The sequence below is a fragment of the Peromyscus maniculatus genome, chromosome 6, assembly GCF_049852395.1.
Source record: "Peromyscus maniculatus bairdii isolate BWxNUB_F1_BW_parent chromosome 6, HU_Pman_BW_mat_3.1, whole genome shotgun sequence".
Lineage (NCBI taxonomy): Eukaryota > Metazoa > Chordata > Mammalia > Rodentia > Cricetidae > Peromyscus > Peromyscus maniculatus.
In genome coordinates, this window is record NC_134857.1 from 139,634,981 (window position 1) to 139,707,069 (window position 72,089).

At 37.2% G+C, this 72,089-nt stretch overlaps 1 protein-coding gene and 1 long non-coding RNA gene across 7 annotated transcripts; one reads left to right on the plus strand and one right to left on the minus strand.

Annotated features, from left to right (window-relative positions):
• Window positions 1–15,050: 15,050 nt before the first annotated feature.
• On the minus strand, window positions 15,051–17,908 carry LOC143274026 (uncharacterized). 2 transcript variants are annotated; one of them, XR_013052463.1, is made up of 3 exons: window positions 17,839–17,908; window positions 16,422–16,486; window positions 15,051–15,144 (listed from the first exon to the last, which is right to left on the minus strand). It is a non-coding gene; the product is annotated as an uncharacterized LOC143274026 (long non-coding RNA). The 2 variants fall into 2 exon arrangements; XR_013052464.1 differs by lacking the exon at window positions 17,839–17,908 and adding an exon at window positions 17,704–17,819.
• Depdc1 (DEP domain containing 1) lies at window positions 16,802–56,330 on the plus strand. Of its 5 annotated transcripts, none has more exons than XM_006995863.4 (13): window positions 16,802–16,936; window positions 17,813–18,116; window positions 21,466–21,731; window positions 41,872–42,028; window positions 43,565–43,686; window positions 44,084–44,214; window positions 45,146–45,193; window positions 47,772–47,912; window positions 49,510–50,349; window positions 50,770–50,942; window positions 53,425–53,601; window positions 54,915–55,100; window positions 55,755–56,330. In XM_006995863.4, exons 2-13 carry the CDS (start codon window positions 18,069–18,071, stop codon window positions 55,893–55,895), a joined length of 2,430 nt encoding a protein of 809 aa, XP_006995925.1. In that variant the 5' UTR covers window positions 16,802–16,936; window positions 17,813–18,068; the 3' UTR covers window positions 55,896–56,330. The 5 variants fall into 5 exon arrangements, with proteins under 5 accessions (XP_006995925.1, XP_076431419.1, XP_076431420.1 ...); XM_076575304.1 differs by having other exon boundaries at window positions 16,843–16,936; window positions 17,823–18,116; XM_076575305.1 differs by having other exon boundaries at window positions 16,843–16,936; window positions 17,831–18,116.
• The last annotated feature ends 15,759 nt before the right edge of the window (window positions 56,331–72,089 follow it).

A 72,089-nucleotide genomic window follows, 5' to 3' on the forward strand; every position in this document is an offset into this window, starting at 1 on the left:
GGTCCCAATTCCTAACAGTTGAACGTTTACCTCCTGAAGAGGCCAAGTTGGATACCAAAATTCTGGTGCAATTATGGTAATGTCCACACCTTTTTCTACCAGACAACAAAACACCTTTATTTTTTTCGCTAATTTTGGTCTTTGTTCATTAATAGAAGTTTGCCAAAAATTTTTCTTTATGTTTTCTCCTGAATTTTCTATTCTCTCTGTTTCATCATCCTGACCAGCATTATTTATTCCAATAGGCATTTGATTATTTAATCGTTCTGAGCAGGGGTTTCCTCTACGGCTGCAGGAAAGTTTTGAACTGGATTTGCTATGGGGGCCTGCATGAGGCCCCTCTGGGAATTTCCCGAGGACTGAGGCAAAGGATTACCCTATCTGTCCTTTGTTGATCTACATTCATTGGTTCAGTGTTTTCCCTTACCACATCTTCTGCATATGCCAGAAGGAAGGAGCATTCTGTTGCCATTGTTCCTTGAAGAAACATTGTTTCTAGGAATGACTTGTTTACAGTCCCTCTTCAAATGTCCTTGCTTTCCACATCCAAAACGTCTAACATTCCTCAAACCTTTTGAAATTGCTTCTCCTACCCACATATCATCATGCTCATGAGCCTCAACATTAGCCGTGTCTCCAATCCAATCTTCCAAAGGTGCAGACCTTGCCTTTAACAGCCTGATTATTCTTTTGCATGCTGCATTCACATTCTCAAAGGCCAAAGATTCAATTATTATCTTACTAGCTTCTGAATCCGAGACCATTCTCTTTACTGCTGAAGCCAGTCTTTGCAAAAAATCTGTGAAAGATTCTTTTGGGCCTTGCATAACCTTTGTAAATGACTCAGTTTTTTTCCCTGATTCCTCAAGTCTGTCCCATGCATTCAAGGCTGCTGTTCAACAAAAAATTAGGGTTTGGACATCATATAAACATTGTGTTTTTACTGAAGCATATTGGCCTTCTCCAATAAGATGATCCTGGCAAACTTGTATTCCTTTATCCCTCCATTGTTTTTCTGTTTTTAGCCTCATCTTTGAACCAAGTTAAAAATTGAAGCCTCTGGCTGGGTTCAAGAACAGCTTGTGCCAGCTCCCACCAGTCCTGTGGTACAATCCTATTATATGTTGACCAAGAGTTTAACATTTGCTTTACATATGGGGAATGCATGCCATAAGATACTATTGCCTCCTTAAACCTTCATAAATTCAACATTTCAATTGGAGCCCAAATATTTTGTGTAGTATTTTGATCAGGCAACGGCTGTATGGTTACAGGATAAATTAAGGTTGACTGTATGAAAACAGGCTTTCTTTATGTAACCTTATGATCCAAACTTGAAACAATTTCACTGTTAATTTCTTCTGTCTGAATTTTTACAGGTTTAACAAGTTTTTCTAAAGCTGTCATCCTGGCACTTAAATTGACTATCTTTTTAAATAGTAAAATGAGGATAAGCATAGTAATAAACTGCATAATTCAATCAATATTAATCTTTCATATAGTTGTTCCATTGTCAGACTGCCTAAAATTTCAAACAAAACCCATTCTTCCAATGTACACATAAAACCCATTTTTTTAAAAAAATGTGGAAAAAATGTCTCTTTTAAATAGTTTCCTTTAAAATATCTGATATGTTGTGACTTACAAAATCTGTGTAGAAGAGTAGAAATCCGAGTGAATTTCAAAACAGCCACCTAGTGTCCGAGGTGTGAATCCAGAGAGAGAGAGAGAGAGAGAGAGAGAGAGAGAGAGAAAGATCAAGGAAACGTAGCCATCTAAAGCTTAAATCCACCCACATGTTCCCACTTGAGCCGAGTCAAGGCTTGGCTCTTGCTTCCTTAAGCTCCGACCATGTGTGTGGGCTTTACAGGCAAGGGCCCTGTTCGGCAGGATAGGTTGAGTTGTTTGTAGCACCTGCTATAAGCAAGTAGCTCACGGTTAGTCCGACCTGAGGCCAAGTCAACCTGGGCCTGGGCTAGGTAGCCGACTGCCTGGGCTAGGGAGCCACCCGCCCTTGTGGGAAACCAGACCTGCCACCAAGGCAAGCAGTTTTTAATGGATTCTTGTCATGTTGGCCACCAGATGTAGATGTAACCAACCGTCTTATTAAATAAGAAACAGAGAACCAATGTAAAAGAGAAAGCCAAGAGGTCAGAGCTCAGAGCTAAAACCTTACCCTTCTTCCTGCTGTGGTCCTACCTATCAGAAAGAGAGACCTACTTCCTGTGTGTTTGTCTTTAATATAGTCTTTCTGTTCTGCCTTTCATTGGTTGTAAACCCAAACACATGACTGCCTCATCACTGCCTGTAAGTACAGCCCTCCAGGTCTTAAAGGTGTGTGTCTCCAATGTTGGCTGTATCCCTGAACACACAGAGATCTACCTACCTCTTCTACCAAGTGCTGGGATTAAAAGCATGTACCACCACCGCCATGCTCTTGCTATGGCTCTAATAGCTCCTACCTCTGGGCAACTTTATTTATTAATATACAATTAAAATCACATTTCAGTACAAATAGAATACCACCATATTTTTAGCTTACAGTTTCAAAGGAGTACAGTTCATCATGGTGGAGGAGAAATGACAGTAGGGCTATAAAGTCTCAAAGCCTATTCTGAATGACACACTTCCTCTAGTGAGGCTCTATCTTCTTTCTTTCTTTTCTTTTTTTTTTTTTTGTTTTTTTTTTTTTTTTTGAGACAGGTTTTCTCTGTGTAGCTTTGTGCCTCTCCTGGAACTCATTTTGTAGGCTGCCCTCGAACTCACAGAGATCCACCTGCCTCTGCCTCCTGAGTGCTGGGATTAAAGGCGTGTGCCACGACCACCTGGCCTATCTTCTTTCTTACAAGTGCCACTATCTGGGAATGAAACATTCATTCAAACTCCTAAGTCTTAAGTCAGAACTCAGAATAGCAAACTTTGAGCTAATACTGTTTCTTTCTCCTGTTCCCTTCACTTTCTGCAAGAATTTTGTTCTAGGTGGATAGAAGACCAGGCAGGCTCCATAGCTGTTGTGTGTGGCTCAGCTTTCCACATACAACATTTTAAAAAGCCATACACATTTGAAACTTGCAGATTCATGTTTAGTTTATGTGCTTGGTTTTCTATATTATAAAGTTAATAAATGAGGTTGTATTTTAACTGACTTTAAAAAACTTATTCAAGTTCAGTTATTGAAGTTTTTAGTCATATATAATCAGTGCTCCTGTGTTTCCAAGTAAGTAAGACCAACTTTTGTGCTTAACATCAATTACATGAAAGTTATCAGGAAGAGGAAGAAACTTTTTGGGACAGGAGAACACAATGGATATGTGTAAATACGATGAAAGTGTATAATGTACCCAAATAATGATGTCATAAAAATTATTGTTTTGTGCAATTTAAGCCATATATAGTGCATATTGGGGCCATTAGCTCTCACTGGTTCAGATGTATTTGCATCTGTTTTCCAAAAGTGAGTCCTCTGAGAGAGCAGGTAACCTTTTGGGAGGTTTGATAATTCCTTATTTACTCAAACCCTCCCTCAGCAGGTAAGACAGTCATTATGGAAAGTATGGGACATTGGGTCTCAGTCAGTGGACTCACTTCTAGTGAAAGTTTATGTGAATGCTGGGAATCTTCAGGGATCACACAGACTGTTTGAAGATGTCATTCCTAGAGCTGTTTACAGAGAGTTATTCTCAACTTGTAACTGATGACACATGGAATTCTTAGATACATTCTTAAAGTCAGTCTCCAAATTTTTTTAAAGAAATGGATTTTATTTATTTCTTTTTTAAGCAAACATGATTGTGTCTGATTACTGGAACAACTCATAAATATGGGGAAAACTTGGGAAACATGATACATAATTTAAAAATGTCAGCAGAAAAAAAGACTATCTATACTTTTATTCAAAGGTAAAGTCTCTTTATATTTTGGTGTATTTTTCAGTGATTTTTTTTTATGTAATCTGACTTTAATCACTTATATCTAGAACTATTGCTTATATTAGTAAATATTTTACTTCAATATTATTTTGAAGGCTCTATCATACATTATATATAATTTTATTCTGGTGTAATAATATTTAATTAATTGTACATTGGTGGACTCTGATTTTTTGACTACCCCTAATCATCCCAACAGGCATTTTTTAGTTCAATTGCTACTATCCAGTCAGAATAAATTTCAAAATCTAGTATATGATACAATTTTTAAAGATTTGCTATGTAGAATCCAATTTTTATAGATGCTTCGCTTTTCAACCAAAAATGTTTGTTCTTGCTTTGGCACTAGAATGTTGCCTGCTTTTTTTCTTGTTTGAATGAGTGATATACTAAAGGGAATGTACCCAGGGAAGCACAGAATGCACTAAGACAAATGCCAAACTATTCTCTGACAAAGTAACTTGCTCAAGCATAAGCACATCTAATTCATCTGGAAGATTCTGTTGTATTGGCCATTCCAACTAGTTAAGAACTCATCACATGACTTAAATTTATCAAATAATAATGAATATCAGAATAGGATGGGATGAGAAAATACAATCTTCTTGTGACTAGTATGATGAAAAGCTAGCTCCTGGAATTCTGTAGCCTCATTGCCTCCTGACAGTAATCAGCTTCAGCACACTGCTGAGAAAGAGGGGTGCAGAATGTGGCTCCATCACCATGTAGTCATGTCTAAAAATAAGCCTCTCTCTGTCATTTAAAACATGTGAGTCAGTTAATCTCTCACAAAGTTATATTTGAATCTGTTTTTTTGTTATTTTCAACCAAAAATTGAGCTAATACATATATATGCATGTATATGAGTGCATATACATTTTAATAAAAATTCCTTTATAAGTAAATTGTCCATAATCTTCTAAGTACTTATAATTAATATAATTTGGTCAAAAATTCTTTCTTAGTATACAAGCAAAAAGGTAGAATATTGTTCTTTTAGTGTACATTTAATTATGTGTAATGCTGCTTGGTTTCCATTCATTTATTGGATTCTGTTTCCTGTTCTGTGACCAACTCCATTTTCTACAGTAATTTTAAATTTTATCTTCATGAATTACTTTGTGTGGAACAAAATGAAAGAGGCTTCCAGTAATATTTACTGAAATGCACCCATGGTGGTTACTTGTTCTTAAATTCTAAATATGCTATGTTCATGTATCAGAAATATTAAGGCTTTTTAGTTTAAAATGTGTCACTTTTTCTTTAACAAACCTTGCTTATTATTAATCATTTTTCTTAAAAAGGAGAAAAATACTGTATTTTCCTCTAGTGCTATATTTTTGTGTTTGCTTTACATTTAATGTCCTTTGATCTTTACTTTTTTAATTTATTCTTCTCTCATAAAATACATTCTGACCAAAGACTTCCCTCCCTCTGATCCTCTCAGTTCCACCTCTTCCCCTCTCCTCCATATCCACTGATCCTCCTTTTCTCTTCAGAAAAGAGAAGGCTTCCCAGGGATATCAACCAAACACAGCATAACAAGATGCAATAAGACTAGGCACCAACCCTCATATGAAGACTGGATGAGCCAAACCAGTTTAAGGAAAACAGTACCAAGAACAGGCAAAAGAGTCAGAGATACCCCCATTCCAATAGTTAGGAGTTCCACAAAATCCCCAAGTTAAATGACCAGAATATACATTCAGAGAACATAGCATAGACTCATGGATGCTCTGTGATTGCTACTTCAGTCTCTGTGAATCCCTATAAATGATGTATAGTTGATTCTGTGGACCATGTTCTCTTGTATCCTCCACCCATCTAGCTCCACAATCTTTCCTTCCCTTCTTCTGTAAAGTTCTTAGAGCTCTGTCTAATGATTGGCTATGATCCTCTGTATCTGCTCCCACCAGCTGCTGGAGAAACAATCTCTGATAATGATCGGGTTAGGCACCAATCTATGAGTCTACCAGAATATCACTAGGAATATCTATCTACCTATCTATCTATCTATCTATCTATCTATCTATCTATCTATCCATCTATCTATCATCTATCTATCTGTCTATCTATTTATTTTTAATTAATTAATTAATTGATATATTTATTTATTTTGACAGTTGTGTTTGCTACTACCATAGGTCTCTGGGCCATCCAGTTCCCTGTTCCTCACCATCCAGGCAGTATCAAGCATGGGCTCCCTCTGGAGGTCTGGGCCTCAAGTTAGATAGTCATCAGATGGCAAATCCCACAAGTTCTGAGCCACCATTGTCCAACTACATCTTGCAGGCAAGACAAATTGTAGGTCAAAGATTTTGTGACTGGGGTTGGTGTCCTAGTCCCACCATTGGAAGCCTTATCTTGACACAGAAGACTGCCAGTTCAAGTTCTATATCCTCCATTCTTAGGAGTTCTCACTAGGGTCACCCTCCTAGGTTCCAGAAAGTTTCCACTGCACTAGGTTTCCAAATTGCCCACAAAGCCCCCCAATTCCATTTCTCTCACCTCATATTTCCCCCCCTTCCTTCCCTCCCTTCCCCACCTGATCCCTCCTGTTCACATCCCCACCCAACTCCAGTCCACCAGCAAAATTGATGCTCTTTCCTCTTCCCAGGGAGATCGTGTGTCTCCCCTTGAGCCCTCCTTCTTGCTTGGCCTGTCTGGGTCTGTGGATTGTAGCATGATTATCCTTTTTTAGCAGCTGATATCCACTTATAGGTGCGTACATAGCATGTTTGTTTTTCTGGGTCTAGGTTGCCTCCCTCAGGATGGTTTTTGCTAGTTTCATCCACTGCCTTCAAATTTCATGATCTAAATGTTAACAGCTGAGTAATACTCCATTGTGTAAATTATCACATTTGCTTTATCCATTCTCATGTTGGGGGACATCAAGGTTGGTTCTAGGTTCTGGCTAATATAAATAAAGCCCCTATGAACATAGTTGAGTAAATGTCCTTGTAATATGGTGATTCACTTTTGAGTATGTGCTTAAGGGTGGTATAGCTGGGTCTTGACATAGATCAATTCATAATTTTCTGAAGAACTGCCATATTGGTTTCCATAGTGGCTGTACAAGTTTGAAGCACCATCAGCAATAAAGGAGTATTCACCTTACTCCACATACTTGCCAGCCTGAGCTGTCACTTGTGTTTTGATCTTAGCCATTCTGACAGGTTTAAAATGGAATCTCAAAGTAGTTATTTATATTTCCTTGATGGCTAAGCATGTTGGACATTTCTTCAAGTGTTTCTCAGCCATTTGAAGTTGGTCTATTGAGAATTTTCTTTTAGATATGTACCCCATTTTTTAACTGGATCATTTCATTTGTGGATGTGTAGTTTCTCAAATTCTTCATATATTTTAGATATTACCCCTCTATCATACATGGAGTTGGATAAAAACCTTTTCCCTTTCTATAGGCTGCCATTTTGTCCTATTGTCAGTGTCTTTTGCCTTACAGAGCCTTTTAGTTTCATGAGATCACATTTTTTAATTGTCAATCTTAATGCCTGTGCTATGGGTGTTATGTTCAGGAAATTGTCTCCTGTGTCAATCTTTCATGATTATGTCCCACTTTCTCTTCCTTTAGGTTCAGTGTATCTGGTTTTCTGTTGAGGTTTTTGATCCACTTGAACTTGAGTTTTGTGCAGAGTAATAGACTGGATATATTTATTTGCCTTCTTCTACATGCAGACATCCAGTTAGACCAGCACCATTTGTTGAAGATGTTTTCTTTTTCCCATTATGTATTTCAGGATTTACTGTAAAAAGATTAGGTGTCCATAGGTGTGTGGATTTATGTCTGGGTCTATAGTTTGATTCTATTGATCAATCTGTCTGTTTATATGGCAATACCATGCAGTTTTTTTACTATAGCTCTGTATTGCTGTATAATAATCCTTATGTACAATGTAAAAATGTGTTGCTCTCATTGTTAATAAAAAAAGCTGTTTGGCTAATAGCTAGGAAGGATTTTGGGACAGAGAGAATGTTGGGAAGAAAGGTGGAGTGTGAGGAGCCTCAAGCAGCTACAGAGGAAACAGGACATATAGAAAATAAAGTAACAACCTATGAGCCATGTAGTAGCACTTATATTAGAAATATGGGTTAATTTAAGTGGTAAGAGATAGTAATAAGCCTGAGCTATCCACTAGCATTTATAATTACTAATAAGTCTCTGAATGGTTATCTGGGAGCAGCTGCCAAGACAGAGAAACTCAGCCTATATATGGCACCCAATGTGGGGCAGGCACCTACATTCACATAAGATCTGAGAAAGCTTTAAAAAGGTTCTAAACACACAAAAATGGAGCCAAATGTGGCTTCCTAGTTTCATTTCTCTCATGCTAGTCACAGTACATAGACATATCTCCTCAAAGCTGCCTGTATTCCATGAGCTAAGCTACATGGTAGTTTCCCACAGTCTCTCACACAGGCTGTCCATGGGTCCTACACACACACACACACACACACACACACACACACATTATATATATATATATATATATATATATATATATATATATATGATAGATAGATAGATAGATGATAGTCTTTAAAGACTTCAAAGATCTACAGAATATGACATTTAGTATGTTTAATTACCTAAGGCTTTTCATGAAAGTGAGACATGTCTGCTCATGACAGCACCCATTTACTTCAAAAGAAGATGATGGGCATCGAAGAACCTCCATACAGAGTTTGCTTTCTTTATGGCAAGAGTTAGCCATTTGGGCATAGAAACTGCCCTTGCCTCAATTGTTGACACTATACTATCCAAACTGGACCAGCGGAATGCAAAAGAAAGTGACTGCCAAACTGCCAAACTGTCAAGATAAGGTAGGGCAGTCCTTCAAAATTCCCTGCTTTTCAAAAATGTCTATCGCAAGTTTTCCTGTGTCCTTCCCAGTCCTGCAGCCACTCAGACCCAAGTAAACAGACAAAGGCTTATATTACTTACAAACTGTATAGTCTATAGCAGGCTTCTGGCTAGGTAGCACCTATATCTTAAATAAACCCATAATTATTAATCTATGTATTGCCACATGTTCTGTGGCTTTTCCTGCATCCCATTACATGTTGCTCCTTGGGTGGCTGGCTCACCTCTCTTCTTTCTGCCTTTCTTCTTCCTGCCTCTCTCTTCAATTTCCCACCTAGTTATAACCTGACTTGCCATAAGCCAACAGCTATTTTATCAAACAACCAGAGCAACACATATTCACAACATATGGAAAGATATCTCACATCATATAAGAGGCCTGTAGGTCAATGCTGGATGCCCCAATGTTACAAAAATAACTTTGAGTTACTGTGCAGGTAGCCAGATGTCTCTGTCATTAGATAACACTACACCATTCTTGGGTCACTGGAGAATTAATCTTAAAAGGTCTTATTAATAAAAACAAACTCAGGGCCAGGTATTGGGGTGAACACTGAAAGATAAGAGAAACAGACCAGCCACAGCTAATCTCACCTCGCCAACTCCTCAGCTGATCCTGTTTCCTCAGACTAGAAGCCTCTGTGTCCTCATCCGAATGAATTTCAGCTGAACTGCTGCTCAAAAGACTGAAAGCTTAACCAGGCTCTAGTTCTTGGTCCTCAGGCCTTATAAACCTTTCTGCTTCCTGCTGTCACTTCTTGTGATTAAAGGCATGTATCACCATGCCTGGCTGTTTCCAGCATGGCTTTGAATTCAGAGATCCAGTTGGATCTCTGCCTCCAGAATGCTAGGATTAAAGGTGTGTGTGCCACCATTTTCTGGCCTCTATGTCTATCTAGCGGCTGTTCTGTTTTCTGATCAAAGATAAATTTATTAAGGTGAACAATATATTGGGGAGCACAATATCACCACAGGTCATTGAGGGAACTAAAGACTAAATAATTAAAGTTTTCCTTAGTTATGATAAAAAGGTAAGTCGGGTATAAATCTGTAGGCACACAGAGATAAGATAAATAATAGAATATTTTCTCTAAATTTGCCAAATACAAATGGACTGAATATTGTAACTGTAATTCTTATTTGATAACTGTTTTTGTTGTATACAATTTTACTATATTAAAGTTAAAACCTTCCTTTTTTATTTAGACAAAAGGGGGAAATGCTGTGGAATAATCCTTCCACACACTGTGAAAATGTGTTGCTCTCATTGTTAATAAAAAGCTGATTGGCTGATACCCTCCTTCCAAGAGTGAATGACATTAACCAACAGCCCAGCTATGATGACCTTTGCCAACAATACCAGTCAAACTCCTGAAGATGGTGGCAGTTTGGCTCAGAGAGTAGTCCTTCACAATAACAGCTAATTACAATCCCAGAAGCTATGGATTACTAAATGGAAAATCTAAATGCTAGGTATGAGATACCCCCTTAAATAGTTTTCTAGGAAGGCTCTAGAACAATACAGGTTATTGTCATTGCTTTTAGTTGCTCACTGGAATTAGATAGTAACACTCTGTTGCTGAAGAAACCATATTACTTTGGATGCAGGACGTGGAGAAATCATACTGGAACTGAGCTAGGAGCTTGTTCCATACTGGGTAGCATTCATGGAGTTGCAAGTTGATATGTTGCAGGCTAGAGAGAAAAGCCATCAATAGTTTTACCCCATTGTGGTCTTTGCATACTATAATACCAAACATCTAACAAATATTCTGCCCACTGGTGCAATAGTGACATGACCGTTAAGGCAGTAACCAGCTGTGTTCACAGAGGTCTGCTCCTCAGGAAAGAGTTCATGCCTGATGTAGTTGGACTTGTTTAAAGGCTTATAGATGGTGAGATCATATATTGTAAGAGAGAACCTAAGGCTTCTAATTTTTTTTAATAGATGATGTCAAATTATCTATTTATGTCTGTACCCACAGATCAGTGTATAGTGAGCCTTGGTCAGAAGCATTTTGTTTTTGTTATTGTTTGTTTTGTTTCAGTAAACAGAGATTAATGAAGACTTGTGGTACTGGTGAAATTATTAAGGCCACTCCACATAATTAAAAGGAAGATTTATTTAGTGGGTAACTTACAAATGAAGGATTAGGTAGGTCACGGGGTCTGGGGAAGGTGTATCACAGTCCAGTGGTGATCTCTGGAGCTCTGCTTGGTCAACCTCCACTGTCCAGGGTCGTGGAACAGACAGAGCTGACCTGCTGTGGGATGTTAATGTATGTCCTGTGGGAGCCCTTCTTGGGTTCCTTGTGGCGTTACCCAGCAGGTTTGCATAGAGGATGATTAGGACCATGGGCCTGAGTGCAGGTGTCTGAGATGGTCTGCACTTGGCTGTACTGGGGGATGGTCTGTATGTCAAGTTGCTCTGATTGGTCAATAAATAAAACCTGATTGGTCGTGGCTAGGCAGGAAGTATAGGCGGGACTAACAGAGAGGAGAAATAAAAGAACAGGAAGGCAGAAGGAGACGCTGCCAGCCACTGCCAGGACAAGCAGCATGTGAAGATGCTGGTAAGCCACGAGCTGCGTGGCAAGGTATAGATTTGTAGAAATGTGTTACTTTAAGATATAGGAACAGTTAACAGGAGGCCTGCCACGGCCATACAGTTTGTAAGCAATATAAGTCTCTGTGTTTGCTTGGTTGGGTCTGAGCGGCTATGGGACTGGCGGGTGACAGAGATTTGTCCTGACTGTGGGCAAGGCAGGAAAACTCTAGCTACACTGACCCATCCAGATCTTGGGTCTCCAGGGTCCTCCCTTGGCCCCGCCTTGTAGGCGTGACAGTTGCCAAAGCCTCAATGGGGGTTGTAACTTCCAGATTAAACCTGGAATGGCTACCCACTACATCTTCCCCTTTTTGTCTAAGTAAGAAGGTTCTAACCTAATACAAGACTATATACAAAGGAATGGTTATCAAATATTGTCCAGGAGTAATAAGGGATAATGACATAAGATGGAACTACAATCAATGCAAACAATATCAAACAAAAGACACATACTAAAATCCAGAGAAGTCTGGAGCATAGGTAAATGGCATGTTACAAAGATCATTCCAAAAGGTGTCCTATCCTAAAGAACCTAAATCTAATACTTAGTAAGTTCTATATAAGATATTATATATAAAGTTGTAACTATAACTGCTAGTCTTCAATCCCATGAAAGACCTGAGAAGGAATATAATGATACCTGAGAAATGGAAGATGGATGCAAGCAACTTTTAGGAGTCTTGCAAGAGTAGACAGAGACAGCTGGCAGCCTGGAAAGTCATCTAATGTTTCTCAGCATTGTTGGTGTATTTAAACTGGCTACAGGCCTAGAGTATCTGACAGACCATTTTTAGAAGCAGGAATTCTGAAAGACCATCTTACCCTGTCTTGGCAGAGTACAGTGGTCGCTTTCCTTGTGTCCCGCTTGTCCAGAATGGAAAGCATTACATTCGTACTTTCAGCACTTGAGGCAAGGGCAGTTCTTTGCCCAATAGGCCATTTTGTGCCAAAAAGACAAACATCCAAATGGAAATGTCTTAGAAGCCCAACATTCTCTCGGGATCAAATTGGTGCTGCCAGGAACAACTGTGTCTCACATCAACAGAATTCTAAGTTATTTAAATGCCATATTTTCTAGGTCTATGAAGTGTTTGAAGATTACCTGTCCATTTGACCTATGTATCTGTAAATCTGAATAACCTAACTAATGTAACTATAGAGATGACAAGCATAGGTGACTATAAATCTGTAAGTCTTATCTACCGAAATAACCTAAGGACTAAGGCTTCATGTAAACAGTCTATAAGCAAATGTATGGTAAAGAACAATGACTTCAAAATTGTGACAATACACAATATTTATAACAGAGGTAGGAACATATAGTGTGATATGCAATATGACAATAATATTAAATATATATCAATATACCAAATATCCTAAACAAAAGTAGAACATACATAAAGTATGACAGATATAAATTTACATTTGTATCAATATAAAAATATTTCAAAGAAGAGTAAAATATATGTACATTATAACAAATATAGTTCTGTATTTGTATCAATATACAAATTATCTTAAACCGGAATATAAAAATAGTTTACATGAATTGGGGGAACAGGAAGAAGGAGGGGGAGACATTGCCAGCCACCGCCAGGACAAACAACATGTAAAGATGCTGGTAAGCCACGAGCCACATGACAAGGTATAGATTTATAGAAATGGGTTAATTTAAGATATAAAAACAGTTAACAAGAAGCCTGACATGGCCATACAGTTTATAAGTAATATAAGCATCTGAGTGATTATTTTATACTTGGTTTGTGGGACGGCAGGGCTTGGTGGGACCTGGAGAGAAGCTCTCCAGCAACATTGTGGCTTGGCCAAAGTGCTAAAAATAAGTTACTATCGAGCACTTTGTGTCAGTGGGACATCCATATGCCCCCTTCTAAGGCTTGGAGAAAATAATGCAAGAGTGAACTTAAAGATGCAAGGGTCATATAACACAGTGCCATGAAATGTATCTTCTGAGTATCATATGGCTATTGTACTTATAAACTCACAACAACTACAGTTACTTGCACAGAGCCTGCATGATTATGGGCCCATGAATATTCAGTCATAGATGGGAGAGGGGACTCTGGAGGCCCTAACCCAGAGAACTATTGGTAACTGATATCTGCTTGGGGAGGATTCATTGTCTTTAGTGACATAGCTTATGAGTTACTTATGCTTCAGTGGATAGAGCACTCTACACCCATGTTTATGCAGGCAGCCCTGGTTAAACTCAGCAGGTGATAAAACAGAATGTCATGATAATGGGAGGGCAACTTTTGGGCAAAAGAAGTGAAGGTATTAGTGAGAATGGGAAGCTTTAAGAGAGAGAGTGGAATGGTATGATGAGAATGTATCATATACACATATGAAATTGTCAGAGTGTAATTATTATTTTTTAAAGTACTGGCTCATGTAATCAGAATCTAGTCTGTAAGCAAACCCTAAGAAGTTTAAAACTAGCATCCTCTGTCTTTCACTTCTGATTCTCTATGAGCATCAGTGCACTTTACCTATCCAGAGGTCTTCCTTCAGATGTTAATTATAGCCAAATTGGCTCCTGGTTCATATCCTCTCAGCTTATATATCAGAAGGAAATAAGTTTTCATCCTTAATGCAATCTGAAAGCCATCTTAGAGAGCTTTAACTGATTTTCTTGAATAATATGACTATACCATGAATTCATAGGAAGAGAAAACTGAGTCAGTAGGCTCAAGTGTTCGTTCTTAGATAATGTCCGAGAGCAAGGAACACAGAGGAATGTATGCAGAATATGTTAACATACAAGTATTTCCCCAAATGAGAAGGTACATTTTTTCCAAGAAAATGAAAGCTTGCTGCCAAGCCAAATAATGCATGTTAACTATACTTTCAAACCTAAATTCTATAGCAGCTGTCTTAATATTTCAAAATGCTGTGTTTGTGGGATCATTAAATATATAAAGTAGTCATTTGGAAAATATTTAAATAAATATACCAAATATTTACTGGAACTAAGTTATTGATGATAATTTGAGGTGATATTGTGTTCCCCAAAATATTGTGCACCCTAATAAACTTATCTGGGGTCAGAAAACAGAACAGTCACTAGATATAGAGGCCAGAAAATGGTGGCACACACGCCTTTAATCCTAGCATCCTAGAGGCAGAGATCCATTTGGATCTCTGTGAGTTCAAAACCACACTGGAAACAGCTAGGCGTAATCCCAGGAAGTGATGGCAGAACGCAGAAAGATATATAAGACGTGAAAACCAGGAACTAGCTTGGTTAAGCTTTTAGGCTTTTGAGCAGCAGTTTGGCTGAGATTTATTTGGATGAGGACTCAGAGGCTTCCAGTCTGAGGAAACAGGATCAGCTGAGGAACTGGCGAGGTGAGGAAGCTGTGGCTTGTTCTGCTTCTCTGATCCTCCAGCTTTAACCCAATACCTGGCTCCAGGTTTGATTTTATTAATAAGACCTTCTAAGATTTGTGCTACAGTAATTGTTTTAATATCTTTAGAAAAACAAATGATTTTTTAAGTTAATGTGTAATGGTTAATCTTGTCAAGTTGATTAGATTGATCAATACCTAGATTAGGAAAGTACAGCTCTGGGAAGGGCATCTAACATGTTCTTTCTGCCATTGCAGACTGACAGTTTTGAAACAATAAGCCAAAGCAAGTATTTATTTTGAAGTTGTTTCTTCAGGCATTTTGGTTACAGCAATGCAAAAGTAGATAATACACAATACCTACAATGAGAAAACCAACAGTTTAATGAGGGTCATCTTTGATCATTTTATAGTGAGTTATCACAAAACACAAGGGAAAAGTAATTAAATTTAAATTTGTGATTTGCTTTCTCAAGCATAAATTAAATGAAGGCTATACAGAAATAAGATCAATCAAAGGATCTAAAGAAAAGCTTTCTTGGAGATGAATGAGAGACCATGTTGGAAAAAAATGGGAAAGGGACTTGAAAATAGTGAGTTAGAAATTCAGCTAGAGTGAATGATCTCATGGTCTGAGAGGAAAAAGTAAGAAAATCAAAATTACAGATGGAATTCAGAAAAACTAAAAAGATCTAGGTTATTAAATAGTGACAATTTCAGAAACATGAAGGAAAATAACTACCACAACTAAAAAGAAAAATAAGAAATTTCCTCAGGCAAGATAAATACTAGATAATATTAGTGAAATAAAATGTATAACTAGACATTATATTGCAGGATGACTAAGCCTTAAGATTTAAAGATAAATGAATCTTACAAAAATACTTCATTAAAAGTTAATTAGGAAAGATAGACAATATCACTTAAAGTATTTTTTCTAGTGCTAAGAAAAAATATTCACCCAGTCACCAAATATTTATTAAATTATTATTATGTGCTGGTTAGAACATCAAAATACAGCAATGAATACTCTGGTTAAATTCTCTGTATTGGATCTGATATTTTAGTAAGAATAAATAAAAGTCCAAAGGCAAAATAAAGAATGCCCACTAGAATCATTTCTAAGTAGAAAAACATTATTCTCTGTCATATTTAAGAAATGATAAGCTGATGTCCGTTGTGTGTACATATATGTATGTATATATACATGAGGTGGGGGAGGGCTGGGTTCAGTTATAAGAGTAAGTTATAGAGGCTTGTATTTCTTTCTATCTTAGTCCACAGTAAAATAGCATGTGGGCATTAAAGAAGCTCAGCTCAGCTCTGCAAGATTGTTAAAGTTGCAAAATCCTGAATCCTAAGGAATATCCTCTGCCCTGCATACTTCCCTTCCCCAAATATTGTTTGGAAGGTTCCAGGAATAATATATTCCAATGATCCTGATAAAAATAGTCTATAACTCATTCTGAGAAATCCTTATGAATGGGAATTAGAGAAAGTATGTGTGACTAAAAGTAAAATGAAGTAATAGAAATAAAATTAATACAAGGATTCAAGTTATTCAATTAGAACAAGTTAGGTTTTCTTCACTCTAAATTCCTAATAGAAACAATGTAAATGGAGGAAACACAACCTACTGGAGGATACTGCCCACATTCCAGACTGGTCTTCCTTTCTGAGTTACTGTTCCACATGTCAATCTCTGGAAAAACCCACAAGACAAAAGTTAGAATTGTGTTTGACTAATTTCACAGGTGTATCAATCCAGTCAAACTGAAAATCAAAGTTTAACCATCAAAACAATCAATAAGTAATTCACAAGAACAGAGGTATGCAGTTAATATAAAAGAAACTCCAAAATTCAACTTTTGTAAAAATCTGGCCTTTGGATATTTTTGGATCTACAGACATTGCCAATATGATGTGATGAAATAGAATGAATTCATAGACTGTTGGGAGAATTTTTCTCCATGTGTAGAACTAATAATTGTCTATTCTCTTTTCATATGGTTCCAATGACAAACCAAAGTTCAATTCCACAAGGTTGCTCAGATCACTGAGTTTCTTAGGTGTAGATACAGAGCATGGGTGAGAGATTATGGACAGGAGCATGGATGACCTTAAGACACTGGAAGGTCTGCACCCAACACAGGTGAAAGCTTCCCCATGGCTTCATAGGTATAGGTCCCTCCCTTCCTTAAGTTTTCCAAAGCCTATGTGCTCTGTTGTCTCCCTGAAGCCTGAAGTTAAATACAATTAGGACAGAACTGCTCACAACCAGCTGGGAAGAGTGACACGATACTTCAGTTAGGATCCAATGATCCTCCCCACCCACTTCTTTTCTGAGGGAATGACAACAAAAAGCCCAGTAGTGATGATCTTTTGAAAGCAGGCACATCTGATGGTTTTAAGAAGATGCAGCAATTTGACTCAGGATAGGTTAACAGAAACCAACCTCTCAGTCACTATGTTGAGCAATTAGAGAATGGTAACAGCCTTTTATTGTTTATTAAAGCAAGTCTGTAATCGGCAAAGGGTTCTGAGACTTTATGCAAATCTCTCCAACTCTTAGTTCATCTTAATTTTTGTCATTTGACAAATGATGCTTGTTGCAGATATATTTTTAAAGATCCCAATAATGATTTAAGTGTGTGGTCATGGTTTAAGCATAGCCCAGGCGTCTTCTAAGGATATCACGGTAGATTTTCTTAAGGAAGGCAAGTTTTATAGGTAGAGCTGCTTATATGCCATTCCAATCATGGAAGAAGACAAATTGGAACCGACATTTATTTCTCTTAGACTCTAACTGTGGCTCTTCCTAAAGTGTGTGTGAGAGAGAAAGAAAGGCGGAGAAGTTGAAAGGAAACAAACACATACAAAGGCCAGCCTTTTAGGTGCTATGTCCCGGTAAAGCCCCACCTGGTTTATATTGGTATTGCTGAAGAACCCCTAGAATCAGGAAGAGAGAATCGTTTTGCTGTTGTGCTGTTCATGAGGTACACAACCCCTTTGGGTCTAATGTGCACAGTTCTTTTAAGCAACATAGTAACTGACCTGACAAATCCAGCACCAGCTACACTGGCTGAGCGTCAGAGCGCCTCCCCGTGCTCCACCCCGCTCCCCGTAGGGGTTGCTACGTCACGTGACTCAACCGCACCACCTATCAGCTTTGCTCGGAGATATTCAAATCAGCAGCGCGGCAGTTGTTCAGACACTTACACCGGACTACGGGTTTCAGCTACGCGCTGTTTCAGCTGCCTCCATGGACTCTGCCTGGCGCTGACATGGAGGATCAGAACGCTCCTCTTGGGCCTTACCGGGCCACCAAGCTGGTAAGAGCGTGGACGAGCTGCTGGGGAAAGGGACCAGGAACCTAGGTTTTCTGAGGGACCCAGAGATCCTGAGGATCTGGGTGTATGAGGGACTTAGGTTTGCTGAGGGCACTCAGAACTGTTGGATTTATGATGAGCCAGGAATCTGATATCCTGAGGAACCCAAGGCACCTAGATTTCTGAGACAGGTACTGAGGGAATGTAGTTGGTAAGGCATAGCTCCTGTTCCCTTCTTTGAGTTGCACTCCACTCTGGTCTCTCTCTGCTTCAAATCCAAAGTGCAGTGCCCCAAAGCAGCACCACTTTCTGACTCTGCAGGACAACTCCTCTGGTGTCTTCTTTTCCCTGATTCTCAAATACCACTGTTAGCCACTTTTCATGTTTTATTTGCTGCCTCTCATAATTAGAAATTAAAGTTTCAAATTGAAAGCCCAGGCATGACAATTTGGCTTGTTGGCTCTATAAAATTTGTTTTAGGATGTGTATGCTAAGTGACACTAGGAAAGAACTGTTGAAACTTAACCCAGAATACTTTTAGTAACCACTGAGGGTGGTCACCAGGGTTGTGCATTTGGATTTTCTATCCTATAGAGTAGTATACTTCTGGTTATATGACATTAAGAGAGTCACCTAACCTCAGTTTCCATATTGGTACAGTGGGCCTATAGTACATACCCACTTTAAGAGATTTTCTAAAAATATACTGTGTTGTAGTATATAGAATAATAAGCAAGTTATTCTCTCCCAAATACCCGTCCTACTTTACCAGTGTGGAAGCCAAGGCTCAAAGAAGGGACTCTCCTGAAGACACATAAATGGTAAACGGAAGAACTAGAAAATGCACCTTGTTCTGGCATGGTGATCTAGACATATATTCTACTGCTCAACAAGTAGTTGGTAGTTATGTTTATCAATATAAAGGATAGAATTTAGTGCTGAAAGGTACTTTAATGAGGCAGTCTTGACATATTAAAAATTTACTATCTTAGATGAAAGTAACACAAGCACAATTAAAAAAAATTCACCAAGTACTTACTAATACTTTACATAAAGTAAGTCTTTTTGTTGCCACAAGGAAGGTATTAGTATAAGAATATTGAAGGACAGAGAAGAAAAGAACGAAGATTCATAAACAAGAAGTAAAGCTGAAACAAATCTTAAATGTTTCACTCTCGGACTTTATAAACACACTGCATTTCAAAACTATTCTGTGATGTCTTTAAGTGCAGAGTCACATGTCACTTTACTACTGTGTACTCAGGACAATGGGTAGTAAAACAGTTCAATAAAGTTTCTTGAATGTTAGCAATGGAACTATGTGGGAAGAAAAGAAATGCAGTTACTGTTTTTCAGCAGTAAGTTCAGTGTTGTGATGCCAGGGTCAGACATGACACAGTAGTAATATAATTAACAGTCTCATAAATCAGGTTAATGATCTAATTTCTAATGTTTGAATTTTTCTATTAAAAAAGTGATGTATTCATTGTATACTACCTCCTTTACATTCTAGTGTTAATGTCTCAAATCTAGACATTTGACTGATTGAGGTTAGTTCAGAAAATAAGTGTTTTTTTTTTAAATGCTTAAGTTCATTAAATGTGCAATGAATTTATTTTATTAATTTATTTTACCATTTTATATATTCTATGTTCATTACAGGTATCCATTTATTTATATATTTGTTTATTTATTTATTTTGAGATAGGTCTTTCTATGTGGTCCTGGCTGTCCTGGTACTCAACATGCAGACCAGGCTGGCCTTAAACTCCCAGAGATCCACCAGCCTTTGCCACCATGTCCAGCACTCTAGGGATCTTTATAAGAGATACTGTACTAAATACCTGACACTGAAAGCACTTTGCTATTGTAACTGTTGCATGTCAGAAGTTTTATTTATCTAGTACAATAATTGAGTACAGATTCTAGACAGAGTTGGTTAATTTTTGTTACTATTATTTGTTCGGATTTTATTTTGTGATAAGAACCTATAGCATCAGTTCTACTTTTAATTTTGGTACAGGGTTTCACTAAGTTGTGCAGGCTGGCTTTTAATTCACTATGTAGCCCATCTAGGACCTAAACATAACAAACCTCATGCCTCAGCCTCTGAAATTGCAGGCTTGCCTCACCAGGCCCACCTAAGCCTAGATTTGAATGCTTATGTTAATCATTTAGATCAGTAGTTCTCAAGCTGTGGGTTGTGACCTCTTTGGCGGTCACATATCATATATTCTGTATATCAGATATTTAAATTATAATTCATAACAGTAGTAAATTACAGTTATGAAGTAGCAATGAAATATTTTATTGTTGGGATTCACCACATGAGGAACTGTATTAAAGGATAACAGCATTAGTAAGGTTGAGAACCACTGATTTAGATATATGATCTTGGTCAATTTATCAATCTGTGCTTCTTTTTCCTTCTATAATAGTAACTGTAGTGATATTTTATTTGTGTCCCTCAATAAAGTCTGAAGCCAACCACTATATTAAACATAGAAGTCAGGCAATGGTAGCACACACCTTTAATCCTAGCATTCAGGAGGCAGGAATCAGTCTGGATCTCTGTGAGTTCAAGGCCACACTGGGAACAGAGCCAGGCATGGTGGCACACACCTTAAATTCCAACACTAGTTAACCATAAAGATCTGGAGGTCTGTACAGAAAGACAGGAAGTGACAGAGCTGAGCAGAAAGAGGAAATGAAATGGCAGAACAGAAAGGTATATAGACATAGGTATACAGGAAGTAGCTCTTTTTGGCGAAGGATCTCCAAATGGTAAGAATGTGGCTGGCTTCTTTCTGCTTTTCTGATCTCTCGGCTTTTTACCCCAATATTTGGCTCCATGTTTTTATTAATAAGATCGTTTAGCACTTCATCCTACAAGTAACTTCATAAGACTGTGAGATTTACAGTTAAATTATGAATATAAAGCATATCATTAATGTTAATTAAAGTAAATAACCTAGTATACTATAAATGCTTTATCAGGGACTAAGAAATGGGTACATTACAGTTCTTTTCATTTCTAAGTTTCCTAAGTGAAATGCCCAATAAATGTATAGTAAAAAAGAAAATATTATTTTGGCACTAGAATTAATAATAAATTAGTGAGATATAAGATTTTATGTATCACAGGTAAGATGATTTCATCAAAAATATTTACAGTATAATCAGCTGTGAAATAATGAATTTTCTTTGTCTAATGATTTTCTTTATTCCTTTTGGTTATTTTGAGATAGGGACTCATGTAGCCCAAACTAGTCTAGAACTGACTATATACCCAAATCAATAAGATTTCATTTTTGTTATGATTTTTTTAATAGTATTTTCCTTCTCTTCACAGTGGAATGAAGTAACCACATCTTTTCGAGTAGGAATGCCTTTAAGAAAACATAGACAACATTTAAAAAAATACAACAATTGCTTCACTGCAGGAGAAGCAATAGATTGGCTTTATGATCTATTAAGAAGTAATAATAGTTTTGGCCCTGACGTTACAAGACAACAGACTGTTCAATTATTGAGAAAATTTCTTAAGAATCATGTGATTGAAGATATCAAAGGTAGATGGGGATCGGAAAACCTTGATGACAACAATCAACTATTCAGGTACTGAATAAATATGTCATTATAAAATCTAATTACTTCTGATCCCAGCATTTCACTTAAGATAAATAGTCTTCCCTGGTAAAGAACCCCCAAAATAGTTATCCAGTACCAAGTGGTCATCCCTGAATCATACACATACAAGTAAATTCATGTGAACTGAGCAGGTTACATGTATATGTTTAGAATAGTCATACACAATAGACACATGAATTTGAGAGAGCAAGGAGGGGTACATGGGAAGGGTTAGAGGGAGGAAAGAGTAGGGTGAAATCATGTAATTATATTTTAATTTCAAAATGAAAAAAATAAATGTAAAGACAAAAACCTGATATTACAATGAAGTTGTAGTTCCACATTTGTTACATTTTTATAGCAATAGCAGCTTCTTTCAGAGAAGTAATGTTTCTTTTATAAAGGTACTACTGTTCTTTTTTCCTCTTTTATTAAAAATAGATTTTTTTCTTACAATATATTTTGATTAAAGTTTCCTCTCCCCCACTCCTCCCAGTTCCTCCCCACCTCTACTCATACCCAGATCCATACCCTTTTTTCTCTTCTTAGAACACAAAAGGTATCTAAAGAATAGTAATATAATAAAATAAGGTAAATAAACAAATAAATCGGAATGTGATAAAACAACCAAACAGAAAAAGAGCCAAAGGAAAAGTATAAGAAATGCATATAGTTGCAGAGACAGACATTCACACACTCAGGAATCCCATAGAAACTCAAAATTGGAAGCCATAAAATATATATGGAAAGGACCTGTAATGTAGAAAAACAAAACAATGTTCTGACTTAACATTATGAGACAAAGAAACTTCAAAGATGCCATTGAGTTTGTTTTGTGTTAGTCATGAACTGCTGGGCACAGAGCCTACCCTTAAGAGTGTTTTGTTTTCCCAGGGAGGCCCCCTTGGATAAATCTAAGCTTTCATTTTCAAGTGGCTATCAATTGGAAATAGCTTCTGAGCTAGGGATGGGTATGTGTCTAATTCTCTTTTCAACTGTAGGACCCCATCTGGTACAGACATGAGTAGATCCTATGCATTTCACCATAGTCTTTGTGAACTCATATGTGTGCCAGTCCTGTTGTGTATAGAAGGCCTTAATTCCTTGTTACCCTCCATCCCCTCTGGCTCTTATACTCTTAACCTCCTCTTCCTCAGAGTTCCCTAAGCCCTGGGGTGGGGGTGGGGGGCATTTGACAAAGACATTCCATTTACAACTGAGTGTTCCAATGTCTCTTACTCTCTGCATAATGTCTGACTGTGTAAGTCTCTGTATTTGTTCCTATCTGCTGCAAGGGGGAAGTTTCTCTTGATGATGGCTGAAGTTGGCACTGATCTTTGAGTATAGCAGAATGTCATTAGAAGTCATTTTATTGGTACATTTTTGTTTGTTTGTTTTGTTCTGTTTTAAAACAGAAGTATTTGGTTTTACCCTATGTCTCTTGCTTGTCTAGTCTCAGATTTTGGTTGGTTATTCCCACAAGCTTTGTGCCACCATTGCTAGCATATATTGTAGGCCGGACACCATCATAGATCAAAGGGTTTGTGGCTAGGTTGGTGTTAACATTTCTCTTTTAATACTGCGTATTAATACCTTCATTTACTAAAGATGCTAGAACACAGGGGTGAAGGCTCTATGTAGGCATCAGCTCAACCTCTCCATGATCAATGAGTTGTGTAGGTGTTGTCTTCAGCAACAGAGTCTTACCATCAGTTTGTGGAGAGCCACCAATAGTCTTGACAATTATCCAGATTGTTTGGGGATTCTTATTGCTTCCCTTTGGCCAACAACTCGGTTAGCTCTAACCCATTCCTGGTACTGGAAGCTTTACTTGTTAATAAGAGATGTCCAGCTGGGCCTCTGTCTCCCTCGTTATTTGGTGATTTGATTTAGTTTGCCTTCATATGTGCATATATTGTAGGAAGTTTCTATTATATTTCCATATGACTCTTCAAGTGGCCTTTAGTTTTAGATGTTCCTCCCCATATTCCCTTGCTTGCTTCCCTCTTCCCCCACCACACATACACATTCATCCATCCATAGCTATCTATTCTATTTCTATTTCCTTGGGAGATCTATCCCTCCACCCTAGTCCTTTGTTCTCAAGCTCTATGGATTGCAGCTTGATTATCAATGACTTAAAATCTAATATCCCTGTATAAGTGAATACATACCATATTTGTCTTTCTGGGTCTGGGTTACCTCACTCAAGATGATTCTTTTTTCTAGCTTCATTCATTTACCTATGAATTTCATAGTCCCACTTTTTTTTAACAGCTGAGTAAATACATAACATTTTCTTTATCCATTCATCCATTGACAGATATCTAGGTTATTTCCAGTTTCTGGCTATTATGAATAGACCAGCAATGAACATTGTTGAGCAAGTGCTTCTGTAGTAGGATGAAGTGACCTTTGGGTATATGCCAACAGTGGTATAGCTGTATCTTGAGGTAGATTGATTTCCATCTTCCCAGGGAACTGCCACAGTGATACCTATTGTGGTTGTAAAAGTTGCACTCCCACCAGCAATGGATGAGTATTCTCCTTACTCCACATTCTCATCAGCATGAGCTGTCACTTGTTTTACTGATTGTGGTCATTCTGACTGGTGTAAGATGAAATCTTATGATATGCATTTCTGTGATGACTAAGGATCTTGAACATTTCTCTAAGTGCTTCTCAGCCATTTGAGTTTCCACTTTTGAGAATGCTGTTTAGAGCTGTATCTCATTTTTAATTGGGATATTTATTTACTTTGTTTCCAGTTTTTTGAGTTCTTTATATATTTTGAATATTGTCCCTGTGTTAGATATGTAGTTGAAATTTTTTTTCTATTCTGTAGCTTTCTGTTTTGTCTAAATGGTGGTGTCCTTTGCGATACAAAAGATCTCAAGTTTTTATGAAGTTCTGTCTATTAATTTTTGTTCTTAAGGCATGTGCTCTTAGTGTTCTGTTCAGAAAGTCTTTTCCTGTGCCAAAGAGTTTGAGACTATTCTCCCACTTTCTCTTCTATTAGATTTGGTGTATCTGGTTCTGTAACTATCTATTTTATTTACCTTTCCTTGAGAGATCTATCCCTGCCCACTAGTCCCTTATTGTCTATTCACTTTCTGTGTCTTGACAACAAATGAGAGAGGCTTCTAAGGAATAATAATAAAGCATAATATAATGTACTATAATATAATAAGATAAAAACTAACAAATTCGAGTTGGACAAGACAAATAGACAAAGAATAGAGCCCTGGAGAAGACACAAGAATCAGAGATCTTTTGTTCACACACTCAGGAGTCCCATAAAAACACTAAATTGGAAGCCATATATGTAGAGGACCTGGTACAGACGGGTGCAGACCCTGTGCATGCTGCCTCAGTCTCTGATGACTTCACTTTTTAAACTTCTGAGTAATATTCCAGTGTATAAATGTACCACATTTTCATTGTCTGTTCATGCGTTGATGAACATTTAGGATGTTTATAATTTCTGGCTATTATGAATAGAGCAACAATGAACATGGTTGAGAAGGGTCTCTGTAATAGGAAAAATATCCTTTAGGTATGTGTTTGAATCTTGAAATTGGTCAATTACCATCTTTCTGATATACTACTAAACTGATTTCCATACTGGCTATACAGTTTTGCACTTACTCCAGAAATGGTTGAGTGTTTTCCTTCCTCCACGTCCTTGCCAACATAATCTGTTTCTTCTTTTATTGATTTTGGCCATTGTGATGGCATTATGTGAAATCTCAAAGTAATTTTGATTTATATTTTCCTGATGACTAAGGATATTGAACATTTCTTTAAGTGTTTCTCAGCCATTTGAGTTTCTTCTATTGAGAATTCTCTATTTAGAGCTGTACCCCATTTTTTAATTGGGCTATTTGTTTTCTCTTTTTTTCTTTTTGTTATTTTATTTTTTGCCTTTTATTTTATTTTACAATACCATTCAGTTCTATATAACAGCCACAGATTCCCTTGTTCTCCCCCTTCCTGCCCTCCTCCCCTTCCCCCCAGGCCAACTCCCCGATTCCCACCTCCTCCAGGGCAAGCCTCCCCCGAGGACTGAGATCAACCTGGTAGACTCAGTCCAGGCAGGTCCAGTCCCCTCCTCCCAGATTGAGCCAAGCATCCCTGCACAAGTCCCAGGTTTCAAACAGCTAACTCATGCAATGAGCACAGGACCTGGTACCACTGCCTAGATGCCTCCCAAGGAGATCAAGCCATTCAACTGTCTCACCTCTTCAGAGGGCCTGATCCAGTTGGGGGCTATTCAGCCTTTGGTTCATAGTTCATGTGTTTCCATTCGTTTGGCCATTTGTCCCTGTGCTTTATCCAACCTTGGTTTCAACAATTCTCGCTCATATAAACCCTCCTCTTTCTCGCTAATTAGACTTCCGGAGCTCCACCTGGGGCCTAGCCGTGGATCTCTGCATCTAGATTCCTCAGTCCTTGGATGGGGTTTCTGGCATGACTATTAGGGTGTTTGGCCATCCCATCACCAGAGTAGGTCAGTCCCAGCTGTCTCTCGACCATTGCCAGCTGTCTATTGTGAGGGTATCTTTGTGAATTTCTGTGGGCCTCTCTAGCACTTTGTTTCTTCCTTTTCTCATGTGGTCTTCATTTACCATGGTCTCCTATTCCTTGTTCTCCCTCTCTGTTCTTGATCCAGCTGGGATCTCCCGCTCTCTTTCCCTCGACCCTCGCCCTTCATTGCTCCCACTCATGTCCAGGTTATTCATGTAGATTTCAGCCATTGCTCCGTCATTGGGCAATCCTTGCGTCTTTCTTGGGGTCTTGTTTTCCAGGTAGCCTCCCTGGTGATGTGAGTAGCAGTCCAGTCATCCTTGTTCCACATCTAGTATCCTCCTATGAGTGAGTATATACCATATTTGTCTTTCTGAGTCTGGGTTACCTCACTCAGGATGATTTTTTCTAGATCCATCCATTTGCCTGCAAACCTCATGATGTCACTGTTTTTCTCTGCTGAGTAGTATTCCATTGTGTATATGTGCCACAATTTATTTATCCATTCTTCAGTTGAAGGGCATCTAGGTTGTTTCCAGGTTCTGGCTATTACAAACAATGCTGATATGAACATAGGTGAGCAAGTGCTCTTGTGGTATGATTGAGCATTTCTTGGGTATATGCCCAAGAGTGGTATAGCTGGATCTTGGGGTAGATTAAATCCCAATTTTCTAAGAAAGCACCATATTGATTTCCAAAGTGGTTGTACAAGCTTGCATTCCCACCAGCGGAGGAGAGTTCCCCTAGTTCTACATCCTCTCCAGCATAAGGTGTCTTCAGTGTTTTTGATCTTAGCCATTCTGACAGACGTAAGGTGGTATCTCAGAGTTGTTTTGATTTGCATTTCCCTGATGATTAGGGATGTTGAACAATTCCTTAAGTGTCTTTCAGCCATTTGAGTTTCCTCTGTTGAGAATTCTCTGTTTAGTTCTATAGCCCATTTCTTAATTGGACTGTTGGTCGTTTTGATGTCTAATTTCTTGAGTTCCTTATATATTCTGGATATCAGTCCTCTGTCTGATGTGGCGTTGGTGAAGATCTTTTCCCATTCTATAGGCTGTTGCTTTGCCTTGTTGACCTTATCCTTTTGTAGCTAGAGTTTTCCTGCCTTGCCCACAGTCAGGACAAATCTTTGTCACCCACCAGTCCCACAGCTGCTCAGACCCAACCAAGTAAACACAGAGACTTATATTTCATACAAACTGTATGGCCATGGCAGGCTTCTTGCTAACTGTTCTTATAGCTTAAATTAATCCACTTCCATAAATCTATACCTTGCCACGTGGCTGGTGGTTTACCAGCGTCTTCACATGCTTCTAGTCATGGCGGCGGCTGGCAGTGTCTCTATGCCTTGGCCTTCCACGTCCCAGAATTCTCCTCTCTCCTTGTTCCACCTACTTCCTGCCTGGCCACTGGCCAATCAGTGTTTTATTTATTGACCAATCAGAGCAATTTGACATACAGACCATCCCACAGCATCCTTTGCTCTACAAAAGCTTCTCAGTTTGAAGAGGTCCAATTGATTGATTGTTTCTCTCAGTGTCTGTGCCACTGGTGTTATATTTAGGAAGTGATCTCCTATGCCAATGCATTCAAGACTACTTCCTACTTTCTCTTCTAGCAGGTTCAGAGTAGCTGGATTTATGTTGAGGTCCTTGATCCACTTGGACTTAAGTTTTGTGCACGGTGACAGATATGCATCTATTTGCAGCCTTCTACACATTGATATCCAGTTATGCCAGCACTACTTGTTGAAGATGTTTTCTTTTTTCCATTGTGCACTTTTAGCTTCTTTGTCAAAAATTATATGTTCATAGGTGTGCGGGTTAATGTCAGGGTCTTCAATTCGATTCCATTGGTCCACATGTCGGTTTTTATGCCAATACCAAGCTGTTTTTATTACTGTCGCTCTATAGTAGAGCTTGAAGTCAGGGATTATGATGCCTCCAGAGGTTGTTTTATTGTACAGGATTCTTTTGGCTATCCTAGGTTTTTTGTTTTTCTATATGAAGTTGAGTATTATTCTTTCCAGGTCTGTGAAGAATTGTGTTGGTATTTTGATGGGGATTGCATTGAATATATAGATTGCTTTTGGTAAAATTGTCATTTTTACTATGTTGGTCCTGTCTATCCATTAGCATGGGAGATCTTTCCATTTTCTGACATCTTCTTCAATTTCTTTTTACAGGGACTTAAAGTTCTTATCATATAAGTCCTTCACTTGCTTGGTTAGTGTTACCCCAAGGTATTTTATGTCATTTATGGCTATTGTAAAGGGTTATGTATCTCTGATTTCCTTCTCAGCTTCTTTGTCCATTGTATACAGGAGGGCTACTGATTTTTTTGAGTTGATCTTGTATCCTGCTATGTTGCTGAAGGTGTTTATAAGCTGTATCAGTTCCTGGGTGGAATCTTTGGGGTCACTCAAGTATACTATCATGTCATCTGCAAATAGGGAAAGCTTGACTTCTTCCTTTCCAATTTGTATCCCCTTAATCTCCTTATGTTGTCTTATTGCTCTGGCTAGAACATCAAATACTATATTGAATAAGTCTGGGGAGAGTGGACAGCCTTGCCTCCTTCCTGATTTTAGTGGAATTGCTGTGAGTTTCTCTCCATTTAATTTGATGTTGGCTGTTGGCTTGCTGTAAATAGCCTTTATTATGTTTAGGTATGTTCCTTGTATTCCTGATCGCTCCATGACTTTTATCATGAAGGGGTGTTGGATTTTGTCAAATGCCTTTTCTGCATCTAGTGAGATGATCATGTGGTTTTTTTCTTTGAGTTTGTTTATATGGTGTATTACATATAAACATTACATTGACAGACTTTTGTATGTTGAACCACCCTTGCATTCCTGGGATAAAGCCTACTTGATCATGTTGGATAATTGTTTTGATGTGTTCTTGGAGTCTGTTTGCCAGTATTTTATTGAGTATTTTTGCATCAATGTTCATGAGGGAGGTCGGTCTGTAGTTCTCTTTCTTTGTTGTATCCTTTTTTGGTTTAGGAATCTGGGTAATTGTAGCCTCATAGAAAGAGTTTGGTAATGTTCCTTCTGTTTCTATTATGTGGAACAATTTAGAGAGTATTGGTATTAACTCTTTTTTGAAGATCTGGTAGAATTCTACGCTGAAACCATCTGGTCCTGGGCTTATTTTGATTGGGAGACTTTTAATGACTGTTTCTATTTCCTTAGGGGTTATTGGACTATTTAAGTGGTTTATCTGGTCTTGATTTAACTTAGGTATGTGGTACCTATCCAAAAAATTGTCCATTTCTTTTAGGTTTTCCAGTTTTGTGGAGTAGAGGTTTTTGAAATATGACCTAATGATTCTCTGAATTTCCTTATTGTCTGTTGTTATGTCCCCCTTTTCATTTCTGATTTTGTTGATTTGGATTCTTTCTCTCTGACTTTTGGTTAGTTTGGATAAGGGCTTGTCTATCTTGTTGATTTTCTCAAAGAACCAACTCTTTGTTTCATTAATTTTTTGTATTGTTCTCTTAGTTTCTATTTTATTAATTTCACCTCCCACTTTGATAATAGATTTTCTAGCATTTATTCTTCCTGGGAGACTTTGCTTCTTTTTGTTCTAGAGCTTTCAGGTGTGCTGTTAAGTCACTAGTGTGAGATTTCTCCAAATTCTTTATGTGGGCATTTAGTGCTATGAATTTCCCTCTTAGCACTGCTTTCATAGTGTCCCATAAGTTTGTGTATGTGGTGTCTTCATTTTCGTTGCTCTCTAGGAAGTCTTTAATTTCTTTATTTCTTCCTTAACCCATTGGTGATTCAGTTGAGCATTATTCAGTTTCCATGAGAGTGTAGGTTTTCTGTAGTTTTTGTTGTTGTTGAAATCTAACTTTAAACCATGGTGGTCTGATAGAACACAGGAGGTTATTCTAATTGTTCTGTATCTGTTGAGATTTGCTTTGTGGCCAAGTATGTGGTCGATTTTAGAGAAAGGTCCATGGGGTGCTGAGACGAAGGTATATTCTTTTTTGTTAGGATGGAATTTTCTGTAGATATCTATTAGGTCCATTTGGGTCATGACATCAGTTAAGTCCTTTATTTCTCTGTTAAGTTTTGATTTGGGAGATCTGTCCAGTGGTGAAAGTGGGGTGTTGAGATCTCCCACTATTAATGTGTGGGGTTTTATATGTGGTTTAAGCTTTAGTAATGTTTCTTTTACATATGTGGGTGCCTTTATGTTTGGGGCATAAATGTTCAGAATTGAAACTTCATCTTGGTCGATCTTTCCTGTGATGACGATGTAATGCCCTTCTTGATCTCTTTGATTGATTTTAGTTTGAAGTCTATTTTGTTGGATATCAGGATGGCTACACCCGCTTGTTTCTTAAGACCGGTTGATTGGAAAGTCTTTTCCCAGCCTTTTATTCTTAGGTAATGTCTATCTTTGAATTTGAGATGTGTTTCTTGTATGTAGCAGAAAGATGGTTCCTGCTTTAGTATCCATTCTGTAAGCCTATGTCTTTTTATAGGTGAATTAAGTCCATTGATATTAAGAGATATTAATGACCAGTGATTGTTCATCCCTGTGATTTTTGGTGGTTGTGTGTGTGTACTTCTCTTCTTTGGGGTTTACTGCTGTGGCTTTATCTATTACCTGTGTTTTTGAGTGTGTATCTGACTTCCTTAGGTTGGAATTTTCCTTCTAGTGCTTTCTGTAGGTCTGGGTTTGTGGATAAGTATTGTTTAAATCTGGCTTTGTCTTAGAATGTCTTGTTCATTCTGTCTATGATGATTGAAAGTTTTGCTGGGTATATTAGTCTGGGCTGACATCCATGGTCTCTTAGTGTCTGCATTACATCTGTCCAGGTCCTTCTGGCTTTCAAAGTCTCCACTGAGAAATTGGGTGTTATTCTGATGAATTTGCCTTGTAGGTCACTTGGCCTTTTTCCTTTGCTGCTCTTAATATTCTTTCTTTATTCTGTACATTTAGTTGTTTAATTATTATGGGGCAAGGGGACTCTTTTGGAGGTGTCTATTCTGTTTGGTGTTCTATAGGCTTCTTGTATCTTCATAGGCATTTCCTTCTTTAAGTTGGGAAAGTTTTCTTCTATAATTTTGTTGAATATATTTTCTGTGCCTTTGAGTTGGTATTCTTCAACTTCTTCTCTCCCTATTATTCATAGGTTTGGTCTTTTCATGGTGTCCCACATTTCTTGGACATTTTGGTTCATGACTTTGTTGGCTTTAGTGTTTTCTTTGACTGATGAATCTATTTCTTCTACTGTATCTTCAATGCCAGAGATCCTCTCTTCCATCTCTTGCATTCTGTTGGTTATACTTGCATCTGAAGTTCCTGATCTTTTACTCAGATTTTCTATTTCCAGCATTCCCTCTGTTTGTGTCTTCTTCATTTTTTTCTATTTCCCTTTTCAGGTCTTGTACTGTTTCCTTTATTTGTTTCATTGCTTTTTCGTGATTTTCTTTCAGTACTTTATTGTTTTCTTCCAGGACTTTATTGTTTTTTTCTAATTTGTTTGCCCTTTCTTCTAGTTGTTTGTAGTGTTCTTCCCATTTTTTTTTTTTTTTGTCTTTTCCTCTACACAAGCCTCTACCTTCTTCATGATGTTATTCATAAGGCTGTTTTCTTCTGTTTCTTCCAATTTTTGATGTTCAGGTCTAGATGTTGGAGGTGGGCTAGGTTCTGGTGATGCTGTAATGCTCTTCATTTTGTTGTATATACTTCTACCTTGACATCTGCCCATCTCCTTGTGGTTCCTTCTTGGTCTTATCAGCGCACTTGGTTCAGACAGAGCTGACAGATTCAGGAAGTCTCTATCTCTTGTCCAGATGGGATCTCTCATGTCCAAATGGGAACTCCGGGGCAGGATGGAAGCTCTTATCTAGACCGGAAGTCCAGGGCAGGATGGGAGCCCTCTCTAGTCCAGAAGGGAAGTCTGGGGCAGGATGGGAGCTTGGGGCTGGTCTCAAAGTCCCAGGAAGTGCCTAGGGGCAAGGCGTGGAGATTGCACGGGCTGCCAGGGGACTTGGAGAAGGGGATCCTTCCAGGTGGGGCTAGAAGGGAACCTGTCCAGTGGCCAGAACCTTGGGCCAAGACGTGCAGTTCTTCCCTGGAGTGGTTGATGCCCAGGGATGGGGTCCAGGCTGGGCCCGGATACTCACCTCTGGTCCAGAAGGCCTATTTGTTTTCTTGATGTACAGTATTTTGAGATTTTTATATATTTTGGATATTAGCCCTCTATTTGTATAGTTGGTAAAAAAAAAAAAAATATTTTCCCATTCTGTAGCCTGCTACTTTGTCAGAATGATGGTGTTCTTTGCTATACAGAAGCTTTTCAGTTTCATGGGATTCCATTTATTAATTATTGCTTGTAGTGCTTTTGTTACTGATGTTTTCTTTTGAAAGAATTTTCTTGTGTCAATGAGTTCAAGACTATTCCCTACTTTTTCTTCTATGAGATTCAGTGTATCTGGCCATATGTTGAGGTCTTTGGTACATTTGGAGTTTAGTTTTATGCAGTGTGATTAGTATGGATCTATTTGGATTCATCTATATGCCATCAAGTTTGACTAGCAACTTTTATTGAAGATGGTCCCCTTTTTTTCCATTGTACATTTCTAGCTTCTTTATCTAAAATCAAGTATCCATAGATGTGTGTATTTATGGTTGGGTCCTCAATTCTAATCTGTCCATCAACATGCCTTCTCTTATGCCAATACCATGTTTTTATTTTTAATTTAATTTTTTTATACCTCTGGAGTACAATTTAGGATCAGGGGCGATGATACCCACAGCAGTTCTTTTATCATTCAGGAGTGTTTTAGCTATCCTGTTTTTTTTTTTTTTTTTTTTTTTTTTTTTTTTTTTTTTTTTTAGTTTCCATGTAAGGCTGAAAATTGCTCTTTCAAGATCTATGAAGAATTGTGTTGGAATTTTGATGGGGATTGCATTGAATCTGTAGATTCCTTTTGGTAGAGTGGCCATTTTTACTATGTTAATCCTGCCAATCCGTGAACATGGGAGATCTTTCTATCCTTTAATGTTTTGTTTAATTTCTTTCTTCAGAGACTCAATTTTTTAATCATACAAGTCTTTCACTTGCTTGGTTAGATTTACCCCAAGGTATTTTGTTATTTGAGGCTATTGTGAAAGGTGTTGTTTCCCTAATTTCTTTCTTATTCTATTTGTCATTTGTATATAGGAAAGTTACTGATTTCTGTGAGTTAATTTTGTATCCAGCTGCTTTGCCTTAGGAGCTCCCCAGTGTAAGTATTATGTAGCTGGAGTTTTCTCTCTGGGTCCCGCCAAGCCCTGGCAGTCTGACAGCCCACTTATAAAATAAATACACAGACGCTTATATTATTTACAAACTGTATGGCCATGGCAGGCTTCTTGTTAACTGTTCTTATATCTTAAAATAACCCTTTTTTATTTATCTATAAGTTGCCATGTGGCTCATGGCTTACCGGTACCTTACATCTTGTTTGTCATGGCGGTGGCTAGCAGTGTCTCTCTGCCTCAGCCTTTCACTCCCCAGAATTCTCTTCTCTGCTTGTTCCACCTATACTTCCTGCCGGGATACTGGCCAATCAGCATTTTATTTATACAGAGTGATATCCACAGCAGTATTAGAATCACTTATGTATACTATCATTTCATCTGCAATAAAAGTTACCTTTTCTTCCTTTCTAATTTGTATCTCCTTCAGTTGTGTTGCTCAGCTAAGACTTCAAGTAGTATCTAGAATAGGTGTGAAGAGAGTGGACAGCCTTGTCTTATTCCTGATTTTAGTGGAAATGCTTTGAGTTTCTCTATATTTAAATAGTTGTATATAGGCATACTGTAAATTGCCTTTATTATGTTATAGGGTGTTCCTTGTATTCCTGAATTCTCTAAGACTTTTATCATGAAGTGGCATTGAATGTTCAAGTGTCTTTTCTGCATCATATGAGATGATCATGTAGTTTTTGTCTTTTGTTTGTTTATATGTTTACATTTATTGATTTACATATGTTGAACCATCCCTGCTTCACTATTTAATCCTGGTGGATGATCTTTTTGATGTATAATTGTATTTGGCTTGCAAGAATTTTATGGAGAATTTTTCCAGCGATGTTCATAAAGGAGATTGGTCCTTAATTCTCTCTTTTGTGGGTCTTTATGGGATTTGGCTATCAGCAATTGTGGCCTCATAAAAAGAATTGGGCAATGTTTTTTTTCTGTTTCTATTTCTTGAAATAATTCAAGGAATATTGGTCTTTGAAAGTTTATTAAATTTTATACTAAAACCTTCTGACCCCTCAATTTCTTTTGGTTGGGAAATTTTAATTACTACTTCTATTTCATTAGGGATTATAGGTCTGTTTAAATTGTTTATTTGATCTTGATTTAACTTTGGTAAGTGGTGTATAACAATAAAATTATTTGTTTCTTTTAGATTTTCAAATTTGGTGGTGTACAGGTATTTAAAGTATTCTCTTGTGATTCTTTGGATTTCCTTGGTGTGTGTTAATGTCCCCCTTTTTGTCTCTAATTATTTAATTTGGATCTTCTCTCCTCAAAGAACCAGTTCTTTGTTTCATTGAGTCTGTATTGGTGTTTTGTTTTGTTGCTGTTTTTATTTCAGCCCTTATTTTTCTTGCCATCTATTCCTTCTGTGTATTATTTCTACTTTTTGTTCTAGAGCTCTCAAGTGTGCTGTTGCTAGTATGTGATCTCTCTGGTTTTTCTTTTTTGTTGTTGTTTTGTTTTTGTTTTTGTTTTTTATGTAGGCACTTAGTGCTATGAACTTGCCTCTTAGAATTGCCTTCATTGTGTTCCATAAGTTTGGGTAGGTTGTGTTTTCCTTTTTATTTTATTCTAGAAAGTTTTTAATTTCTTTCTTAATTTCCATCTTGACCCACTTTTTAATTCAGTAGAGAGTGTTTCAGTTTCCATGAGTTTGTAAGCTTTCTGTAGTTTCTGTTGGTGGTAGACAGCTTTAGTCTTTGATAGTCAGATAGGATGCAGAGTGTTATTTCAATTTTCTTATATCTGCTGAGACTTGCTTTGTGTCTGAGTCTGTGCTGTTTTGGAGAAATTTTCATGAGTTACTGAGAAGAATGTACATTCTTTTTTGTTTGAGTGAAATGTCCTGTACATATCAGTTAGGTCCAACTGGTTTATGATGTCACTTAGTGCCAGCATTTCTCTCTCTAATTTTGTCTGGATGAGCTTTCAGTTGGTTTGGAAAGAGTGAAGTTTTGAAGTTACCCACCACCACTGTGTGAGGGTCAATATGTGATTTAAGCTGTATTAGTGCTTCTTTTATGAACTTGGGTTCTGTTTTGGCTGGTTTTGTGTGTCAACTTGATACAAGGTAGACTCATCAGGGAGGAAGGAGCCTCAGTTGAAGAAATGCCTCCATGAGACCCAGCTGTAAGGCATTTTCTCAATTAGTGATTAACAGTGGAGGGCTGGTGATCCTGGGTTCTATAAAAGCAGGCTGGGCAAGCCAGGGGAAGCAAGCCAGTAAGAACTCCTCCATGGCCTCTGTATCAGCTCCTATCTCCAGGATCCTGCCATGTTTCAGTTTCTGTTCTAACTTCCTTCAGTGATTAACAGCATTGTAGAAGTATAAGCCAAATAAACCCTTTTCCTCCCCAACTTGCTTTTTGGTCATGGTGTTTCATTGCAGCAATAGAAACCCTAAGATGGTTCCCTTGTGTTTGATGTATAGATGTTAACAATTGTGATATCCTCTTGGTAGATTTTTTCCTTTGATGTCCTTCCCTATTACTTCTGATTAGTTTCAGATTGATGTCTATTTTGTCAGATATTAAAATAGCTACACCAGCTTCCTTTGAATATCTTTTTCTATCCTTTTACCATGAGGTGATGTCTATCCTTATATTTTATGCATATAGCAGAAGGACGGATTCTGTTTTGGAATCCATTGGTATTTTTTTTTCCAGACTTGAGTTCATTGATGTTGCATTATTAATGAGCAGTATTCATTGATTCCCCTATTTTGTTGTCGGAAGTATGCCCCCCACATCCTTCTTAATTTGCTGGTCTAATATTTATTCTTCATGTTTTCTTCTAATATTTATTCTTCATGTTTTCTTCGGTATGGTTAGTGTCTTCAGTTTGAGGTTTTCCTTCTAGCACCTTCTGTAGGGCTGAATTTATAAATAGACACTGCTTACATTTGGTTTTATCATGGAATGTCTTTCTCCATCCAATGTGATAGGAAGTTTTGCATGGTATAATAGCCTGGACTGAAATTTGTGGTCTCCTAGAGTTTGTAGAACATTTCTCCAGGTCCTTCTGGCTTTTGTAGTCCTCATTGGAAAGTCAGATGTTATTCTAATAGGTCTGCTTTTATATGTATTTTGTCTTTTTTCCCTTGCAGCTCTTAATATTCTTTCTTTGTTCTATACCTTTAATGTTTTGATTACTCTGTGATACTGGAAATTCCTTTTCTGATCCAATCTATTTGGTGTTCTATATCCCTCTTGTAACTTAATAGGCACCTCCTTCTTTAGTTTGGGACATTTTTCTTCTATGATTTTTTAAAAAAATATTTTCTGTGCCTTTGACCTGGGTTTCTTTTCCTTCCTCTGTTCCTATTATTTGATTTGGTCTTTCTATGGTGTCCCAGATTTTCTGAATGCTTTGTGCCTGGATTTTTAAAGATTTAACATTTTCTTTGACCAAGGTATCCATTTCTTCTATTCTTTTGCCTTCAACAATTGAGATTCTCTCTTTCATCTATTATATTCTGTTGGTGAGGCCTTCATATGAGTTTTTCATTTGAGTACCTAAATTTTTTATTTCCAATTGTTCCTCAATTTGGATTTTCTTTATTGATTCTATTTTTACTTGCAAATCTTCAATTGTTTTCTTCATTTCACTCCAATGTTTTGTGTTTTCATGGGTTTTTAAGGGAAATTTATTTCTTCTTTAAGGACCTCTTACATATTTACATATTCATAAAGGCTATTTTGAAGTCCTTTCCTTGTGCTTCAGCTATATTACATTTCTCAGGGCCTATTGTAGTATGGTTGCTTAGCTTTAGTGGAGACATATTGTTCTGGCTCTTTTGATTGTGTTTTTATGCTGGGTCTAGACATTTGGATTTAGGATGATTATAATTCTAGGTGCTGATATCTGGTCTTTTTTTTGTTAGGTGGGTGTTCTATTCCTTGGTTTCTGTTGCTCTCTGGTTCTTAGGACAGTGTGATGGCTGTGAGTTGCCTCATAGGAATCCTCCTGAGATCCTGCCAGGTATGGCCACTGAGGGTTATGGGTAGAGTGTGTTTTATTGGTATTGGGAGCTTAATACTTAGAGATGGAGATGTGCTAGATGTGAGGAATGCTTAGAGGAACTACAGAAGGAATAAAAGCAGGGTATACCACCAGTATCTGCTCAGTCCTGTGGGAATTGGGGCAGAGAGAAATGAGAGGCTACATACAGCAGGTGATCTGCTACAGAGTTGGGAATGAGACTGGGGGGTTGAGTTTGAAGGAGAGGAGGTAGAGTGAAGATCTGAAGATTACCTACCTACTTTCCTGGCTTATTTGCTTCCCAGGGAGTGCCTATGGAAGCTAAAAGCTGAGACAAAGAGGTGGGGTGGTGTGGGCAGATGTAGAAGATCTTCATGATCTACTGAAGATGGAGGCAGAGAGAAAAGTGAGATGGCAATAGGTGGTTTACTACAGAGCTCAAGATCTGACTAAAAGAGAAGAGGCAGAGTGAAGGTCTAGAGATTGCCAAGTATTGCTGCTCTTAAGTCAGTTAAAACTAGAAAAACTGTATGGTTAAAAGTTGTGAGCTACAAAGTTCAAAATTTTTGAGTGTTAAGTAGTATACTATAAAGTAGAAAGTCGGAAAGATAACATATACTAGTATTTTTGCATGTTATGAAAGTCATAAGGTTTCAGTGACATTATTATTTACCTTAAGTTTCATAAATTCTCTAATTGCAAAACAAATTCATGGATCCTTGCCTTTAAATAATATATAATTATTATAATAACATAATAAAATGATGAGAATATTTTATGTAACAAATCCTAGTGCTGGCATTGGTAGAGTGCTTATCCTCCATGTCCTCTATTCCCAAGGCCCTGGGTTTGGTCCAACACAACACACACACACACACACACACACACACACACACACACACACACAGATACACACAAATAACAGGAAATCAATCACAGGATACAGAATCATGCACCTGAAGCTGCTTAATTATGTGCTTCCCAGTTTAATCCCTAAGAAAGCTGATCAGGAATGCATTAAGCCCTATTTACAAATGAGATTATTGAGACCATGCTTTGATAAATGTTGCTTTATCTTTCTCAAAGATTTTTTTCTCCTTAAGGCCCTGTATACGCTTATCATACTAATAAACTTCCATATCCCTTCTGATCTTGGCTCCATCTTGTGCTACATGATAGCCTGGCAGAAAAGCAGAAGGACAAGCAATGCCAAGAAATAAACATGAAAGGTTTTGGTAGTAGTATCTGAGTCATGCTGGAACCAGAACTCCCTCAAAAGAAGCATTAATCCATCTTAAAGGCCCCACCATCCCTAGGGATACAGCTTCACATGACTTTCAGATGGGACACAACATAATACCTTTGTATCAAAGGATTTTCAACATACATATGAATGGACCATTTGTGTGGCATTCTTTTCCTCTCTTAGTTATAGCACAGTAGTTTTGCAGTATGGGACTTATCCTCACTTTTTGCTTGTTTCTTCAATGTCTCATGCCATGTCTTGACTTGCTTTCCTACAACTATCAAACTCCTAAAATAAATGTACCATAAGCTTTGGAGTCATTTTTTAAATTTGTTATTAGATATACACTTAAATATAGCATATAAAAAATCACTATCAGCTGGGCAGTGGTGGCGCATGCCTTTAATCTCAGCACTCGGGAGGCAGAGGCAGGCGGATCTCTGTGAGTTCGAGGCCAGCCTGATCTCCAAAGCGAATTCCAGGAAAGGTGCAAAGCTACCCAGAGAAACCCTGTCTCAACTCCCCCGCCCCCCAAAAGAAAATCACTATCATCTTTAACCTAAGTTTTTGTCTTCTTATGTTCTGTTTCTGAATGAGTGATATTCCTCCCTATAGTTGCTGTCATTCAGTTTCTTCTCCACTTTCAATACACTGTAATTATTAAACTCTGTATACTACCTAGTACTCTGATTGGTATATTTCTTCCTCCAATATGTATATCCTTTATTAGATTTTTTTTCTTACTTGAATTTTAAAATTGTATTTTATGTGTATGGGTGTTTTTTTCCAAATGTATGCCTGTATACCAAATGTGTACAGAGATGACAAAAAACAGAGGAGGGCATGGGATCCCTTTAGACTGTAAGCTACAATGTGGGTGCTGGGAATCAGACCCAGCTCCTCTGGACATTCAACTAGTGCTCTTAACCACTGAGCCAGCACCCTTCACTGGAGTTTTTATAGCTTATCAACTAATCTCACTGCCTTTAGACTTTCAACGATTGTTTTAGTTAGAGTTCCTATTGCTGTAATGAAACATGATGACCAAAAAGCAAGTTGAAGAGGAAACAATTTATTTGGTTTACACTTCGGCATTATTGTTCATAACTGAAGGAAGTCATGAGAGGAACTCAAACAGGGAAGGATCCTGGAGGCAGGAGCGGATGCAGAGGCCATGGAAGGGAGCTGCTTCCTGGCTTGCTTCTCCTGGCTTGTCCAGTCTGCTTTCTTATGTAATCAAGGACCACCAGCCCAGGGATGGCACCACCCACCACGGGCTATGCCCTCCCCTATTGATCACTAATTGAGAAAATGCCTTACAGCTGGGTCTCATGGGGGCAATTCCTCAACTGAGGCTGCTCCTTTCTGATGACTGTAGCTTGTGTCAAGTTGGCATACAAAACCACCCAGTACAATTAAAAAGGAAAAATTATAAAGTACCTAGAAATAAAGTTTCCTAAAAACAAAAATAAAGTATTAATAGGGAAAATTATATAGTTGATACTGAAAAGAAAATAAATGGAGTAAGAGGCCATGTTTATACGTAAGATAAGCAGATTCTAAAATTCATCTGATAAAGGTCTAAGACAGTTTCAAAGAACAAGGGGAGAAGAATTTCCTCACCTGATATTTGGGCTTAAAGCAATTACATGCTAAGAAAACAAACTAATACATAGGTAGGAATTTGATAGAATTTATTTATAATCCCATCAACACTGCATAAACAGTATTGAATACAGTAATGAGGTATACTTGAAAAAGATTTCTGTAATTTAATATTTTGCCATTTGTTATTCTTCCTATTTGGTGTGTTAATCAGATGGCTCTGTAATCCCAGCATTCAAGAGGTAGATGCATAAGAATCAGAACTCTAAAATTATTCTTAGCTACAGAGGTATTTAAGACCAGCCTGGGCTTCCAGAGACTCTTTTCAAGGAAAAAAAAAAGGTGGGGGTGGGGCTTGCAGCTTGAGAGATAGTTCAGCGCTTATAAGCACAGACTGCTTTCAGAAGGTCTGATTTCAGTTCCCAACTGAAGGTGAATCTGATGCCTCTGGCCTCTGAAGGCACCTACACTTGCATGATTCATAATTAAAATTAAATATTTTTCACAACAAAACATTATACCTGTTTTAAATACTTCAGTATGAAAAATAAAAATCTTATGAGGTAATCTAAAAGCCATATTATAATAAAGAGCTTTTAATGCAACTAAAATATTAAGTATAAATTTAGTGTGTGATAAAAGATACCAAAAGAGAAAAATATAAAAGGCTATGTCATTTACATATATTTATTGAAAGTCTAAACACATTAAATAAAAAGATAAGTTTGTGATTTCCCTTAGGAGAGGGTTAAGAACTTAAATGGGCAAGGACTTTCTTGTACTTAAAAACAGGACAACTATTTGGTAAAATAATCAATAATTATATTGCTTAATGGCTAAATATATATGTGTTGGTATATAGTCTGTTCTTATTTGTATCATTGAAATATTTCATATTAAAATGAAAAACAAAATGCATCATAGTCAAAAGAAGCAGGATACTAAGTCCTAAAATTCTAAAATTGGAACAAACTATCAAAAGGCTGGAAGTATATCCAAACTATGATTTTTTTTCCTTTTTTTTTTTTTTTTTTTTAGTTTTTTTAGTTTTTTGAGACAATTTCCTCTGTGTAGCCCTAGCTGTTGTGGAACTTGGTCTGTCGACCAGTCTGGCCTCGTACCCGCAGACCTGCCTCTGCTTCCTGAGTGCTAAGATTAAAGGTGTGTGCCACCACTGCCAAGCTGTGATTTTTTTGTTTTTTGAAGGGATTTACAGAACAGTATTCCAGAGCTATTTATATGTAAGCACTATTTCTTCAACCAAACTAATCCTGATTGTAGCTCTGCATTTTACATAAGCAAAACTGAAATGTGTATATTAAAGAAATCAAGAAACTATTAAAATACTTTAAAGGTTTAATGGTGATATTGATTTATCTAGAATCTTCAAAACTTGATAATTAAGTAAATCAGATTCTTTGTGTGACTTTTCACATATACACTACAGTTTATTTTATAATATCCTATTTAACTCCATATTATTTTTAACCAGATTTCCTGCAACTTCTCCACTTAAAACTCTTCCACAAAGACATACAGAAATAAGGAAAACAAGGAAAGAGCACTTTTCCAAAGATAAAGACAGTATTTTTAAATTACGAAACTTATCTCGTAAAACTCCTAAGAAGCGTGGATTACATTTCTCTCAGGTAAAATTTCTTTTTATTAACCATTAGTTTAAATAGCATTACCATGTGTTTGACAATAAGACTGTTAAAAATAAATGATGCTTTAATATTTGAAGCCAAAACTGAAATCTCCTACATTACAATCTAAACTAAAATTATGTGTGAATGTGTTTGGAACCTGCAGAAACAGTGTTGAATATAGTAATGAGGTAAAAATGAAAATGATTGTTGTAATTTAATATTTTGTCATTTGTTATTCTTCCTATTTGGCATGTTGATCAGATTTCCACCATTGTGATGAAACACCTGAGAATCAATCTCCAAGTAGGCAAGTTAGACCTTAGATTTCAGAAGTTTCAGTTCATATTCTCTAGTCTCTGTTACTTTTGGTCTTATGACAAGACACTGTAATCATAATAAGAGCATGTGTGGGAGGAAGCTACTTATGGAAACTGGACAGTAAAAGAAGGAAAAAGGTCCTGAATTGGGATACCAATAGCTGCCCCAAAAACCTGTTGCCAACTTCTTTGCACCAGACCCTGCCTCTGAAAGGTTGCACCACCTAGTAGGACTAGGCTAGAGACTAAGACTTCAATATGGGTGATTTGAGTATATTCATTATCTAAACAATAGCTGCACAATTATGTATTTGAGTATATTCATTATCTAAACAATAGCTGCATAATTATGTAACTCTTCAACTTGTCTCTGTCCCTAGACTTTTATAATGACAACCAAACTATAAAGTACCTAGACATGAAGTTGATTTGGATGTGTTAGGAAAGGTGCAAAACTGAAAACCATTGCTATGTGTCCCATTACTTTTCAGACACTTTGTAACTCCATAGTAGACTTTAACTAATAAAACTACTAAGTATGGTAGTATTGTGTTCCCCAAAATATTGTACACCCTAATAAACTTAACTGGGGTCAGAGAACAGAACAGCCGATAGATATAGCGGCCAGAAAATAGTGACACACACGCCTTTAATCCTAGCATTCCAGAGTCAGAGATCTGCCTGGATCTCTGTGTGTTCAAGGCCACACCAGAAACAGCCAAGCATGGTGGCTCGCGCCTTTAATCCCAGGAAGTAATGGCAGGGCAGAAAAGTATTTAAGGCGTGAGGACGAGGAACTATAGCCTGGCTAAGCTTTTAGGCTTTTGAGGAGCAGTTCAACTGAAATCCATTTGGATAATGACTCAGAGGCTTCCAGTAGGAGGAAACAGGATCAGCTGAGGAATTGGTAAGGTGAGGAAGCTGTGGCTTGTTCTGTCTCTCTGATCTTCCAGCGTTCACCCCAGTACCTGACTCCAGGTTTGTTTTTATTTAATAAGAACTTTTAAAATTCATGCTACAACTAAGTATGAAAAATCCTGCCTCAGTAAATAAATTAGAGATCATTCAAAGAAGACAGCTAATGTCAATTTCAGTTCTACACTTACAAAAAAAGAAAGAAAAAACCCAAACCAAACAAACAAAAAATTCTGTGTTAAAAGTGTTCAACATTCCTTTAATTTGAGTATAGGCTGTAACAAACCAATTTTTTTTTCTTAAGGAAAATACAGAAAACATAAACCATGAGAGGATAATTAATGAAGACCAAGAAAACTCAGCTGACAACAGAGAAATAAGCCAGGAAGATGTTGAAGAAGTTTGGAGATATATTATTATGATCTAGTAAGACAAAATTAAGCTATAGTTAAGATTCTGAAGTATGTGGATTATTGATATTTTTCATCTGAATATGTAAATGAATGAAAACATTACTTTTAAAAACTTAGAATTTAAATATGCTTGTATGTTTTCTAGTAATTAATTTTGGATCCAGATCCAGTACACTAAAAGAAAAGTTTCACCTTTTAAATTAAAGTCATCACTAGTTTGATAATTTCATTAGATTCCTCTGAATTTTGTTAAGTATATATGTAAAAGTAGACAGTAAATGTAATCCATGAATTTTTGTTAAGAAAAAAATAAAGTGCTCTGGTGGTTTTGTTTGTTACAAGTCATGCTTACATTTATATTCTATTCCTTTTATTTTATAAAGAAAAATTATTCACACTCTTCTTTTTAGCCTGCAAACCATTTTAGGTGTGCCATCCATAGAAGAACTCATAAACCCAAACCAAGTAATTCCTCAATATATAATGTACAACATGGCCAACACAAATAAGCATGGAGTGGTTATGCTACAAGACAAATCAGGTAAGCATTTAGAAAAGAATTTAGAATCTTTTCAAACTTGGTAACCAAAGTTGTCTAAACAGGGAAATGTAGAGACCTAGATATAGAAAGTAGAATCCTTTCCAAGGCCACATTCATTTAGCAATAACAATGGAATTTAAAAAAAAAAAAAAAACATTCATGCTATCATAAATTTTTTAGTTGCTAATATGAGTTAATACATGACTTTAGAAAAATGACAAGGATAAGCATCCAAAATGTAGACAAAAAATTTATTAACAACACTTGTGTTAAGGGCCTACAATGTGCCAGATATTTTGCTAAAGACTTAGGATTGAGCAAGCTGGATATGGTACCAATTTAAATATTTTAAGCAAGTGTAAAAGTACTCGTGATATTCAGACATAGTTAATTTTGGTCAGAGGCTTCATCTAAATCAGTAATAGTCACATAGCATAGCAATAGAACTAAAGTGGGATAAAAGAAAAGTAGTGTAGCAAATAGAGAATTAGTTTATATCCAAACCACCCCTTCCAATATAATTAAATCTTTTTTTTTTTTTTTTTTGGTTTTTTGAGACAGGGTTTCTCTGTGTAGCTTTGCCCCATTCCTGGAACTCGCTTTGGAGACCAGGCTGTCCTCAAACTCACAGAGATCTGCCTGCCTCTGCCTCCCAAGTGCTGGGATTAAAGGCATGCGCCACCACCGCCTGGCTATAATTAATTCTTGATTTGGGGTAGCTACTTGTTTTATGTATTGTAGACAGAATCAAACTCTAGATATTTATAACTTTTTAAATTTTTTGTATTTTAAGATACTGATTGGTCCTGAAATAGTAGTTAGCTCAGGTGATAAAAGCCCTTGGTGCTAAGCCAACTATGACATTTTTTAAAAAAATACTATTATAAAAACTGTATGACTTAATACACATTCTTTGCATTTTTGTATCTAGAGGATCTTCCACACTGGGTATTATCTGCTATGAAGTGCCTAGCAAACTGTAAGTTAAACCGCAAATAATTGTGTGTGTGTTTGTGTGTGTGTGTGTGTGTGTGTGTGTGTGTGTGTGTGTGTGGTGTATTATATTGAAAGTATTTAACAAAAATGAAGAAAATATTTAAAATTATGAGTCAAATGATAGTCAAGGAGAATTGATTATGAGCTCTTTATTTTCTGTGCAAAAAGTGATTTTTTTTTAATTAGAACCTGTCATTTATAAATCATAAACTCATAGGCTTATATGAATTGAAAGGACTCTTAGGTAAAATCTAAACTACAGTGACTGCCACAATGAGGCCTATAGGCTTATTGGTGGCAGCTTAGAAATAAAGCAGCATAGGACTGGAAGAGATTAAATCAGAAACAAAGTTTCATAAAGCCCATGTCCCTCCTTTTCCAAGATAGGTTACTTCATAGGATATATTAATATAAAATGCTATTGTTAGTAATCTATAAACCAGTGTTTAGCATTTTATTGCTCAATTTTTTTCTCACTAAACAGTGACAGCTGATTTACAAAAGTCTTACAAATTTCAAAATAAAATTTAAAAATTTGCAGAGGTATATGCTATTATGATGCATTTATCTAATTATTCTTTACCAATAAAAATCAGGAGTCAGATATTGGGGTAAGAACATGAAAGATCGGAGAAGCAGCAGAGCAGCCACCAATAACTTCCTATTTCTTCTGCAGCCCCACCTTACTACTTCCTATTCCCTATCTGCCCAGTCCTCCAACCTCTATGGTTAATTTTGGTTAGCTAATGGCTAGTTCCACCCTCTGACACAATGCAAGCTTTATTTTCAGAATCAAAATACCACACACTTTTAAGTCATCAAAAGTTAAAATGTATTTTAGAAATTCTAGTGATAGGGTCATTTTCTAGTTCTTTTAAAGTTAGTATTTTTGAAAATTTAATGGGATTTTGTAAATGTTGATTATATTCCTTATTATATGTCAAAATGACGGAATAGCAAAATAAATAGCAATTATATAAACAAGTTACAGAAACATTTATTTTATTCAAGGAATTAAGATAAAGAGCCTGAGTTTAAGCATGGACTTTTGAATATCTTCTCTGCTCAACTGTCCTGCTCTCCTATGAGTCATGGTTAACAACACAGATAATCATCCTCAGAGGCATTTATCTTCTATCTTTAGGGATTTGTGTCTTCCCTCTCTTCCAAGTTCATATTATAGATAAATGATAACAAATATATCTTATTGGATTTCAGTTCATTGTAATGTATTTAACTAGAGCATATAACAGTAGTTATCAACCTGTGGGTTGCAACCCCTCTGTCAAACCTCTGTCTCCAAAAATATTAACATTATAATTTATAACATCAAAATTAGAGTCTTGAAGTAGCAATGAAAATAATTTTATGGTTGGGGGTCATCACAACATGAGGAACTGTATTAAAGAGTCACAGCATTAAGAGGGTTGAGAACCACTGGTCTATATGAAGAATAATCTTGAGAATTAGTCTGAAGACTACTGCCAACAACTTTTTTTTCCAGAGTTGAAAATCAGAATTATCAGAACCTTCTGTTAATGCAAAGGACCTAGAACTCAAACCTAAACTAACTATAAATTGTTTTTATTTCTAGTGAACCTGTGTTTTCTATGTTAGAAAACTTACTAATGATTATTATTGTGTATATTAAAATATTTCTTATGCCTGCTTTAGAAAAATACTTAGTTTGATCTCCATAAAAATCAATATTAGCTTTTAAACTATTATATATGTATGTGATTTGTTTTTTCTTTAATCATTTTGCAGTGTGTATGCTTACAACTTGTATAGTCATACAAAAAATTCGGAACAGGAAAAAAACTTTATTTGGTTCAGGAAAAAAGGTTTTTGGTAATAATAAATCTAAAATATAAGTACATATTTCATTCACTAGGAAGATGTTTCCAAGACTCCAATGCAGCTGATTCTTCTGGAACACAGTTCCAGAAGATTTTTATAGGGAAAAGTCCCAGATTAGAGTTTAGAGACACTAACTTAGAGACCCCAGAGGAAATAATTCTAGGACAGTAAGTCCCTGAATTCCCCTTGATAGATTGTAGCCTGTGTACAGAAGTTTATATTTTTAATAGATCAACAATGATTAATAGTCATGATTCTTTCAATAGTATTAAATCTGAAAAGTGATGATGGCAAAATATTGAAATCATTAAGAATTTTTAAAGGATAAATTTATTCACGGAAGTATTGATGTGCAAAAGATGGTTTAGAAGAATTATTTGTATTCTATTATTCTTCTCTTCACAAAATAAATTACAACAAAATCTCACTAAAATAATTGATGCTTTTAAAACACACCATAAATTTTGCTTTGTTACAGTTTTTCATATATTAAAATAATATTAAAACAAAATCCTAGCCAGAGACTGCTTACAGTGATTTTCAGTGAAAGGATGAGATGTGAGTTGATGAATTGCATATATTGTAACATGAATTGTTAACTATAGCTCCCTCATGAAATACAAATTTAAACTTATGTGTACTTTTAATTGTTTTTAAATTGAAATACATTTTTCCCATTTCTTTTGCCTTCTGCTTCTTAGGGCCAAGAAGTAATGACACCAATAATCCAACTTATGTTGGATTTGAACGTGATGTATTCAGAACAATTGCAGATTATTTTCTAGGTCTCCCTGAACCTCTACTTACATATGAATATTATGAATTATTTGTGAACATTTTGGGTATGTATGAATTTTACTTATTATTTAAATTTATTCTATTAAAATTTTAAGTTTCCTTAAGATTAAAGGTCTAAAAACATGGTAAATATGAATGTGGTAAGCTATAAACTATTTCTAAATTTAGTAATACTATGGTTATACTAGTTCAAATGGTTCAAATATTCTTTAATACCAGTTGCCCTGAAATCAGCTGTCATATAGTTCTATGTAGTTCTGACACAGCTCTCTAGAGTTAGCACTGATCCTACAAGAGAAAGGCTCAGATCCACAAGACTATCCTTACTTCTGGTACTGACAACAAGTAAGTTCCCTTTGCTCCCACAGTTGTGCTTAGCCAACTACCAATTAAAAGGTTCATTTGAACCCCTCTGATTCACTCCTGAAATCTTGAAAAGTATGTTTGTTATTTTGATTTAAAAAGGATAGAACTCAGGTGTAACAGACAAAGAGAAGAGATTCACATGGAAGGAGTGGGGGGTAACAGAGAGTCTCTGTACTATCTCAGGAAAGACACCCTGAACATCTGTGTGTTTATCAACCCAAAGCTGCCTTAGCTTCACTGTTTCAGAATTATAAGTAGTTTTTTGTTTTTTTTTTTAGTTAGGTATGATTGATTAAGTTATCATTTTTACGCTATTGAACTCAATCTACATCCCCCTTCCCTTCTCAAGAGGTTGGAGGTAATTCTGATTTGTGGCTAGCCATGAGTTATATTAGCACAAACTCATGTATGTTGAAATAGCTCTTCATGAATAACAAGACTGATCACTCAGGAAATTCCAAGAATTTTAGGAGATCTATGCCAGTAACCAAGAACAGAAACCAAATATAGGTACAGTTGTCACTGGTCTTCATGGGCTATTTATATACCGCTGTATGCAACCAATCCACAATCAAAAATGTTTTGTTTTTAATGTAGCTATATAGAATTTGCAGGGGTTTTTTTTCTTGTCATTATTCTCTAAACAATAAATATGTACATAATGCTTATTTTGTGTTACTTATATAAGTAATCCAGAGATTTTGTTTGTTTATTTATTTGTTTGATTGATTGATTTTGGTTTTTTGAGACAGGGTTTCTCTTAAATAAATGCCTAGGTTATATGTATATTCATGGTACACCATCTTATATAGGGGACTAAAATCTGCAGATTTTGTCCATGCACATACCTGGAACCAGTCTTCCCATTAAAACCAAGAAGACTATATAAATAAGTCTGTCTATATATATATATATATATATATATATATATATATATATATATGTATATGCTTATATATACAGTTGTCTTATAATTAGAAGTTTTCAAGTACTTGTAGGATTAAAAACAAATATTTTTAAGTGTGCCCTGATTCAATTAGGCAGCTAAATTAATTTTTAAATAATTTATATCACAAATGGAAATACCACTAGTCAGTCTTGCATGTTTATAACAGAATGTTGCATGTGTCCTATTGAAGTGCCTTCCATATTAAGCAATTTCTATGTGTTCTCTACTAACAGTATATATTATAGTGATACTTTATTTTTTAACTTTTTTTATTTTTGTCCACTGTCTTGCTGTTGCATCTTAATTTTTGTTTCATTTTCTGGTAGTTCTTTGTGGCTACATCACAGTTTCAGATAGAACAAGTGGGATACATAAAATCCACGATGATCCACGGTCTTCAAAATTCCATCATTTAAGCAATTTGAATTCCTTCAAATCAACTGAGTGTCTTCTTCTCAGTCTGCTTCACAAAGACAAAGGCAGTGAAGAATTGGATTCTATTGAGAGACTGCAAAGAAGTGATCAAGGATTTCAAGAAAGATGTGCCAAGAAAATGCAACTAGTTAATTTAAGAAACAGAAGGGCTAGTGCTAATGACATAATGGGAGGAAGCTGTCATAATTTAATTGGCTTAAGTAATACACATGCCCTGTCCTCTAACATCAAACCAAGGTGTTCCTCTTTGGAAGGAATTATAGATGTGCCAGGGAATTCAAATAAAAAGGTGTCCAGAATCTTCTACCAGTCTTTTCTGAACATAGAAGAACAAAATAGTAATCAATCTTTAGTGCCAATGCCCAAACAGAAATCTCTATTTAATCTTCACTCAGAAGAAAATATTCAACAGCCATACTGTGTTGGTTTTAAAAGAACCTCTGCTTTGACTGTTCAAGACCAAGGGGAGTTATGTAAAGGAAAATATAATTCAAAACAGCTTTGTAGATCTCAGAGTTTGCTTTTAAGAAGTAGTACAAGACAGAATAGATATATCAATACACCCATGGCTGAAATTATAATGAAACCAAATGTTGGACAAGGCAATACAAGTGTACGAAGTGAGCTCGGAGAGTCTAATACCACAATCAATAAAAGACTGTGCAAAAGCACAGTAGAACTTTCAGAGAATTCTTTACTTCCAGCTGCTTCTATGTTGACTGGCACACAAAGTAAGGCTGTTTTCAATGCATGCAGTGTTAACTTTTAATGTTTACTAACTCAGCTTTGTATTCTTGGCTTTTCTTGTCTGAAATTACTTTTTTATTTCTTGAAAAGAAATTATTATAAAAGACTTTAGTCATGGAATAACCAACTTTTATTCTACCCTACTTAAAGCACTTAATTTCTTTTCCCCTAATTTCACTTATTCTATGTCACTTTATAAATGAAGGATTTTATTACTTAAAATAGATTGTAAAACAATAGCAATATCTACTATACTTTTAAGGAATGTGGAAATTTATAACCTTTAATTAAAAGGAAAATACTAAGATGTTATATTACCCTCTTTATATAATTGTGTATTTTATTCATTTGAGAACTATTATCACTGATGAGTTTTTGGGGATGGGGGTGGCTTTGCCTTCTAGGTTTACTGCAACCACATTTAGAGAGAGTTGCCATCAATGCTCTACAGTTATGTTGTTTGTTACTTCCCCCATCAAATCGTAGAAAGCTTCAACTCTTAATGCGTATGATTTCTCGAATGAGTCAAAATGTTGATATGCCCAAACTTCATGAAGAAATAGGTACAAGATCATTGGTAAGTTGATTTTTAATATAATATTATATCATGTATTATATATTTCTTAAGAATTTCATACACGTATACAATGTATTTTGACCATATTTACCCCCCTGTTCCTCACCCCTCCTTCCTACTTTATATACTCATTTTAATAACTCATTGAGCCCAATTATGTTGCCCATATATACATGGCTATAGGGCTATTCACTGGAGAATCATTGGCCCAGCTGGGACCACATCCCTAAAGAAAACTGACTTTTCCTCCCCTAATAGTCATCAACTGCCAGCAGCTCTTCAACTCGGGATGGGGCTTGTAAATCCCTCCACTTTACTGGAATATTGATTGGTTTGGTCTTGTGCAGGCAACCATTGGTGTGAGTTTATGAATTTATTAGTTCTGTCATATCCTGCAAACCCTGTTTCATTCAAATTCTCCCTGACCTCTGCCTCTTCCGTAATGTTCCCTGAATCTTGGTGTGTATGTGTGGCAGCAGTGTTGAGGGTGGGGGCGGCGGGGGGTGAGTATTTCTTATAATGGAAAGAGTAAGCCCTGACTATCAACTAAAAGAAGATCAAGCTATTTGAAAGTACTACTTATGTTATATTTTTATCTTATAATACTTGAGTTAGAAAAGTTTTCAAAAATAAAATAATAGATAAAATATTTTTAAATCACTTTAAAGAAAACAAAGTAGCCCCAGAAAAGTAAAGCCATGTATCCAAAAAACAAAATAGAGCTTAGTAGTTCCACAGTGTTATATATTCTACCAAGGTTAAGTTCTTAGTTTTTATTGGTTTTGTATGATTGGTCATTTCGTTATTGTTTTATTTTATTGCAAGTATTTGTATTTAAAAGTTAGTTAAATTTAAAAACAAAACAACCCTAAAAACTTGACCTTCTCTAGCAGAAAATAGTGTTACACAAATTCTTTGTTCTTAGGCTATTACACTTTCACCTTGTATTAATCTTAGCAGAACCCTTTGCCTTCTCGACCATTTTTTATGCCTCACAGTGACTGAGCTGGTCAGTCTATTATATCATCTTGTATCATCAGTTCTGTCTGATGGAGTGGGAAGAGGATTTGTAGGTACTGTTCAAACGTAAGAATAGTACAACTCTGAAGCAGAGAGTGAGTAAGCAATCAATGTATAATATGTCATAATATGTCAAAGAATTTCAGAGAATATGGCAGTGGGGAAATTGTATCTGATGATTTATGATAATAAATCATTGTGGACAAGAAGTGTAAAACAAAAACAACAACAAAAACCTGTTGCAAAGCAGTCCCAGATTCAGGCTCCTTAGAGAATTAGGGTAGAAGGATTTATATGCAGATATTGATTAAAAAAAAATAAATCTTTTAAATTCCCTCGCTGTCTCTTGTTTCTCTTAAAAATAGTCACTTTTTAGACTCCAGCTAAAATCTATAAAAGATTCTCACAATAAGGAACCTGGGAGCTCTATTCAGCTGTTTTGCTCATCACTGGGACACTTCAGTAACAATGACAGAATAGATAAAAAAGAAAAATATTCTTGAATAATTATGTCATTTTTGAAAAGCATAAGAAATTAGTAAGGGATGATGTTTGAAAGGTGATAATTTTAGTTTTCTACTTTGGTTTTAATGTTATTATGGCATCTCAATAAAATTTATGCAACAGAATTTTGGAAATATGAGCCTTGTGAAGCAAAATCAGGGCATTTTTTTTAGTCATCTACATTAAGATGATAGTAACAAATGTAAAAAGGGTTCTATAAGAAGGAGAATATAGACAAACAACAAAAAGCTGAGAAATGAGCCTTGGAACTAAAAGAGGATAGTTCAGATCAACAAATATGTTCTTCATGTACTATGTGCAAATATTTAAGGTAGAATTCAAATATTCTAATTATTGTGTATTATAGATATGGATTATAAGACTATAAGAGCAATGAGTTTTGAGGCAAGAATTCTCCCAGAGTTATAAAATCCTTATGATGGAAATGGAGATATTTGCATTAACTCACTATCTAAACATTAGTAATCACTAACAGCTGTTTCCCAAAATTTCAAAAGATAAATACTGCCAGCTTTACAACTTCTGTTGTTTATGTGTTTCATATGTTGTGTATTCTCCTGGTTTGTGGTTTTGTGGAATTTGTTTAATGTAATAAGTCTTTGTTCTCTAACAGCTATTGGCTTAAGGATTAAATCTCTATATTAATAGAATACCTAATTAATAGGTGTTTATTAATAAAACTATAAAAAATTAAAGAAAAAAACATTAAATATACTCCATTGGAATTTTGTTAACAAAAATACGTAACAAATACTTATTAAAGTACGGTAATGTAATAGAATTATTACCTTCCTAACTATAATGAATTAATTCCATGTGTTCTAAACCGAAGTCTCCTTAAAACTTTATCCCCACATATCATATAATGCAAATTGGAAATTATTGACATTGTCATTTATATGAAATCTTAGATTCTTAAGTTGCCATCTTTTTGTAGATGATACGTACTTTTTCTCGGTGTGTGCTGTGTTGTGCTGAGGAAGTGGATCTTGATGAGCTTCTCGCTTCAAGATTAGTTTCTTTCCTAATGGATCATCATCAGGAAATTCTTCAAGTACCCACTTATTTACAGACTGCAGTGGAGAAACATCTTGACTACATTAGAAAGGGCCACGTAGGTATTTTAAGCCTTAAAAATCTCTGCATTAGCTATTTACAAGTAGCAAATTCATCTTAAAGTAACCCCATAAAAAATGGACATTTATTAGCTCATATAAACATTCTCTAAATCAGGAATAGATAGAGCCTGGAAACTCACACAGCGCTGGGACTCTTCTTGGCCTTTCCTCTTTTGCAGTCATATATTGACAAATGCTTCCTTTACATTATGAGGAATATGATAATTGAAGTTCCTTTGTCACAGAATTGTTTTTTTTTTTTTAAATCCAAGGTGAAAACGGCAATCACTCAACCTCCAATTGGAAAAAATTCTGATAATGGACTCTATGCATAGGCATGTACATGTGGAGGCCAGAGATCAACTTCAGTGATCTTCCTCCATCATTCTCCAACTTGACTTTGAAATAGGGTCTCTCTATGAATTTGGAGTTAATTAATTTGGCTAGACAAAACTTCAGTAATCTACTCTCAGCTCTGCGGTTACAGAAGCATCCTGTGCCCAGTTTTTATGTAGGTACTGAGGATCCAAACTCAAGTCCTCATGCCTGCTTGGGAAACATCTTACCCATTAAGCCATCTCCCCAGTCCCTACGTATGGACTCTTGATTTTCTTGTGCTATGTCCATTTTTTGAAAGTCAGAGAGTAAGTTTGATAGAGTCTTATTCCAATACTTTCTATATAGTTAAAACAGAATTTGTTCTTTAAAAAAATAAGAAAGGTTAGAATACATAGAATAAAAAAAAAAGTTAATAGGAAAAGGAGAAAAAAAAACACTAAGGAGCAGATATCTACTATATTTGGGTATTATCTGATAAACACATTTTGTTTGTGCTTTTTCTCCTGTATATTATAACTGTACTTTAAACTTCATTATCAATAAATATATATGGGCTCTGGTCATGTCCTGCTCTCAAAAACAATGGGTCAATGCTTCATTACTAAGTCAAAATATTGGTGTTTTAAACTGAATTAAAACATTATTTTAATTGTTATGTTTTATACTTCAAATAATAAAATCTGTGGTTCAGAGTGAGAATAATAGCTACGTTTAGTGCTTTCATATACATTTTCTCATGCAATCTTCATCTTAATGATGAGGAAACAGATCAGAAGTTAATTTGGTGCTATGAGGCTTGGATTTAGATCCTGCTCACTTACCTCTACTGTATAATATTCAGTTTTCTTAACACAGTGAATGTTTTATTGACGCCAAAATGATAGATATTAGATTCCACCAAAAATGCTCTCCACAGGAAAAATATGACTAGAACATACAGGTTTTCACTGTCTTGTTTCTTTGCTGACAGGTTAAAAATCCCGGGGATGGACAAGTTGTTCCTTTGCCAACATATTCTTACTGTAAGCAGATTAGTACTCAAGAGTTTAATGAGCAGAAAATTTCAGCTTCTCAAGCTGCAATTGAAGAACTTTTGGAGAATATTGTTAGAAGTAAAAGCTTGCCTCTAAAGGAGAAAAGAAGAAAACTGAGACAGGTATGAGAATGCACAACTTCTCCATCTTACAAATTTTTCTAGTGTGTGATCAGTGATTGCTATTTCTCGTGATATTTTGAGATAAAAATTTAACTTTTAAATATATTTACAATAAATTTAAATATATATAAATATATTATATATTGTTCTTCATTATATACTTAAAGTATATGAATTAATATCTGTTTGGTTTTAGTCCATCTTAAATTTATAATAATTACAGTAATATTAATTTATTTTCTTTTATTTCACTGGTATATTGTATAATTAAACTTTGAATTAACCTGGGAAAGCATATGTAAAATCTTCATTATAATACCTATCTCTGAATGACTCATCTCTACCAATGTTTAGAACTCTCAGCTCTAAAGCTCTAGAAAGAACACAGCCTTAAAAAACTCGAGAGAAATACAAACTGCACCAAATTCCTGTGGCCTTCCTAGGCTTTACCAGTGAGAGAGATTTGAGTTTAGGGTGAGAATTAACAGAAGAGAATCCTGGAATTATAATACTGACTGGAGTTGAAGGCTCTTACGGTATCCCCTTCACAAATGTAAAGAGAGAAGCAGGAGTCAAATAAAAGGATACTTGACAAGCTTCATCTAGGGAGATAATATTCAAGAACTTTTAATATTATTCTCCCTCATTTTTAAGTTTCAGAAGGAATACCCCTTGATATATCAGAAAAGATTTCCAACCACTGAGAGTGAAGCAGCACTTTTGGATGACAAACCTACAATCAAACAACCAATGCTGAGTTTAAGAAACCCAAAGCTTCACAGTCTGCGATACTGACTTAAAACTTCAATAAATGAAGTCATACATGAGAATATTTCTACTTAAAAGGAAATCTATTAACATTATTGTTTCCCTTATAATGACCTTATGTAAGGTGTTGACAAAATAGTCTTTTTATCCATGCAAGGCTGCTAAAGCTATTAGATCTCAGCTAAGAATACCTAACAAAAGCCTATACCAAATATCTTAATTAGAAACAATATTTTTAATATATTGTTCTAGTAAGAGTCAGGATTGTATCATGCAGATGAAATTGTGGTGCTGTTTTGAAAGAAAACATGCCTGTGTCTATATGTGTGCTTACGGATATTAGCTAAGGAACTGGTTGTTTAGGATTGCTTCTTTATTTTTAAGTATCAGAACATGAAGAATATTGTACTCTTTTATGTAATCTTTTTATACTTATGATCTATTTAAATGTATATAAACACACTCTTGTAGCTTGGTTTTTGTTTATTGGAATTTGGTTTATTGGGAGCCAAAGGGGGCTAGTTTTTGAGATAAAGTATCACTTATGTACTGCATTCTGACTCCTCAAACTCATTTCTCCTGCCTTATACTCCTGAGTGTAGGAATCCACATGTGTACCACAATTCCTGGCTTTATGTGTTTATTTTTTTTTTATTTTTATTTTTTTTTAGTAAATTTATTTTACAACATCATTCAGTTCAACATAATAGCCACAGATTCCCCTGTTCTCCCACTCTCGCCCCCCTCCCCCTCCCCCCCACCCCACCCCCCATTCCCACCTCCTCCAGATCAAGGTCTACCCCGAGGACCGGGATCGACCTGGTAGACTCAGTCCCGCCAGGTCCAGTCCCCCCCCTCCCAGACCGAGCCAAGCGTCCCTGCATAGGTCCCAGGATTCAAACAGCCAACTCATGCAACGAGCCCAGGACCAGCACCAACACACAGCTGCCTCCCAAACAGATCAAGCCAAATGACTGTCTCACCCGTTCAGGGGGCCTGATCCATTTGGGGGCCCCTCAGCCTTTGGTTCATAGATCCTGTGCTTCCATTCATTTGGTTATTTGTCCCTGTGCTTTATCCAACCTTGGCTTCAACAATTCTCGCTCATATAAACCCTCTTCTTTCTCACTAATTAGACTCCCAGTGCTCCACCAGGGGCCCAGCTGTGGATGTCTGCATCCAGATTCCTCAGACCTTCCTTGGATGGGGTTTATGGCACAACTAACAGGGTGTCTGGCCATCCCATCACCAGAGTAGGTCAGTTCCTGCCGTCTCTCGACCATTGCCAGCAGTCTTTTGTGGGGGTATCTTTGTGGATCTCCGTGGGCCTCCCTAGCTCTCTGCTTCCTCCCCTTCTCATGTGGTCTTCATTTACCATGTTTATTTTTTTAATCTTTGTTTAATAGTTTTGTTTTCCCCTAAACATTATCTCAACTACTTCAGTCTTTTTTTCCAGAAATATCTTTTGAATCTTTACATTTATCATCTATTCTACTATTGAAATAGATGTATAATAGTTATTTAGCAACAACAATGTGCTTTTCATTGTTTCTTAAATGTGGTGACCATGATAAATAAAGCAAAATTTCTTCTCTTTAGACATTTATTTTTTTCAATCAAGGGAACTACATTTTTCAGGCCCTTAAAGTAATAACGCATTTGCTGACATCGAGGCATAGGGATTCCTTTATCCTAAGACTGGATTTTCTGAGAACAATTCGTTAAGCTAATGTTTTTAAGCTGGAGTACGTTGGAATTACCAAGGCCTGGTAAGCCAGTCAAGTCTATAGTTTAGAGATATTACAAAGACATTGGTACTTGTGTTGTTTTGAATAGGTATAACTCCTATAGACTCATGTTTGAATGCTTGGCCCATAGGGAGTGGCACTATTGGGAGAGGTGATCTTGTTGGAGTAGATGTGGCCTTGGAAGATGAAGTATGTCACTGTGGGGGTGGGCTTTGTGGTGTTATATTCTCAAGCTGTGCCCACTGTGGCACACAGTCTTCTGCTGGCTGTGGATCAAGATGTATTACCTCTCAGTTCCTTATCCAGTACCATGTCTGCCTGCACACTGCTATGCTTCCTGCGATAACAATAATGGACTAAACCTCAGAACTGTAAGCCAGCCCCAATTAAATGTTTTCCTTTATAAGAGTTGCTGTGGTCATAGTGTCTCTTCACAGCAATAGAAACTCTAAGACAATTGCTGTGGATATCGCTCTGTATAAATAAAATGGTAATTGGCCAGCAGCCAAGCAGGAAGTATAGGCGGGACAAGCAGAGAAGAGAATTCTGGGAACTGTAGCAGGAATCTTAAAAGTTCTTATTAATAAAAACAAACCTGGAGTCAAGTATTGGGGTGAATTCTGGAAGATTAGAGAAACAGAACAAGCCACCTCACCTTGCCAGTTCCTCAGCTGATCATGTCTCCTCAGACTGGAAGCCTCTGAGTCCTCATCCAGAATGAATCTCAGCTGAACTGTTGCTCAAAAGCCTAAAAGCTTAACCAGCCAAAAGCTTCTAGTTTCTGGTCTTCGCACTTTATATACCTTTCTGCTTTCTGCCATCACTCCCTGGGATTAAAGGCTTGCTTTCTGGGATTAAAGGCATGAGTCATCATGCCTGGATGTTTCCTTGAACACACAGAGATCCAGGTAGATCTCTTCCTCTGGAATGCTAGGATTAAAGGCGTGTGCTACCACTGCCTATCCTCTATGTTTAATATTATGGCTGTTCTGTTCTCTGATCCCAGATAAGTTTATTAGGGTGCACAATATTGTGGGGAATACAATACCACCACAGGGAACAGGAAGGCTGAATCAGGAGACTCTAGCAGCCGCTGCCATGAGTACCAACATGTAAGATACTGGTAAGCCACGAGCCATGTGGCAAGGTATAGATTTGTAGAAATGGGTTAATTTAAGAGAAGAACTAGATAGCAAGAAGCCTGCTACAGCCATACAGTTTGTAAGCAATATAAGTCTCTCTGTGTTTACTTGGTTGGGTCTGAGCGGCTTCGGGACTAGCAGGTGAGAGAGAATTGTCCTGACTGTGGGCCAGGCAGGACTGGAGAAAACTTCAGCTATGACAATACTCATGGATTTTAGAGACAAAGCCTCACTATATAGCTTAGACTGATCTAACCTTGTAGTCATCTTGCCTAAGCCTCCAAGCGCTGGATTTACAAGCATATGCCACCACTATTGGGTAGACATTTATGCTTTTAAACTCTAGAGGACATTACACTGTTTAGCTAACACTGAGAATCAGTACTCTCAACATTTTTTTTACAAAATTTTGAATGTCAGAATGATAGCCCACTAAAAATAATATCACCATAAGAAAATACCCAGTGTCAATGCCATTTAGCACAGGTTTTCCAGAGATTGACTTGGTACAGCCTGAAGCAATTGTTTCTCCATTTTCTTTTTCAATAAATGTTTAATACCTAGTCGCTTAAGTATAAAAATAGATATAATATATGCAATAGACTCTTGATGTTTAATGACTATTCTGATTTTTCAATGTGGTTTTACACTATGGATATGAATAATGATAATGTCCCCTTTAACGTTACTATGTTTCATCTTGTATTTAGACAAAAAAAATGATAAATATACATCTTCAGCTCAGAAAATTTGCCTATAAATTAATTATATGTAATAGAAATTACTTGCATGCTAAAACTTTTCCCAATTGAAAATATTCTGTTACTTCCAAGCTAATAATTTCAGACATGTTACTAACTTCTTCAAGCCCCAGTTCCCTTGGATCAATAAAGATTATAATAGTGCCTCCTTGGGAAGTATTATCAAAGTGTTTTACGGTGACATCAAATAAGCACTTTAACTTATGTGGGGCGTTTACCCACCACCCCCACAGCTTCCCAGAGTTTTCTTGAGTGCGAGCAGCAGGAAATATTAGATAGAAGGATTTATAGCGGAGAATCTTGTGGAGATAAACAGATAGAAAATAAAGGATAGCCTCGAGTGGGCCTGGAACCTATTCCAACGGGCCCGGACTGTCTCTGGCCCAGGGTTTTTATAGAGACGCCAAGGGGTGGAGCAAAAGACCTCCTCCCCCAGCACAGCCAAGTGCAGGCCATCTCAGACACCTGCACTCAGGCCCGTGGTCCTGATCATCCTCTATTTGGACCTGCTGGGTAAAGCTACGAGGAACCCCAGAATGGGCTCCCACAGGTCCCCCCTTCTTAATATATAAAAAAATAACTATTAATGGCTTACAGCAATCTCCATAGCTGTTACACCTCCCAGTATGGGAGTAGAGGATGATATAAATGGCATTTCTCTTTTGAATTAGGTCCAAGGTGACCACAGCAGTCTTAGCTGCCTCAAGCCCTTTCTAAACCAAAACTCTTAAGGCAACTACAAACTTAAAGAATCCCTTAGCTTCATCATTACCATTAACAGGTTAACATAAATATTGCTATACATAGTCACAATTCTCTCAATCTTACAACTCAAAGCAAACTCTTAACAGAACCATTAGAATTATCATATATGGTGCTATATATAGTTAACAATTTTCTCCGTCTTACAACTTTAACTCAGTCATTTGAATTTTCTTGTTAACAGAACATAGGAAAAACTTCGATGTATTCACATCAAACTTAAACATTTCCTCAATTCCACAAAGCCAGGGTGCATTAATATCAATAGGTTTCTGCAAACATAATTCAATCTCATAGCTCCTCCTTTTCTTTATAATTTTTAAGCAAAATCTCAAGCCTAGTTAGAAAACCCAAACTTTTCTGTTTAAACAGTTCCATTTGTAACACAAAACCAGTTCCATAAGTAATTCCATTTTTACATAAACAGTTCCACAAAACAATTCATAAATCTCCAATTAATAAAGCATATATGCATACACAAAATTGCATCTTGTTTCTAAGTAGAAATACATTTCTTCATTTAAACAGTTCCATTTTTAACCCAATTCCAGAAAACTGTTCCTAGGTCATTACTAAAAGTAAGCTCAAAATTGTCCCATTGCAATGAAATCTCTATTGTTCATTTCATTTAAGTACCAAAATTCAAATGATAAATATTGGTACTAGCCTTCCAAATTTGAAGAAATCCATAACCAAAATGTTTTTGTAATTTTATCTCATTTTAAGTTCAAAAAGTTCAAACAAGAAATAAATTCTGGTATCAGGCTTTCATTTCCAAATATGAAGAGACGTTTTTCAACCAAAACTTTTTGCAGTTAATAATTTTTGTTCAAACAAGCGTCTCTGCAACTTTTGTTCTCACAGACAGACCTTTTTAGTTATAGTAATATTTTAAACCGCACCGTTTTTGCTGTTAGCTCAGGTTTTTCTGTGCTGCATTGATATTCCACGGATCTCAGCTGCAGATGCCTTGTGCTGGTTCTGGCGTCCGCCATTCTTAGCGGCTTCTGGAGCTTTTGAAACCATTCAGACTGCCTACTTTGCAGTCTACTAGGACACTATCTCCTGTGTCTCAGGTGTTTTCACCATATACATTAATAGACTCACACTTAACATTTACACTTTTTCACAGACTCACATAACATGTGCTTAAGCATAAACTCACTCAACATTACACATTTTTACAAACTCACATATTAACATCTACTTATTTATACTTTAAGGAAACTATAGAACTACTTTAGCAAATATATTTCTTATTAATACACTTATATTCATTCCATCTTATTTCTTATTTGAACTTACATTTACAACTAGCATCTTACAAGCTTATTACTACATGTCTTAAGACTACCTTAGATACTTCTTACAAGCTTATATTCTTAATGGAACTCTATAGATCTATTTTACAAACTTATATAGGCTACCATTAGCATATATCTAACTTAGCAAACACCTAAAGATTTCTTAACAGATCTAACAAGACAGAATTTTTACAAACTCACATATCTTATATTCGTTTTTTCTACTTCTTACTCTTAATTATTATCACCATCTATCAGAGAGATTCCCTTAACTAGACAGGAAGTACGTACATCATTTCTAAAGTTTACAGTTTATAGTTAGCTTTGTTATAAAGCACTGGGATTTAGTGAGTGTTGTCATTATAGAGTTGTGATACTTGTTGCTAGGGGGCTGTAACATTCTCTGGACAAAGCCACACCCCAAAGTTGCGAGTCGGCCTTTTGGAACCGGCAGAGATGCACTGTCAGCGGTAAACGGTATTTAACTAGAGGCTGTCCCTTCACCCAAATTCATAATAGCTCCCCTAAGAACTTCAATTCAAACAAACGTTTCTACCACAGCAGTACTTTTGGTTTGTTCTACTGAAAAACTTTACACTGAGGGTGAAATTATCATATTTAGCTGCTGTAAAGCTTGTCACCAAATACTGCACAGCTATTAGGTGATATAAAGTATTTTTCTAAAGACGCTAGTAAAGCCAAAAGCGGCACAGCTCTGAACTCTTATTCCTCACTGTTTGCATTAACCAGTGACAAAACCTCAGAAATACTAATCGAGCCATTTTCATTCTGGTTCCTTATAGGAACATCATTGGAGCTGACTTTCCATAGGTTCCATGCTCCTTACCAAACGCTCCGGTAACCACCGAGCTTCATTCTCCTCTTGAGAAAAAACACAAACATGTCCCCGACCCCATATTAAAACAGGATCGGAACCCTTCCATAATCCCGAGCAGGGATCTTTCCATTTCACTTGAGTTTCAGGATTTAGTATTTTCACTTCATTAGCTTTTACTCCTGATGTTATTAGCAGTGGTGATATTTAGCATTGATTTCTTATAAGGAACTTTCAGGTAAAGCAACTCTTTTGTAAGACAGCTAGATTTTCTGAAGTTTGTTTCCCATCTGTAAAGCAGTCATTTCTTTTCTGAATGCCTTTTCCTTGTCTCCTTATTAGATTTGCAAAGGAATTACTCATTGCAGGCAGTTTGTTCAAAAGGCAAAGAACTTTTTTAATTTCAACGTAAGTTTCTTCATATCTAAGACAACGTTCAGTGTATAAACTGCTTTCCCTTGTTTTAAGGATTTTAAAGTGGCTTGTTTGCTCTTATAGGTAGCGTTTTGTCATCCAACTACCGTAAAAACTTTGTACAGCTATTAGGGTAAATAAGGCATTTTACCAATGGAGCCCCAAAACGCGAAGCACCTAGTTCCGTATCCTTTCAATTTTTCATTGGAACTGACATTTAGACGATTTTCCTCCTTACTTTTTTAAAAGCTGTATTTTAAGTTTACCATGAATGTATTTTCGAGCTGACAAAAGTGTTTCAGGACAATGTCTGTCGCCATCTTTAGCAGAAAAACTACCTTTCCCAGAATGCATTTCCCTTATATCAGTCCATAATAATATCAGTTCCATATCAATCCCTTATATCAGTCCCTTATATCATTTCCCATATTTCTTATCATGTTTGAGAGTCAACTGGTTCTCTTTTACCAGACTTGCTTACAAAATCTTGCCCGGGAGGTTTGAACAAAGTTTTTTGCTTTTGCAACGGGAGATTTGAACAAGCATTTTACATTTTCAGCTATGGCACATTGGGAGGTTTCTATTCTCCTAGGCTGGCTTTAACAGGTGTCTCTCCTTCATTTGACACTGGCCCCCGAATCAGAACCACACCTGCCTCATTAGCGCGCATTGAGGCTGGCATTTCTGATAGCAACTTTCCTCAGGGCTTGTGTTTGTTTTAGCCAGTCAGTGAAAAACAAGATCATGTAAAATAGCTTTTCCATATCTCTTTCAGAGAGATTTTCTCCCACTGATCTTATTCTCATTTTGCTTGTCCCTGCCCCCCCCCCCAGCAGATGCAGAGCTTCAGCTATCTGTCTGTGGCTCTGTACCTCTGCTAGCTGCCTTTGGAGGTAGGGGCTTTTTTTTCTACCCCTGAATCTGCCTCAAACTCTAGCAGCTTTGTCAGGTCATACATTTTCTGGGGAGAAATCTGTCCCCTCTGTTTCTTCAGAGTCTTTCTCTTTGACAGTATCCAGTTTGGTCTCAGTTAATCCCCCTCTACCCCAGAAACAGTTTCTGACACTACAGTGGCAGCTTTCCCTGCTACTGAAGGTAGGTGTTGTGCCCAGATTGTAACCCCCAGAGAGACCACCAAGGACAAGCATACCAGAATGCAAAAGCAAGGTTTATCTGTTACAAGTCATGACAGGGAACTCAACTCAAGCCATCTCAAGTGAAGCAGAGAAGAGTTACTCTTTCTTGGCGAAGTTAGTTTTTATAGGCAAAACCCATAAAATTTCTTAGAGGGGAGGGCGTTAGCACGGGTCCATCCTTGATTGGCCCAGTTTTTCCCGGGCCTGGACTTTATTTTATTCTAGCTTATCTGTTTGCCCTGTCAGGAGTTTCACAACTCCTCTCTGGGGTCTGGTCATGTTACCTCCGAAGAGGGGCATCTTGTGGTTAATTGGTTACCATCAGACATCCTGACTCTGTTCTTTTGTTCCTGGGGCTGGCGCCATCATTTCTGGGGACTTGAAACTGGCCTGGGTCTATCTATATTGAGATATCTTTGTCTAAGGTCCCCTTTTTGAGACAATAGAGTAAGGGTCTTGTTGTGCCTAGATCACCTCCCCAAAGCCTCCACTGGAGACTTTAGGTACAGTATGTAAAAGTAAGATGTTTTCTAAGTTTACAAGCCTCCAGGGAGGCTCTTCCAAATCTCTCACTCACAGCAGGGAGGTTGGAAGGAGCACTCCCCTTTCTTTGTGAGGCTAGTTCTTAAAGGCACAGACGATATAATTTATTTTAACCCGCCTCCCTTTGTGGTGGTATTATGTTCTCCAAAATATTGTGTACTCTAATAAATTTATCTGGGTTCAGAGAACAGACAGCCACTAGATACAAAGGCTAGAAAATGGTGGCACTCACACCTTTAATCCTAGCATTCCAGAGATAGAAATCCCTCTGGATCTCTGTGAGTTCAAGGCCACATTGGAAGTAGCCAAGCATGGTGACACACACCTTTAATCCCAGAAAGCCAGCCTTTAATCCCAGGGAGTGGTGGTAGAAAGCAAAAAGATATATAAGGCGTGAGGACCAGAAACTAGAAGATTTTCGCTGGTTAGGCATTTGGCTGGTTAAGCTTTTGGCTGGTTAAGCATTCAGGCTTTTGAGCAGTAATTCAGCTGAGACCCATTCCGGATGAGGACTAAGAGGCCTCCAGTCTGAGGAGACAAGACCAGCTGAGGATCCAGCGAGGTGAGATAGCTGTGGCTTGTTCTGTCTCTCTGATCTACCAGCATTGACCCCAATAACTGGCTTCGGGTTTGATTTTATTAATAAGTACTTTTAAGATTCCTGCTACATCCCTTTTTAGTCTTTTGGCTGAATATCCTGACTGTGTTTTCCAAAGTCCCTGTAGCAGATACAGCCACCTGGGGAAAAGGGGTCTAAGTTCTTATCTACACTTAGGAATCCTGGTTTAGGCTTCTCTTTGTCTGTAGGGGATAGAGTGGGGGGTTTTACTGAGGTATCACAGTAGGGGCTTTTTGTCTGTTTCTGTTTTCGGGGTCTGTGTGGTTTGCATACAGACTGAAAATCTAACAAGGGAGGTTTTTGCCATTTCTAAACTCCCATTTGGACAAGTGTTTTGCCTCATCAGGCCTTCACCTGGCCCAGTCCCCCAGTGGGTTGCATTTGCTTGTCCATGTGCTCAGGGACAGAGCTTATGTCAGAGGCAATCACCCCTCAGGGCTACACTTCCTCATCTCACCAGGAGTCAGTTGAAACAAAGCTTTTCTCAAAGAGGTGCTTTCTCTGACAGAAAAGAAAGCTTTACTCCTAGATAGTTCTGTTCTGCCCTGGCTGGGCTCTTTCCCCAGACAGCTTTCTTACTTGGCAACAGGACTGCTTCAGACACAGTTCAGCTTTACTGTTTTCCCAGAAAGGTCCTTTCTCTAATAGGAAACCTTTTTCTCAGATTTCTTTTTGCAGTTGTGGACTTATCAACCCAGGACTTGTAGGAAAGCGGACAACTGTGCCATTCCCACCAGCTTTAGCTTTGTTCATTCATTAGCAATCTTCAGCTGGGTCCTGCACCTTCCTGCCTCAGCTCTGTGCTCCAGGAAGTTTACAACTGCAGGAACCCTAGTATCCTGGAAATGCACTCCAACTCAGAGATACTGGCCAGTCACCTCTGGGTTTTTGGTCAGAAGCAAGGATACAGTGCTAACAGTTTGCATTGCTTCAGGGGATCTTTGCATTAGGACAATTAGGACCACCTTTTCATTCTGAAATGCTCACTCAGAAACAAAACCCTTGATGCCTCAGCTTAGCTGTAACTGAAAAGCGTGGTTTTTCTGCTTTTCTCAGGCAAAGTTTCCTGCCTTTTGGGGCTCTCTATAGCTCTTCACCATTACTCTCCCCAAGCATTTCCCTCAGGGTACTCTGACCCACTGTTTTTTACTAGCTTGAAGAGACAGAGCTTAGAAGAGGTTTTTAGAAACTTGTTCCTGCCTCCTGCATTGCAGGGAGGATTGTTAAAGCTTGAAAGAACTTAGAGAGGTTTTGCTGTCTTAAGTTTGTTGTTTTCCCTTAGAGCTAATCATAGGTGGTCTCCATACTAATATCTTCAGGTGATTCTAATTTTTGTCCTTCTGAGAGAGAAAGTTAAAGGCTTTAGTTTTTAAGTTTAAGAGAGCTTTTGAGAAAGATTGAGGCTTTTTAGAGAGATTTTTCCCCAAAATTTACCAAAAAAAGCTTTATAGTTTAAGAGAAAGATTTTTTTCCCCAGGAGAAAGAAAGACCAACTTTCCGCAAAACTTCAACTTTAAACTTTAACTTCTTACACCCCCATTTTTGCCTCAGGGAGAAAACACTTTCTCCTGCTGCTTGGACTTAGCATTTCAACTGTCCCCAGGTCAAAAGCTTCCACAGGAAACTTTTTCTTCCCTGTAAGCTCAAAGAAGAGCTTTTTTACTACCCATGAAGCCCAAAGATTTTCCCCCAGTTTGCTTCCATAGCCCCCAAAGTTAGAAAACTGAAGAGTTTTTCTGTCTATTGCCTTGCTTATTTTTCCCTACACGATCTTACACTTATAAGTTTTTCCTACACTATATTACTACCCTATACCTTATACTTATTTTTCACAGATAGAAATTGAGAAAGGGATAGAAGATAGAAAATTTTGACAGAAGAGAATTTCGCTGCAGCATCGGACATCCTTCCAGTCTGCTTTCCTTTTCTCTCGAGGATAAAACCCTTGCCTCTCAATAATATATATTTCCCCCATAACACCAGCATGCCTTTTCACTGGCAGGGCTCACTCACACTTTCACCAAAAACTCTGTAATAAAACTATTATTTCCTTTATCTTTAGTCCCTATTACTTTGTCTTTAGTCCCTGTTCATTTGTCTTTAGTCCCCCCTTTTTTGTGCCCCCCTTTTTTTCTTTTTTCTTTAGTCCCTGTTCATGGTGCCATTCTGTGGGGTGTTTACCCACCAACCCCACAGCTCCCCAGAGTTTTCTTGAGTGTGAGCAGCAGGAAATATTAGATAGAAGGATTTATTGCAGAGAATCTTGCAGAGATAAACAGATAGAAAATAAAGGATAGCCTCAAGAGAGCCTGCAACCTTTTCCAATAGGCCCCGACTGTCTCTGCCCCAGGATTTTCATAGAGACCCCAAGGGGTGGAGCAAAAGACCTTCTCCCCCAGCACAGCCAAGTGCAGACCATATCAGACACCTGCACTCAGGCTCGTGGTCCTAATCATCCTCTATGCGGACATGCTGGGTAAAGCCATGAGGAACCTGAGAACAGGCTCCCACAGTATGCAGAATTATGAGGAAACTAACAGAGGCATTTTGAAATGTTGAATCACCTGTGACATCCATTTTCTTTGGTGTTTAGCCCTCTTGTTGCAAAAATATATAAACTTTTTTTTTGTTTGCTTGTTTTGGTTTGGTTTTCATTTTTCGAGACAGGGTTTCTCTGTGTAGTTTTGGTGCCTGTCCTGTATCTCAATCTGTAGACCACACTAAGCTCTAACTCACAGAGATCCACCTGCCTCTGCTTCCTGAGTGCTGGGATTAAAGGCATGTGCTACCACTGCCTGGCAAAAATATATAAACTTTTAAAGGTAATATACACTACAAGTATGGAATATATGGTGTGCACAAGTAAGTTAAAGATGATTTTTTTTGTTTTATGTTTGAAATTATAAAATATACAATATATGTCTTATGGTTCCTTTAGGTTATTTTTTTTGTGTGTGTGTGCTGTGGGATGTTCTGTTTGTCCTGTGGGAGCCCTTCTTGGGTTCTTTGTGGCGTTACCTAGCAGGTCCGTATAGAGGATGATTAGGACCATGGGCCTGAGTGCAGGTGTTTGAGATGGTCTGCACTTGGCTGTGCTGGGGGATGGTCTGTATGTCAAGTTGCTCTGATTGGTTTAATAAATAAAACCTGATCGGCCGTGGCTAGGCAGGAAAGATAGGCGGGACTAACAGAAAGGAGAAATAAAAGGACAGAAAGGCAGAAGGAGATGCTGCAGCCGCCGCCATGACCAGAGACACTGCAGCCGCCACCATGACCAGCAGCATGTGAAGACGCCAGTAAGCCACCAGCCACATGGCAAGGTATAGATGTATGGAAATGGATCAAATTAAGATAAAAGCACAGTTAGCAAGATAAGGACAGTTAGCAGGAAGCCTGCCACGGCCATGCAGTTTGTAAGCAAAATAAGTCTCTGTGTTTACTTGGTTGGGTCTGAGCGGCTGTGGGACTGGCGGGTGACAAAGATTTGTCCTGACTGTGGGCAAGGCGGAAAACTCTAGCGACATGTGTGTAGTCAGGATTTCGGGGGGGGGGGGGGGGGAGTCCCTGATAAAACCTGATTTTCTTTAACCTGAAATAAATCCATAGTTTCTCATTTCCTGTGGGGATAAAAGCATAACTTCTCCCTCAAAGCAACACACCTTTTGACTTATATTTTGAAGTCAAGATATTTTAAAAAAACATATAGGTTGGTTCAATCTAGCAGCTTTTATAATTCAATGTCTCTTAGCAGCAAAAAAATTCAAAGACAACTACTTTTGTCAGCTTTTGGTCCCTTTTGTGGGGCCCTCCACACAGCTCCCAAGTAATTCACACACAGAGGCTTATTCTTAATTATAAATGCCTGGCCTTATTTTAGCTTGTTTCTAGTCAGCTTTCCTTAACTTATCTTGTCTGTCTTTTGACTCTGGGCCTTTTCCTATTCTCTTATTTTTGTAAATCTTACCATTACTCTGTGGTTTGTTGGTTATGTAGCTGGGTGGCTGGCCCATGGAGTCCTTCTCCTTCTCTAGCTGCTAGATCCTTGATCTCCCCTCCTAGTTTTCTCCTTCTATATATACTCTTTGCCTGCCAGCCCTGCCTATCCTTTCTCCTGCCTTGGCATTGGCCAGTTCTTTATTAAACGATCAGGGGTTTTACACAGGCACAGTAATACAGCTCCACAGATTCAATATAAATAAAAGTAACACACCTTAAAATAATATTCCGCTATAGACAACACAATAACAAACAGAATCCAGTCTCTCTGTGTATTTCCCATCTTTACATGACTTTTTGTTTTATATTTATTTCCCTTTTAAGGACTTTAATATTTTTAAAATATATATTTCATTTTTATGACTATCCCCTTCTTCTTTTCTCTCTTAAGCCTTTGGGGATTTTTAAGCACACTGTAACCAACTTAGAGGTTTTTTCCATCTGAATCTGACTGCATGAGCCTTTAAACTGCTAAGGAGCATGGCTAGGACCTCTGCTTGTTTTGATAGATGGCTCTGCTCACTTGATTCCCTGATATCCTAGCTTCATGGCCGAAGCACTGGTAAGAGCCACTTTTGCCATCCCCACTCTTGGGAGTTTTTGAGTCCATACTGACACCAAGTAGTGCACCACCTGCTGCTCATAAACCCCATTTAGGTGTTCCATAGCAGAGCCTTTAAAAGGAGCCATGCCCCCCTCCATTTTTGCCCCATCACTGAGCCTGGAAGCTGTCTCTTAAAGGAGCCGTGCCTCTACTTGCTGGTAGCAATCAGAGCTTACCTGAGAATAGGTGGTTACCAAGAAGTCACATTTGACTCCATTATTTTGTGTTAGAATCCTTTTTTAAGCTTTGTTCTGTCTTATGTGGGAATTATGACCCCATGTTTGCTCTGGGGTGGTCTTTCTGTATGCTGTGAATATGTGTTGCTACCATTGGTTACTAAAGAAGCTGTTCTGGCCTATGGAAAGACAGGTTATAACAAGACAGGAAATCCAAGGAAAGATACAGGAAAGAGGAAGGCAGAGTCAGGAGAGATGCTGAATACTACCAGGTGGAACAAAATGTAATAGAACAAAGGTAAAGCCATGAAGCTGCATGGCAAAACATAGATTAATAGGTATGGGTTGAATTAAGTTGTAAGAGCTAGCTAATGATAAGCCTGAGCAATTGTAATTTGTAATTAATATAAACCTCTGTGTGTTTACATGGGACTGAATGACTGCAGGACCAGGTGGGACAGAAACTTCAAGCTACATTTGTCTCCCATGCAGTGTATGTACACCCACATAAAGCCTAAAAAAGCATAGAAAACAAAGAGGACTTCTAGGTCCACAAAAATGGGAGTGAAACTCAGCTTTTTAGTATTTGCATTTTTTCAGATAGGCTCTGTTTGCTGGTGGAAAACAAATGCACAGCTCCTTTAAGAGACAGCTTCCTGGTTCCTGCTTGTAGATTTAATTCTCAATGATCTTATTTGAATAAGAAACACAGAGCCAAATGCAGAGTTAAAAGCCCAGAGATGGAGCAGCAGCCAAGATCTAAGACCACCTTCTTACCCCTTGCTATCACTGTCGTCCTTCCCCTCAGAAAAAGACCTCTTCTTGTGTGTCTATATTTTTATTGACTTTCTGTTTTGCCTTCTCAGACCTCCATTCCAACCACATGACCTCTTTGTCACTGCCTGTCTATACAGACCTCCTGGTCTCTATGGTTGGTATTGAGATTAAAGACATGTGTCTCCATACTGGCTGTTTCCTTGAATACACAGAGATTCTGCCTATCATGTGATCAGGATTAAGAGCATTTGCTACTACTGCCAGACTTCTGCTAAATGGCTTGCGATTAGCTCTGACCCTCAGGCAACTTTATTTATTAACATACAAATAAAATCATATTTCAGCACAAATAAAATATCACCACATTTCCCCCTTCTATTCTAATAAAAAGAAAAACAGGAAAAAAGTTATATAAGAAAAACTATATATAAAAAGTACAATAACTATATACAATATATACAAACAATAAATACCTAATATGACTACCAGTTCGATTGTAATGTCTAACTACTAACTTTTGTTTTTTTATATCCTAATAGTTGGTAATAATAACATTCAAGCAAATTGCATTACATTGTTAAATGAACAGTATAAGTATAATATCTTGAACAAGATTAGAAATACATGTATAGCATTTTCTAACAATATCAATCTCAATATATATAATTTGTATACAATATACAAAAATCCAATCCAATGTAAAGTATTTAAAACTAGTAATTGTCTTTTAAAAGTAGATTCAATAATCTATCTTTTTAAAATCTATTTCGTATCTATATCTTCTCTTTATTTTTCCAAGTGGAGTCAATAATCTACCCTCTATTCTATCATTTTCATATATCCTTTTTTTTTAATTTTGAAACAAGAACCTTAAATTTAATCTCCTTTGCTTAACCCTTTCCCTAACCCTTAACAACAACTTGTAACCAACCCTCCTAAACAATGAAAATTATCCCAGACCCAAAACCCATTAAAAGACCAAAAAACTACCTGCCCCACACCACATCTTTGGAGGTGCTTTGGCTGGGGCAGAGCCATAAATGGTGGTAGGACCATGGAGGCAGTGGCTGCTGCTCTGAGTTGCTGGGTGACTGAGGTGATGCTGCTACCTGGGACAAAGCATTTACTGCTACTTGTTCAGAGAAGAATTGCCAGGACCATTGTGTTACAAGAAAGTGTCAGCAAAGGTCAGTTTGGAAAAGGTTGGCAAGACAAATGGTGGGGAGGCATTGCTGTGAAGATTTTCTCTTCTAGGGAAGAACATTCATGATTCCGAGAGACAGACATTTATCAGACTGTGATTGCTCCAAACCACAGAGGCAGTACAAAATAAAAATTCTGCAGGGAACCATGGCCACAACTAACAGCAACTTTGAAATCTTCAAAAGGATGATGGAACCCCAC

Coding starts and splice junctions, on each gene's coding strand:
- Depdc1 (XM_006995863.4), top strand. CDS start 18,069: ATGGAGGATCAGAACGCTCCTCTTGGGCCTTACCGGGCCACCAAGCTG. Junction 43,687..44,083: donor AGATATATTATTATGATCTA/GTAAGACAAAAT, acceptor TCTTCTTTTTAG/CCTGCAAACCATTTTAGGTG. Junction 47,913..49,509: donor ATTATTTGTGAACATTTTGG/GTATGTATGAAT, acceptor ATTTTCTGGTAG/TTCTTTGTGGCTACATCACA.